Source organism: Rana temporaria, chromosome 10 (assembly GCF_905171775.1).
Source record: "Rana temporaria chromosome 10, aRanTem1.1, whole genome shotgun sequence".
Classification (NCBI taxonomy): domain Eukaryota; kingdom Metazoa; phylum Chordata; class Amphibia; order Anura; family Ranidae; genus Rana; species Rana temporaria.
This window is the reverse complement of record NC_053498.1, coordinates 70323842-70395930: the sequence shown is the minus strand read 5'-3', so window position 1 is coordinate 70395930 and position 72089 is coordinate 70323842. Positions and strand designations below refer to the sequence as shown.

General features: G+C 46.7%; 1 protein-coding gene across 1 annotated transcript; it reads right to left on the bottom strand.

Annotated features, from left to right (window-relative positions):
- Positions 1–50686: 50686 nt before the first annotated feature.
- On the bottom strand, positions 50687–66618 carry HSPB2 (heat shock protein family B (small) member 2). Its single transcript, XM_040325414.1, has 2 exons — positions 66442–66618; positions 50687–51505 (listed from the first exon to the last, which is right to left on the bottom strand). The coding sequence occupies exons 1-2, from the start codon at positions 66533–66535 to the stop codon at positions 51075–51077; spliced, it is 525 nt and encodes a 174-aa protein (XP_040181348.1). The 5' UTR covers positions 66536–66618; the 3' UTR covers positions 50687–51074.
- Between the last annotated feature and the right edge of the window lie 5471 nt (positions 66619–72089).

Here is a 72089-nt window from a genome sequence, read left to right as displayed (position 1 = left end):
ATAAACTGCTAAATACCTTTTCTCATCAGCAGTTAGCGCAGTCTTGTGACTTCTATCAGTGTCTGGTTAAACCTTGTATGAGACTTCAAGGATCACTAAAGGAATTTTTTTTTAGCTAAATAGCTTCCTTTACCTTACTGCAGTACTGGTTTCATGTTCTTATTGTTCGTTTTTGCTTTGAAGTTGCTGTAATTCTGCTGTGATCTCCACACTTCCTGGTTGTCTGTTTCCTTATAACCACAGTACTGGGAGCTTTTCACGGTGGTCTAAGCTGTCATTACTGTGTGTCTAAAACTTAACAGAACCAATCAGATTCATTTTAAAAACAAAACACTGCCCTGGATTTGTTTGTTTTTGTTCTGTGTGTCTCTCTAGTTCACAGGAACATGAAACCAGTTTAAAAGTGAAACTAACCTGCAGGCACATTATATGATTGCTTTTTATCTACTTGTTATTATTTTTAAAAGGAATCAGTTAACTTTTATGTCTCTATACCCTGTAAACAGTCATTTCAGCAAAACAATTTTTTTCCTTTAGTGACCCTTTCAGTCCTCCCATGATTGTCCCATGAGGCTGCAGGACCCCTGACCCTCTGTCTCGACAGTGCTGATTGGTCTTGTGCTGATCACATGGACTCTCCCAAAAAAAAAACCTTGAGCAATACACAACAAACTGAGCATGTGCAGCTTGCCCCCAAAGCTCTGTTCTATCAGGAGATGGACTGGCCATGATGCAAAAATTAACCCCCTCCGCCATATTTGGAGGTTAGCGATGTCCGCCTAACGTGACCCATTTAACTGAATAGGGCCACCCCTAAACCCTGTGTAATGCCTGTAGTTCAATGGTGCAGTGCTTTACGGGTGCCTCCTTATGACCTACCAAACACTCTCTGAAAAGTGATCCCTTGCAGATTGCTCATCAAAGTGCGAAGCTCGTGTAAAACTTGATTCCACTCTACAGTAGGCAAGTGAAAGCATCTCTGTGTAATTAGTCCCTATATCCACCTCCCACAAAATCAACATTCAACAGAAGATCTAGATTCCAAGTCACCCTGATTACTCGCTTTGACTGTACCAACCACAGAATAATTGGTGGCAACAACATTTGTATTTCTATCCAAGATCTCTGTTATGTAAGACTAATCAGTCGGTGAAAGCAAGAGATCTTCTTAGCAGCAGTCTCCATATAATTACAGCAGTATGTAGATCCTCCACCTGCTAACAAGACCTTATCCCAGGAAATGTGACAGGTGCATATGTGAGTGAGAAGTACAACACCTGATCAGATCTGCAGTATGATCAATCCTCTGTGCCAGGCACTACGCCCACACAATCAGGGCACACAGCTCTACTCACCCTGGGGGCCAGAAGCCGTTTGTGCTGCTGCTGTTGCCCATTTCGCACCTTCCACCTCCATGGAGCAAGCAAATGTCAGTGGAGTGTTGCAGTTTCCTGGTTTTGCTGTTCCCATGTACTTTACACAAGAGGAGTGTCAGGTTTCTTGGCCTGATCGTTATTGGCTGGAAAAGACAAATCTCCACATTGTATTGCGACGCTTGTTCTGAGGAGGTAAAGGTAGGCTGGAGGAGGAAGTAAAAATAAACGCAAGGATGGCACTGCATTTCTTGTATGCTGCCAGGGCTGTAATCGGCATTTTGGTAAACCTGTGCGGTTAGGTGGAGTCAGTTCATCGGCATAGTTTATTTTAAATACGTAATGAGATTTTGGAGTTATTTAAAGGGTAAGGCTCTGTTTCCACTACTGCGAGTTGTTGTGCGACTGGACACGTTAAGTTGCATGAGAAGTCAAAACCCATGTATTTCAATGGTCCCCGTTCTAATTGGTGCGACTCCAAAAACGGTTCTTGCACTACTTTTTTCCGACTTCGGCGCAACTTGTTTTTACATGGTTTTCACTGGCCACGTAACATTACATCAAAAATCGCATTGCAAAGTCGCATTGTAAATCGCACGACTTTGGGGTTGCAATAGTGGAAACAGAGCCTAACTCCACTTTCGTGGGGGAAAAAAAATAGCAAGAAAAGAAAAATAATTATAATTTATACAATTGCGACACAAGTCATATTGTTATTGAATGTTATTAAAAATTACCTTTCCTTTTCAACCTGCAGCTCTGTAATTTTCTGAAAATGCAATACGACTACCTGGAGGTGTTCTGTACACAGAGGGGTAGATTTAGAGAGAAGATACGCCGTCGTATCTCTGAGTGTGCGGGGTCGTATATATGCGCCCGATTCAAAGAATCAGTTACACATAGATTTCCCTAAGATCCGACCGGCGTAATTGTCTTACACCGTCGTATCTTAGGCTGCATATTTACGCTGGCCGCTAGGTGGTGCTTCCGTATATTTAGGCGAGGAATATGCAAATGAGCTAGATATACGCCGATTCAGAAACGTTCATCCGGCCGGCGCATTTTTTTACGTCGTTTACGTTAGGCTTTTTTCGGCGTATAGTTACCCCTGCTATATGAGGCGTTTTCTATGTTAAGTATGGCCGTCGTTCCCGAGTTTTGGAAATTTTACGTCGTTTGCATAAGTCGTTCGCGAATAGGGCTGGATGTAATTTACGTTCACGTCGAAAGCAATGATGATTTGCGGCGGAATTTCGAGCATGCGCCGTTCGTAAAAAACTTCAAATACGCGGGGTCACAGTTAATATACGTAAAACACGCCCACATCATCCACATTTGAATTAGGCAGGCTTACGCAGACACAGATACGTTACGCCGCCGTAACTAAGGGCGCAAGTTGTTTCTGAATACAGAACTTGCGCCCTAAATTACGGCGGCGTAACGTATCTGAGATACGTTACGCCGGGCGGATAGATAGACCATTCTATCTGAATCTAGCCCAGAATGTTTACAGAACGCTGCCCCCCCCCCCATTTTTTTTTTAATTTCCTGCTTGTGAGTAAGGATGAGCTCTGGCGTGTTCGCATAGTACACGTGCAGAGCCCGCCAGGAAGTGTGCACGGCGCTGCGCTAATCACAGCCAGGGAGACATTTCCCGATCTCTGCAGCCGAGCATCAGGACAATGTCTCCCTGGCTGTGATTAGCGCAGCGCCGTGCACACTTCATGGCGGGCTCTGCAGGTGTTCTATGCGAACACACCAGAGCTTAACCTTACTTGTGAGAGGTCATCAATTTTCCCAGAACTCTGCGCAGAACTCAGATTTCAGGCATCCTCTGCAACAAAAATTTAATTTTTGATGAGATACTGCCTAAAGGGATGCAGGTCCAGCAGATTTCATCATTAGTGCTCTGCAAGGTGTACAGCTGATTTATATTTATGAAACCACTCCCATTCGCTTGTCCCCTCCCTGTCCTGACCTGCCGAGTTGTATGCTCGGATAAGGGTCCGGTATGTTTTTTTGGGGGGGGAACCCACGCTGTTTTGTTTTTTTTCATGAATTTTTTTAGCCAGCAATTTTTTTTTTTTTACATTCAGCTGTCAGCGGGGAAACCCGCTCACAGCTAATGACGCGTCAATTGTTAAGGACACGGTGGCCAGCATCCTGGCCCACTCCTTAGCAACCAGCTATATACAGTGAATGTATAGCCGAAACCCCTCCACCCACAAATTGCGAAACGTGAACAAATTGTGGTAAAAAGGCAGTGCGTTTTGGATGCTGGTCCATTGAAGACTATTAAATGCAAAACGCTGCATGCTGCGGGGAAAAAATGTCCCTCACCCTTTGCAAAAATGCAGAGGCACAAAAATACATTGATGTGAATGTGTTCCGTAGGAACTCATGTTAAAAATAATGTCCTGCATTTCTGCAAAAAGCATGAAAAAACACATTAGTGTGAATGTAGCCTTGTGTGAATGTAGCCTTCGGGTGTCTCCACTCTAAATAGAGGAGCAATAGAGAAACCTTTTGGACAGCAGCATTGTCGGTCTGCAGAGAGGTTAGTGTTAGATATACTAGCAGGTTGAGATAGACTTGACTAGCTAATTTAACCACTTCTCGTTGGGAGGGAGTACATGGACATCCTCCTGTTTCAGTGGTTATACCAGGATGATGCCTAAACCTACAGGCATCAACCCGGTATCGTTCCCTGCGCCGTAAGAACAATCATACCGCCTCCCTCCAGTGCTTCTACCGGCTCGCCCATGTGATCCGCGACCAAGAGAAGGCATCCTCCCAGTCTATAATTTGCCTGAATCTCCCTCAGGTAGATTTCTTAGCTTTGGGGTCACCGACTGACAGTTTGCAGCATACAACCTGTCAGTGTCCGGTCACCCAGATCCCTGATGGTTCGTCTGAGCCCTATTGGATCAACTGCCTCTGGGTTTTCCTCAGACCGACTCCCCACCAAACAGGGCTATATTGGCTGGAAAAAAAGATTATATGGTATAAAAAAAAAAAAAAAAAACGCCTCCTTTGGGGGGGGGGGGGGGGGTGACACCTGAGATGTAAGGAAACACTCCATTGGGGACATGGACACCTGAGATGTAAGGAAGCACTCCGCTGGGGACAGTGACACCTGAGATGTAAGGAAATGTAAGGAAGCACTCCGCTGGCTGGGGACATGGACACCTGAGATGTAAGGAAGCACTCCGCTGGCTGGGAACATGGACACCTGAGATGTAAGGAAGCACTCCGCTGGGGACAGTGACACCCGAGATGTAAGGAAATGTAAGGAAGCACTCCGCTGGCTGGGGACATGGACACCTGAGATGTAAGGAAGCACTCCGCTGGGGACAGTGACACCTGAGATGTAAGGAAATGTAAGGAAGCACTCCGCTGGCTGGGGACATGGACACCTGAGATGTAAGGAAGCACTCCGCTGGGGACAGTGACACCTGAGATGTAAGGAAATGTAAGGAAGCACTCCGCTGGGGATAGTGACACCTGAGATGTAAGGAAACACTCCGCTGGGGACAGTGACACCTGAGATGTAAGGAAACATTCCGCTGGGGACAGTGACACCTGAGATGTAAGGAAGCACTCCGCTGGGGACAGTGACATGTAAGGAGAAAAAACCCTCTGTGAGCGGCCGGCATCTCCCCCAGGCCAGGAGCGGGGGTCTGAGACTGTGACGTCACCACCAGAAAAAGAAGAAGCAGCCAGCAGGGATTACACACTAGCAGGTATGATTGATGACCATGATTTATCATCATGTTGTGCATGTGTGTGTACCACTGTGCCAGGCCCAATCAGAAGCAAGCAGCCAGTTAAATGTTATAGTGCTAAATTTGGATGCGAGCTCTCTCGCATATGGGTTAGTTCTTGCGGGCGCGCTCCCGTGATACAGTCGGCGGCTATAGCCGCCGACTGTATCACTTGGCCCCTGTGTGTGCGTGTGGGGGGGGGGCTTTATTGAAGGACCCGACCTTGGGGCGGCACAGGGAGTAAATCCGGGCCTGCCTGGGGCAGGGGTGTCTCCCTGACGTTCATTCTAAGAAGAGTCTTTGGCAGAGACTTTTCCTCAAAGGTTTGAGCGATACTCTGGCTGTCAGGTCAGTGAGAGAGGCCTGTCCAGGTACGCTATTCCCACTCAAGCAGGAGTGGCGCAGAGAAGTGTTACATTTGGGAGCAGGACTGTTTCCCTATTGCTACGCCTGAATTTGCTATTCTCCTTTCTTCCTTCAACTCTACTTTCCTCACCACAAGTTTATTTGTTTTTACCCGGCTGCGTAATAAAGAGCACAACAAAAGACATTTGTTACCGACATTCCTTTACTACTGCTATATGCACCATTCACCCCTAGGAATTTGGAAGAGCCACAAGGTAAATGTGCCACCCAAAACAAACCAGCAGCTCCTCCGGGGGTAGTGCTACAGGAATAAAAGTGATCAAAAAATAGTTTTGAAAGGGAAAGTGTAAAAATCAAAAAATGAAAATAAAACAAACAATAAAAAAAATTATAATTTTAAAGCAGGCCCGTCCACGTGAGCTCGTACGCAGAAGACAGGTACACTTCCCCATTTCCAGTAGACTGCACAGCGGCAGGGCTGTCTTAATGAGAGGGCACACATGGACACTGCCAAGGGGCCCCAGCTGCATGGGGGTCCCCTGCCCTTTCCCCAAAGCAGCTGGTCCTTGAACCCGGGCTGCCCCTCTACATCCCAGATATGCCCCCAGCACTCTGACCCCTCTACACTCTAGATATCCCCTACCAGGCCCGGACTGGGACAAAAAATAGGCCCGGGCATTTTAGACTGAGCAGCCAGCTTTTCCAGGGATCGGGGGGGGGCTCGGTAGACACTCGCGGGTGGCTGGTGTTGGTCCTCCACACTGTAATGTACAGGGGACACTGTAATATAAAGGGAACTGCATTGTAAAGGGGCACTACAATGATTACAGTGCCCCTTTACACTACAGCGTCCCAGACCTATTGTGGCCATACAATGCTAGTACTGTCTGTCTCCTATTGTACCCACACTGCCCAGTGACACTGACCTGCTCTCTTTTTGGTGGTGCGGTACAGCCGGGCTCTCTCTCTGGTGGTGCAGGAACAGCGTGGCTCTCTCTCTGGTGGTGCGGTACAGCACAGCATGGTTCTCTGGTGATATAAGTACAGCGTTGCTCTCTCTGGTGGTGTGGTGCAGCGTGGCTCTCTCTGGTGGTGTGGTACAGTGTGGCTCTCTCTGGTGGTGTGATACAGCATGGCTCTCTCTCCGGTGGTGCGGTACAACGTGGCTCTCTCTCTGGTGGTGCGGTAGAGTGTGGCTCTCTCGGGTGGTGCGGTGCAGCGTGGCTCTCTCTGGTGGTGCGGTGCAGCGTGGCTCTCTCTGGTGGTGCGGTACAGCGTGGCTCTCTCTGGTGGTGCGGTACAGCGTGGCTCTCTCTGGTGGTGCGGTACAGCATGGCTCTCTCTGGTGGTGCGTTACAGCGTGGCTCTCTCTGGTGGTGCGGTGCAGCGTGGCTCTCTCTAGTGGTGCGGTGCAGCGTGACTCTCTCTCTGGTGGTGCGGTACAGCGTTGCTCTCTCTGGTGGTGCGGTACAGCGTGGCTCTTTCTGGTGGTGCGGTACAGCGTGGCTCTCTCTGGTGGTGCGGTGCAGCGTGGCGCTCTCTCTCTAGTGGTGCGGTGGAGCGTGAGTCTCTCTCTGGTGGTGCGGTACAGCGTGGCTCTCTCTGGTGGTGCGGTACAGCGTGGTTCTCTCTGGTGGTGCGGTACAGCGTGGCTCTCTCTGGTGGTGCGGTGCAGTGTGGCGCTCTCTCTCTGGTGGTGCGGCGCAGCGCTCTCTCTTTGGTGGTGCGGCGCAGCGTGTCGCTCTCTCTCTGGTGGTGCGGCGCAGCGTGGCGCTCTCTCTCTGGTGGCCGTCTCTGGTGGTGCGGCACAGCGTGGCTCTCTCTGGTGGTGCGGCACAGCGTGGCTTTCTCTGGTGGTGCGGCACAGCGTGGCTCTCTCTGGTGGTGAGGCACAGCGTGGCTCTCTCTGGTGGTGAGGCACAGCGTGGCTCTCTCTGGTGGTGCGGCACAGCGTGGCTTTCTCTGGTGGTGCGGCACAGCGTGGCTCTCTCTGGTGGTGAGGCACAGCGTGGCTCTCTCTCTGGTGGTGCGGTACAGCACAGCATGGTTCTCTGGTGATATAAGTACAGCGTTGCTCTCTCTGGTGGTGCGGTACAGCACAGCATGGTTCTCTGGTGATATAAGTACAGCGTTGCTCTCTCTGGTGGTGTGATACAGTGTGGCTCTCTCTGGTGGTGTGATACAGCATGGCTCTCTCTCCGGTGGTGCGGTACAGCGTGGCTCTCTCTCTGGTGGTGCGGTACAGCGTGGCTCTCTCTCTGGTGGTGCGGTGCAGCGTCGCTCTCTCTCTGGTGGTGCGGTACAGCGTGGCTCTCTCTGGTGGTGCGGTGCAGCGTCGCTCTCTCTCTGGTGGTGCGGTACAGCGTGGCTCTCTCTGGTGGTGCAGTACAGCGTGGCTCTCTCTGGTGGTGCGGTACAGCATGGCTCTCTCTGGTGGTGCGTTACAGCGTGGCTCTCTCTGGTGGTGCGGTGCAGCGTGGCTCTCTCTAGTGGTGCGGTGCAGCGTGACTCTCTCTCTGGTGGTGCGGTACAGAGTGGCTCTCTCTGGTGGTGCGGTACAGCGTGGCTCTCTCTGGTGGTGCGGTACAGCGTGGCTCTCTCTGGTGGTGCGGTGCAGCGTAGCGCTCTCTCTCTGGTGGTGCGGCGCAGCGCTCTCTTTGGTGGTGCGGCGCAGCGTGTCACTCTCTCTCTGGTGGTGCGGCGCAGCGTGGCGCTCTCTCTCTGGTGGCTGTCTCTGGTGGTGTGGCACAGCGTTGCTCTCTCTGGTGGTGCGTCACAGCGTGGCTTTCTCTGGTGGTGCGGCACAGCGTGGCTCTCTCTGGTGGTGAGGCACAGCGTGGCTCTCTCTGGTGGTGCGGCACAGCGTTGCTCTCTCTGGTGGTGCTGGGGCTATTAGTTCCCCCAGCACAGTCTCCTCTTTAGTTTTTCATGTCTCCTATAATAGATGCTATAAGCACTCCTCAGCATGTTTCTGGTTTTCTCTCTCTCTCTCTCTCTCCCCCAGCAGAGTGCATGTTGGGAAAAGTAGTCAGCTCCCTGCTGAAAACAATTGGGCCACCTATCTCTGGGACTGCATTTGCCATGATGCCCCTCCATTTCTTCCGATTGGCTGCTGTTGTGGCCAATGGTGAGGGGAGAACAATAACTTTCTCCTCACATGTGCTGCTGAGTCCCGACAAGAGAAGGGGAGGGGGTGAACGGGGGAAACGTCCTGCCAGCAGCCTGCAGGCTGCAGCTCTCCCCCTTGCCCCACCATGCAGACACCTTGGCCCAGATTCAAGTAGAATTGCGCGATATTTGCGGGGGAGCAGGGCAACGATTTTGCCCTACGCCCCCGCAAATATTTTGCGCTGCCCTCGATTCACGGAGCAGTAGCTCCGTGAATTGCGAGGGCGCGCCGGCAAATTTGCCCGGCGTAAGCGCGCGCAAGTTAAATTATTCCTCCGGGGGCGGGAATCATTTAAATTAGGCGCGCTCCCGCGCCGAGCGTACAGCGCATGCTCCGTCGGGAAACTTTCCCGACGTGCATTGCGGCAAATGACGTCGCAAGGACGTCATTTGCTTCTAAGTGAACGTGAATGGCGTCCAGCGCCATTCACGTTTCACTTATGCAAACGCCGTGAAATTCAAATTTCACGGCGCGGGAAGGCCGGCTATACTTTAGCATTGGCTGCCCCTACTATTAGAAGGGGCAGCCTTGCACTAAAAGTAGCCGTACGGAAACTGCGTACCTGGCTTGCGCGGGGCCCGCGCAAGCTTGTGAATCAGTGGTAGTATGCAATTTGCATACTACACGCTGATACACAATGGGAGCGCCCCCTAGCGGCCCCCGCAAGAATGCAGCCTAAAATCTGCGAGGCATAAGAGCCTTATGCCGCGCAGATTTTAGCTTGCAGTCGGTGTAACGAGGTTCCTGAATCAGGAGCACTCGTTACACCGGAGCAAGTAAGCACTTGCGCTGCGTAACCTATGGTTGCGCGGGCGCAAGTGCTTCTTGAACCTGGGCCCTTGGCTGGAGGAGGAGCAGTCCCTGGGAGCAGAGCTGACATGTTTGTATTGGCTCTGAGGCTGAGCTGTGTGTGAGAGAGACACACAGCTCAGCCAATGCAGCCGAAAGTTCCGCTGATGACACAGCTGTGTTAACCATGTTCAGGCCGCGGTCGGCGCTTACCTCCCGCTGTGCGGCCTGAACAGCTACAGGCTAAAGAGCGGGTGGCCCTGGCCGGGCCGGCCCACCAGGCATATGCCCGGTCTGCCCTATGGCGAGTCCGGGCCTGTCCCCTACCTCCTTCCTACTTGATTTCTGTTTACCTGCACTGTCATTGTAGGGGCCCCAGAGCATTACTTTGCCCAGGGGCCCATGATGCTATTAAGACGGCCCTGCACAGCGGTGCCGTCCCTCTGAAGTTTGGCCCCCCTTCTCTTTCCTCTGCCGCCTGGCAAGTTAGAAAGTGCAGATTTCTTTGCGCATGTGTGGTAAGGTATCGGTTGTGAATCCGAAAGGCTTCACTGCCGGTTTTCCTTACCATGAATGGACAGCTTTGTGTGCCGTCATTGCGGGAACCCTGGACAGGTAAGTGTCCTGATAGTAAAAGTCAGCAGCTACAGTATTTGTAATTTTTTCGTGGGGGGGGGGGGGGTGTCAGAACTCCTCTTTAAGTGACACTAATCTTGTGTTTAAAAAAACTACTCAAGTATGTATTTTTAACACAAAAAGTACCTTCTATTTCTCTCCACCTCCTTCTAAATTCCTTTTATTTCTTTGCTGCTGTGATCTCACTTCCTGTTAGAGTGTGACTACATTCATTCTCCTTGTTCCCTCTGCATGTAGAAACATAGGGGTTTATTTACTAAAGGTAAATATTCTGTGCACTGCAAGTGCAATTTCTCTAGATCTGAGGGGAACATGCAAGGAAAATAAAAAAAACTGTATTTTTGCTTGCACGTGATTGGATGATCATAGGCGTGCCCATAGGGTGCCTGGGCACACCCTAATCACCCGTGCAGTGTTTGTGTACTGTAGCGCCATGCTGCTGTCTCCCGAGATCTGCTTGGCGGGCTGTGAAATGCTGCATGATCCAGATCCGAGCAATGCGTACCCGGGCCGTGAAACAGCATCACACTGAGCAGATATTGGGGCTTGTAAGATCCGCTCAGTGTGTGCCTCTGTCTTGTAATGTAACTACCTGCAGCGAGAGAGAGGAACTGTCAGATTTTAGCTTGGATGTCGGGGTGGGCGGGGCCGATCAGCTAACAAACATCAGCCAATAGGATGGAGAATGGGCAGGCTGCTATGTGTATGTGGCCCTTTTCTTAAGCTGCCCAATAATTGGCTGGTGTTCAAAAGCTGCTCAGTCCCGCCCACCCCGACATTACAGCTGAAATATGACAGTTCTTCTCTCTCTCTGCACATAGTTACATTACAAGACAGAGTTACACTCTGAACGGATCTCATAAGCCCCAATATCTGCTCAATGTGATACCCCCCTCTCCTCTGTCAGTGCCAATCAGCGTCACCTGTCAGTGCCAGTCAGTGACAATCAATGCCACCTGTCAGTGCCAATAAGTGCTTCCAATCAGTGCTATCTGTCAGTGCCAGTTAGTGACTGTCAGTGCCACCTGTCAGTACTAGTCAGTGCCAATCAGTGCCACCTACCAGTGACAATCAGTGCCACCTATGAGTGCCAACCAGTGCTTCCTACCAGTGCAAATCAGTGCTTCCAATCAGCATCACCTGTCAGTGCCCATCAGTGCCAATCAGTGATACAGATCAGTGCTGCCAATCAGTGCTACCTGTCAGTGCCAGTCAGTGCTACCTGTCAGTGCCTGTCAGTGCTGCCTATCAGTGCCAATTAGTACCTATCAGTGCTGCCAATTAATGCCCATCGGTGCCACTAAATGCTGCCAATCAGGGCCCATTAGTGCTGCCTATCAGTACCAATCAGTGCTTTCTATTAGTGCCAATCATTGCTGCCTATCAGTGCCACCAAGCAGTGCCTATCAGTGCTGCCTAATAGTGCCATTAGTGCTGCGAATCAGTGCCACCTATCAGTGGCAATCAGGGCCCACCAGTGCTGTCAATCAGTGCCAACCAGTGCTTTCTATTAGTGCCAATCAGTTCTTCCTATTAGTGCCAATCATTGCTGCCTATCAGTGCCACCAAGCAGTGCCTATCAGTGCTGTCAATCAGTGTTGCCTATCAATGCCATTCAGTGGCACCTATCAGTGCTGCCAATCAGTGCAAATCAGTGCTCATTAGTGCACGGACTGTAGAAATGGGGGAGATGAACTCAGCAGACAGGATGGGAGGCCAGGCCTGGTGGGGCACAACTGAAATCTGTTGATGTTTATTAATGCCACATGCCGATCTTTAGTATAATAGGTAATCACCACACTACTATTTACAATAAACTACTGGAGGTAAAATAAAAAAGTGTCAGTAAAAGGCCGCTAAGCACTGTTATGTGTTCCCACACCACGAAAAAAAGTGCAGCGCTAACCTACTAATCAATAACTTAACAATATTGGTGGAACCCTCTAATGAATGGAAATCTCAATAAACTTCAATATTACCACAATACCGGTCTCTGTGATATGTAACAACACATATAACTGAAAATATGACTGTATACTGTATACAAATTAGCAGGGATGGTGAAAACCCCTCCTATAGATATTTGCTATACAGATTAACTTCAAGTGCAACAACTTTTTAGTTGGGAGGTTCCCACTATTATAGCACTTGGAAAAAATTTTCCCACTTAATTTTATATGTTTTAGTTACTATTATAATGTGAATTTTTGCACTTGAAGGTAATTTTCCAACACCCTTGCTAAGTCCATGTCTTTATAGACCTTGGTTTATGCACTGGTGCGCAGTCTTGTTGGAACAGGAAGGGGCCATCCCCAAACTCCTCCCACAAATTTGGGAGCATGAAATTTACCCAAATGTCTTGGTATGCTGATGTCTTAAAGTGGTTGTAAACCCACTGTTGCAACTTGCACCTACAGGTAAGCCTAGATTAAAGCTTACCTGTAGGTGCAAGAAATATCTCCTTAACCTACACGGTTAAGAAGATATTTTCACAGAAACGGGCACCGCTGTCTACAGCGCGCATTTTTGTGAACGGCATTAACCGCTCCCGCGCGCATGTGCGGGAGTGACGTCATCGCCGCTCCGGCCAGTCACAGCGCCGGAGCGGCGATAACAGGAAATAGCGACGAGGGGACACGGCGGCGGCGGTGGATGGGACCGAGGAAGACTTTGGTGGCTTCAATCTCAGGTAAGTGCCACATAATGAGCTAGTATGCTGTGTATACTAGCTCATTATGCCTTTCTCTTGCAGGTGTTTTTTTATTTTTTATTATGACTGTTTACTTCCTATTTAAGGTGGCACAGATGAACATGCAATTCTAAGCAACCCCCAAGGGGGCAGTGCTACAACTATATTTTGGGAGGTTTAATACCATTTTAAAAATACAAAAAAAGCATTTGTTTTATAAGTTTTAAAAAAAAACAGTTGGTCCTGCCGGAAATTTAGTAAGTTGATAATTTCTTGTGCAGCCTGCTTCTGCTGACTTTTATCAGATACCCTTGTTACTAGTTCTGCTTGTGGACTGCAGAACATTTTACCCTATGTTATCAAAATGAGGAAAAAGTGATGTGTTCTGTAGTGCAAACGCATTAGGGTGACAGCGCTGCTCTTCCATAGATAAAGTGATCGAGCATTGTCTCTCTAGGACAGGCCTTGTGTTATTGGCAGTGTTACCAGATAAAAATAAAGAAAATTAAACCCAATAAATTAAACCAAACGTAGCCACTACCTTTTAGCTGCATTATATTACATTTTTGTTCTTGGGTTTAGATACACATTAAAGCATAACTTCAGCATAAGCTTATATTGGTTTTATATCGTTTGTCACTGTTAAAGCTGAGGTTTAGCTAAAAAAAAAAAGTTTAGCATTAAAGAAGCCATTCTCAACCAGGGTTCCATAGAAGCCTAGGGTTCCTCCAGAGGTGTTCCGTGTGCTGGCGCTTATTGACCTTCCATCTGATGGTGCCTTCGTAGATCCAGGTCCAACACCTCCTGGAAGAGCCAGTAGCATGGTGACAATGATCTCCAACCACCTCAATACTGGATACGTTCACTCCCTTTTTATCCAGGACAATTTTCAGCCAGTCATAAAACACTACACAAAAGTAATTGAGACTGATGGAGCTTTCTTTTGGCAATATTTCATTACTACTGTTTTTTTTTTTTATTGAATAAACAAAAAAAAGACAGAAAGTTTTGTTATAAAATGTTGCACATAAATAGTCTTTCTTCATAAATTTAGGCCAGAATTTATACTACTACATTTCTTTGGTAAAAAATAACCCAAATCAGTGTATACTATTTAGTCTGTAGGAAAATTTTATATACAGACTATGGTGTATATATATTGTAAGGGGTTAGCTCGGTAGCGGGGTGTGTGACCCCCTGGATGGGTTCACTACACACTGAATTTATACAGAAAGGCAGTCGAAGACAGTTGAAAAACAAAGATTTTGGTTTATTCTTCCATCTTGCTGGAAACAAGTGCAAGCATCCAAACAGCATAAACAAAATCAAACATAAAGTAAACCCTGGCCACTTGGGACGTCTACCTTCACCACACAGGAACCTATCTAGGGAGTCTGGCACAGCCTAGTGCTGGGCAGACACTGCTGGTCCTACAGCAGTAAACAATAGTCTCTTTTTGATTTTTATCACACAGAAAAATCAACAGCACCTCACCTCTTCAGAAGTATTTCTGCTACTGCTCTCCTTCACTCAGAAAGCCTCAGGATGCAGCAATCAGTAGTAATCCTCTGGATTACTTATAGAGGCCTTAATTGCCTCATTCTGAACAGCTGAAGTTTTCCAATGCCCTTAAACCTTTCTGGCTACTTCTGTAGCCGACACCTGATAATAATTGGTGTATTGTCTAAACAAGGCAAAAATGTATCTCCCATCTGTGACAACACCCACAGATCTACCTGACTTCCTGTCACAATATATAATTAAAAATTGGTCAGTCTTGGTGTACTGACAACGTATGTAATTTCTTGAGGCCCTAAAATGCCAGGGAAATACAAATACCCTCAAATGAGCCCTTTTTGGTAAGTAGACAGTCCAAAATATTTAGTAAAAGGTATGGCGAGTTTTTTGAAGTTGTATTTTTTTGGAAAATGAAGAAATGTAAAAAGTGGAACTGAGTGGAACCTGTCCTGTTAAACCACTGTATGGTCTTGGCCACTGTGCTGCAGCTCAGTTTCAGGGTCTTGGCAATCTTCTTATAGCCTAGGCCATCTTAATGTAGGGCAGCAATTCTTTTTTTTCAGATCTCAATATGAGAGAGTGAGAGCGATAACACCAAATTTAACACACCTGATCCCCATTCACACCTGAGACCTTGTAACACTAATGAGTCACATGACACCGGGGAGGAAAACTGGCTAATTGGGCCCAATTTGGACATTTTCACTTAGGGGTGTACTCACTTTTGTTGCCAGCGGTTTAGACATTAATGGCTGTGTGTTGAGTTATTTTGAGGGGACAAATTTACACTGTTATACAAGCTGTACACTGACTGCTTTATATTGGAGGAAAGTGTTATTTATTCAGTGTTGTCACATGAAAAGATATATAATAAAAAAATTACAAAAATGTGAGGGGCGTACTCACTTTTGTGAGATACTGTACCATCCTATACTCAGTTTATCCAGAGGAAGGAAAAAAACAAAAACAATAAAACATGGTTCAATTCACTCCGTGGAGGAAAAAATTCCTTCCTTATCCCCCAATTGGATATTGGATCAACTACCCCTGTCATTATACTCTATAAATGTTAGTATCCAGTTATATTTTGAGCATATGGTAATGCAATCAGCTCTTTTTAAAAAACACTCTTTGCAAATGGCCAGAGAACACAAACCTGGAAGGAAGACTGGGTGAAGGTGGAAGCCCTGACAGTGGTGACAGCTCAGTGCTAGAGAGCTCCATTTAAAAGGTAGGTCTGTCATAATGTGCTAGTATACAGTGCTTACTAGCACATTATGACATCAGCCTGCAGGGGGCCATGAAAAAAAAAGGAAAGTATACTACCTCTTTAAACAATGGGCTGCCCTAACGCAACACACATTAATAAGCAATATAACAATGGCCTGGGTTCAGGTGTACTACTCTGAACCGGCTGACATTCAAACCATCTATGGCTGGCTTTAGTGCACCGGCATGGGAAGTCTGAACCCAGATTTCTACTGGACAGGCTGCAACCATCGAAGTAAGCCACAACCATTGGAGGAGATATGTACGGACCTGCTGGAGGGGGAACCAGATTTGTAATTTGGGGGAAGCTATGGTAAGGTGACCAGATTTTTAAAATGAAATCCGGGGACATTTTTTTTTTTTTTTTACTAGTCGCCTGTCTCACAGCCTGCCAAGTCTTACTCTCCGGCCCCCGGGCTACTACTGGGTGGGGAGCAGCGGAAGATCACTCCACCAGGGAAGGAGATAGGCAGGCGCCTGACCGGGACTTGACCCAAGGCAGAAGTGGAGTTGAATGGGCATGCGCCCGAACCTGAAGAAATGGTCCCTCCGCTCAACCAGCACATGATCATCAGAAAGGGGCACAGATAATGGAAAAAATACACCCCCCTAGGCTAGTAGGAGCGGGGGGGGGGGGGTGTAATTCAGAATTTTCTTTTTCAATTCTGCACTGACTGTCTTTGAAATTGCCCCAGCCCCTGTTCAAATCCAATCTGGGGACTTGGTCCGGGGACAGTGTCCTCTGTCCCCTGAAACCGGGGATGTCTGGTCACCCTAGGCTAAGGTGACCAGATTTTTTAAATGAAATCCGGGGACATTTTTTTTTTTTTACTAGTAATGGCGGCAATCAGCGACTCTCTGCCCACCCGCCTCACAGCCTGTCAAGTCTTACTCTCCGGGCCCTGGCTACTACTGGGTGGGAAAGCGGCGGAAGATCACTCCACCAGGGAAGGCAAGGAGATGAGCAGGCAGGCGGCTGGCTGCGACTTGAGCCAAGGCAGAAGAACATGCGAGCGCAGCTGAATGAGCATGCACCCGAAACTGAAGAAATATTTACTCCGCTCTGAGCAGCACATGATCATCAGAAAGGGGAACAGATAATGGAAAAAAATACAGCCCCCTAAGCTAGTAGAAACGGTGGAGCAGGGGGTGTAATTCAGATTTTTTTTTTTATTCTGCACTGATTGTCTTTGAAATTGCCCCAGCCTCTGTTCAAATCCAAATTGGGGACAAATCCGGGGACAGTCTTGGTCCAGGGACAGTGTCCTCAAACCGGGGACTGTCCCTGGAAACCGGGGATGTCTGGTCACCCTACCCTAGGCTAAGGGGAATTTTTCTTAACCACTTAAGGACCACCTCCTGCACATATACGTCGGCAGAATGGCACGGCTGGGCACAAGCACGTATATATACGTCCTGTACTTGTACCCAGCCGTGGGTCGCGGGCGCGCCCCCCGCGGCATGCTCCCGCGACCCGGTCCGAAGCTCCGGGACCGGGACCGCGGGTCCCGCGGACCCGATCGCCGCTCGAGTGCGGCGATCGGTCCCCGGAGCTGAAGAACGGGGAGAGCCGTGTGTAAACACGGCTTCCCCGTGCTTCACTGTGGCGGCGTATCGATCGCGTCATTCCCTTTATAGGGGAGACACGATCGATGACGTCACACCTACAGCCACACCCCCCTACAGTTGTAAACACTCACACAGTGAACCCTAACTCCTACAGCGCCCCCTGTGGTTAACTCCCAAACTGCAACTGTCATTTTCACAATAAAGAATGCAATTTAAATGCATTTTTTTCTGTGAAAATGACAATGGTCCCAAAAATGTGTCAAAATTGTCCGAAGTGTCCGCCATAATGTCGCAGTCATGAAAAAAATCGCTGATCGCCGCCATTACTTGTAAAAAAAATATAAAAAATAAAAATGCAAAAAAACTATCCCCTATTTTGTAAACGCTATAAATTTTGCGCAAACCAATCGATAAACGATTATTGCGATTTTTTTTTTACCAAAAATAGGTAGAAGAATACGTATCGGCCTAAACTGAGGAAAAAAAAATTTTTATATATGTTTTTGGGGGATATTTATTACAGCAAAAAGTAAAAAATATTGCATTTTTTTTTAATTTGTTGCTCTATTTTTGTTTATAGCGCAAAAAATAAAAACCGCAGAGGTGATCAAATACCACCAAAAGAAAGCTCTATTTGTGGGGAAAAAAGGACGCCAATTTTGTTTGGGAGCCACGTCGCACGACCGCGCAATTGTCTGTTAAAGTGACGCAGTCCTGAACTGTAAAAACCCCTTGGGTCTTTAGCCAGCATATTGGTCCGGGGCTTAAGTGGTTAAAATGTATTTGTACATATGTGTATTTTATGTGTTGCTTTAATGCCAAAAAATGGAGGAAGTAAAAAGCACTTAAACAATATCATCTGTACCTGGGAAGGTGCTATGACAGATGGAGCACACCCGCATTTTTTAGTAAACAATGTGAATTCCATTCATTGCTTCTTAACCCTGCAAGCGTCATAGCATACTTCTAAAACAGAGCGTTCCTAGGTGATCAGACTTGTTGTTCTTGGTTTCGCTAAGAGAGTCTGTAGTGCTTCTCTGTGTCAAGATTGCTTCACTTTCCTCTGCCATTCTGTACAGACACTGCTGCCAAATGTAATCTATTCAGCTTATAAACAACTAACCAGTGCATGAAATTCTGCTCCAGTCAGTCCCTCGAGTTTCACTTAAAGCTGGGGATACACTGATTAATAGAATTCATTTAATTCCGCCTGCGGGATGTACAGCGCAGATGGAGGAATCCCCTGCTGTGGCTATTGTATTCTGACAACTTCTGCTGGCACCTGTCACAATACCAGAACTGTTCAGTTGACAATTTTCAACCTGGCTCCATCGATTTTTGCAATCAAAAGATGTTGAGTGGGAGGGTTCCAGCAGTTCCACTTACATAGTGACTTTTGGCTGGTTCCTCAGGCTTCGTTTAAATGGGTGGTAGCCTTTTCCGCCACTCGGAAAAATGTTCTGCAGTGGAATGCTTTTCAGAGGGTGGCCGACAGACTTGGTTCTTAATGTTTCACAAAAATTTAAAATTTTCTGTCAGGGATTCCAAATGCAGGCATTCGGCAGGGGTGATCAGATCAGTTGGCTGCACCTTAAAGGAATCAGGACCGGGTGAGTAAGTGAAAATATATGTTTATTTAAGACAATGACACAATGACAACACAGTAGAGCTGTATTAATAATCGCGGAGAGAATCGCGATCTCGATTCTCCCCGCCCGCGATCTCCCCCCGGGATGACCCGCGATTCTTCTGTGTTCACCGCTGTGGAACGCAAATGGCGCTGATATCGGAACCGACGTCAGCAGCCTGCGCCGCTGGATAGATGCCTGGGCTTCTCTCACAGTTCTCTACAACAGTAGTTTGTATCCATGCGCCACCCAGGGGTTGCCGGCGGTACTGCTTCTGATGTATTAATCTTTCTTACAGTTCTGTACAACTGTGTGTATCCATGCGCCACCCAATGGTTGCTGGCAGTACTGCTTCTGATGTATAAAAAAAGAGACCAGTGATATGTCTATAATGTTAAAGACCATATAACTCCTATGAAAAACGCAGAATCAAAGTTTGATTCTGCTTTTTTCATAGGAGTTATATGATCTTTAACATTATAGACATATCACTGGTCTCTTTTTTTATATATTCATATTTTCAGAAAAATCACAGGTTTATTTATTTATTTGGGGGGGGGGGTTTCTGGCATTCAGTTTTTGAGAATCGTGAGAGAATCGTGATCTTTAGTCTAAGCAAAAGAATCGTGATTCTCATTTTGACCAGAATCGTGCAGCTCTACAACACAGGTAAATCATAAACAAGCAAGTGGAAAGTAAATGAAACACAGCTAACCCTATATGAAAATCTAACTAATTAAACCTAACTAACAATATACAAATGGGGGGCACACACTTAAGCAAGACAGGACTGGAACAGGAAATCAGGTACTGGGAGCAGAAAGTCAGTAGTGGGAGCAGGAAGCATGTTCCAGGAGACAGGTCTCCAGTTCAGGATCAGGCATGGTTTAGACTCAGGCAGGGACACGGCTTGCAGGGAAAATACTAAAGCACTGGATCTTGGTTCAATGCAGGTTTATATACTCCCAGCAGTCTTATCAAGTGCAGCCTAATTACCTGTATGGTCCATCTGCTGGGGGACACCCGCTTGTGGCCAACAGAACTACACCCTTTGCTTCTACACACAACAGTGCCACCAGCAGGTTACCCAAGCAATGACACAGGTCCTGACATTTGCATTTGTAAGACATTTGAAAGACATTTTTAAGACCTTGTTCAAACTGGGGTGTTTTTCAGGCTAAAAATAGCACCTGAAAAATGGCTCATCTGCAAGTGTGAAAGTCGAATGCTTTCAAACTGGCGTGGTGTGCTTGCAGGACGTTAGAAAAATTCCTGCAAGCATCATCTTTGGGGCGGTTTATACACCGCTCCTCCACCGCCCCTGCCCATTGGAATGCTTGTAATGCCGATGTAGGCAAGTTACGTCGGTCGTAGGAAGCCTATTTTTAGGCGTATATCAGATTGTGGGCACGGCGCATAGATACGACGGCGCATAGTTACACTTACGCGGCGTATCTTGAGATATGTCGGCGTAAGTGCTTTGTGAATCCGGGCCTATGTCTCTATACCCTGTAAACAGTCATTTCAGCAAAAAAAAAAAATGTTCCTTTACAACTCCTTTATGCAGCCAGGTGAGAGTGGCTGGCCTCTTAAGTTGAACACATGGAGAGGTAAACTAACGCTGCTTTCACATTGCAGCGTGGAGCCGTGGTGACGGTATAGCCGCGCTATTTGTATTGCGGCTATACCGTCGTATTTACCGCAATATTCGGGCGCTAGCGGTGAGGTTTTAACCCCCGCTAGCGGCCGAAAAAGGGTTAATACGATACGCTACGGCGGGTGTCTCCAAGTGGGACTAATGCTCTGGCAACAACCTCAGCACTGAGCACCTTCCCACTTCCAGCACACCATATAGACACTATGAAACCCACTATGCGGCACATAGTATTAGGCAAGAATGATATATCGTGATATGAAATAATTCTGAATGAACAAAATAGCAGCGCTAAGTTCAGTGAATGAACAAAAGTAAATATGTAAAAAAATACCCCCGTGAAAGAGTGTATCATACATATACTAAGAAAATGTGCGTATATAAATATATATAAACATACACATAAATTAGAATAGTTTAATAAATATAATTGAGTGTTCAAAACGTTCAACCAGTGGTCAAAAATAAGTAGTAACAAGCCAAGTCCATAAGTGATAAAATTTCAAATGATTAAACTTTCAAGTGTCCACTTATGCCCTGTACACACGATCACTTTTTGTGATGAAATAAAATGACATTTTTAAAAATGTAATTTAAAATGATCGTGTGTGGGCAAAATGTCATTTTATGTCTTCAGAAAAATGACAAAAAAAAAATTCGAACATGCTTGAATTTTTTATGTCATTTTTTAAAATGTCATTTTTTGTGTCATAAAAAATGATCGTGTGTGGGCAAAAATGACGTTTTAAACCCGCACATGCCCAGAAGCAAGTTTTGAGACGGGAGGTAAAACTACCATTCATAATGGAGTAAGCACATTCATCACGCTGTAACAGACAAAAAAGCACGAAACGTCTTTTACTAACAAGTAACCAGCTAAAAGCAGCCTCAAGGTGAATAGAACTTCCCCTTTTTAAATGCCGTCACTTTGTTCATCATTTTTCAAAAACGATGGTGTGTGGGCAACATCATTTTTAATGATGAAGTTGGAAAATGATAAAAAATGAAATTTTTTTTCATCACAAAAAGTGATCGTGTGTACGGGGCATTAGTCTTCTTGAACAATCTTGCTTGATGCCGCGTACACACGGTTGTTTTTAAGCATGAAAAAAAACAACGTTTTTAAAAACGTCATTTAAAATGATCGTGTGTGGGCTACACATCGTTTTTCGGCTTCTGAAAAATTCGAACATGCTGCATTTTTTAACGTCGTTTTTTAAAATGCGCATGCTCAGAAGCGAGTTATGAGACGGGAGCGCTCTTTTACTAACACAAAATCAGCTAAAGCAGCCCAAAGGCGAATAGAACTTCCCCTTCAGAGTGCCGTCGTACGTGTTGTACGTCACCGCGCTTTGTTCATCATTTTTCAAAAACAATGGTGTGTGGGCAACATCGTTTTTAACGATGAAGTTGGAAAAACATTGTTTTTTGGACATGCTGAAAAACTTCGTTTTTTTTTCATGCCGAAAAACGACCGTGTGTACGCGGCATAAGACCTTCCACCACACCATAAGAGCTCAGTGACTCCACACCCTTAAAATTCCCTTCCTGTCCTGTTGAGAAATAGGGGTGTGAGAAGGTAGAAGGGCGCCTTTATATTCCTTTTTTCACCATTTATTATTGATAAGAATGATATCACAGTATAATTAACTCAATATTCCCCCTACAGTCTCTAGTAGGTAGTAACAACACTGCAAGGCTTTGCAGTAAGAAATATGGGGCCAGATTCACAAAGAGATACGACGGTGTATCTACAGATACACCATCGTATCTCTGACTTACACTGGTCCTATCTATGCGCCTGATTTATAGAATCAGTTACGCATAGATAGGGCTTAGATCCGACAGTGTTACAATGTGTTACACTGTCAGATCTTATTTTCGATTTAAAAATGACGTCGGGGGCGTTCCCGCTGATTTACCATGAATAATATGTAAATCAGCGAGATACGCAAATTCACGAACGTACGCGGACCCGATGCAGTCTTCTTACGACGTTTCCGTAGCGGCTTTCCCGTCGTATACTTACCCCTGCTTTTATCAGGCGCAGCCAATGTTAAGTATAGCCGGCGTTCCCGCGTCGAATTTGAATTTTCTAACGTCGTTTGCGTACGCCGATTCACAAACACGCACGTCGCAAGTCACGCTGACGTCGAAACCACTGACGTCCTAGTGACGTCAGTGGGAGCAATGCACGCCGGGAAATTCTCCGGACGGCGCATGCGCATTTAAATCGGCGCGGGAACGCGCCTGATTTAAATAGTACACTCCCCCTAGCCGCGGAATTTGAATTCCGCCGGGGGACTTAGGATTCGCCGCCGCAAGTTTGGAGGTAAGTGGTTTGTGAATTAGCCACTTGCCTCTCAAACTTGCGGGAGCGGATCTTAAATCACGTAGATCGAGCGGATCTATAGATCCGCTGATCTACGTGAATCTGGCCCCATGGTCTCTGGTCTTCCTTCTTCTGTCTTCTGCTAGCTATTGTGAAACAAAGATTGTAATCCAAAGGGTTCTCTGATCAATAAAGCAATGCAGAACAACATAGAACAGTTGCTTCAATTGTGCAGAGTATCTGTGTATTCCTTCTCAGAAATGTACCTCCAGCGGCAGTCACTAAATAATTAAATCAGGCTTGAGGCCTAGGTAACTCTATCGAACTGAACTGTTATGAGGAGCTACCGGTCGCAGCAACACCATGCAATCAGTCTAGGTGTGTACATCATGTCTGGACATCAACCCTTTCACCACACGAGGTCCAAACAGATGGATGCCTCCGCTCCACAGGATCTCAGCAGGGCCAGATTAACATAGGGGCTATTGGAGCTGCAGCTCCAGGCCCCTTTCCCAAGATAGGCCCATTTGCCCAAAAAAATATAAAAAAGTTGTAGCTCGACGACCATAAAATATTGCAGCAATTGACATTTTATTCCCCAGGGTCTCTGCTAAAATATATATAATGTTTGGGGGTTCCAAGTAATTATCTAGCAAAAAATATTGATTTTAACTTAAGAAACAAGAAACAAGAAACAAGTGTTGGACTTTAAGTGGTTAAATGTCCTGCATTTACACACAAAAGTTTGATCTACGAAGGAAGTTGGTTACAATGTTTAACCACTTAAGCCCCGGACCATATTGCTGCCTAAAGACCCAAGGTGTTTTTACAGTTTGGGACTGCGTCGCTTTAACAGACAATTGCGCGATCGTGCGACGTGGCTCCCAAACAAAATTGGCGTCCTTTTTTTCCCACAAATAGAGCTTTCTGTTGGTGGTATTTGATCACCTCGGCGGTTTTTATTTTTTGCGCTATAAACAAAAATATAGCGACAATTTTGAAAAAAATGCAATATTTTTTACTTTTTGCTATAATAAATATCCCCCAAAAACATATATAAAAAAAAAAAATTTCCTCAGTTTAGGCCGATACGTATTCTTGTACCTATTTTTGGTAAAAAAAATCGCAATAAGCGTTTATCGATTGGTTTGCGCAAAGTTTATAGCGTTTACAAAATAGGGGATAGTTTTATTGCATTTTTATCAATTTTTTTTTTTTTTACTACTAATGGCGGCGATCAGCGATTTTTTTCGTGACTGCGACATTATGGCGGACACTTCGGACAATTTTGACACATTTTTGGGATTTTTGTCATTTTCACAGCAAAAAATGCATTTAAATTGCATTCTTTATTGTGAAAATGACAATTGCAGTTTGGGAGTTAACCACAGGTGGCGCTGTAGGATTTGGTGTACACTGTGTGTGTGTTTACAACAGTAGGGGGGTGTGGCTGTAGGAATGACGTCATTGATCGTGTCTTCCCTATAAAGGGGATGACGCGATCGATGCGCCGACACAGTGAAGCACGGGGAAGCCGTGTTTACACACGGCTCTCCCCGTTCTTCAGCTCCGGGGAGCGATCGCGACGAAGCGGCTATAAACAAATAGCCACGCCGTCGTCCCGGATCGCTCCCCGAGGGGACCCGACCGCCGCAAGTCGCGGGTGGGGTCCCGATCGGACCCCCGACCCACGTCTAGGCAGGGACGTACAGGTACGCCAATGTGCCTGTACGTGCCATTCTGCCGACGTATATGTACATGCGGCGGTCGGGAAGGGGTTAATGTTGTTACAAACTTGGCAGACTGCCCAGATTTTTTTCTTTACACACACAGAAGTGTATCCCTTTGATCTAAGAAGGAAGCGTTAGTTACAATGTTTCCTGTTAAAAACTTGGCAGACTCCCCAAATATTTTCTTTTGCTGAAAGTCTCTCTACTTGTCATATGAAAGAATCAGCGAACTCTGCATTGGAGATCGTCAGGGGAGTTGAATCGAGATCATGATTTTTTAAACGATTAATTGTGCAGCTCTGGCACGCTATTTGTGCAGCAATTTTTCAAACATGTTTTTTTTTGGAAATAAACTGTTTCATTCATTAAAAAAAAACACTAAAGTTAGCACGATTTTTTTTGGTATCTTAAGCGATGCTTTAAAAAAGGTTACATGTTTAGAGTTACAGAGGAGGTCTAGAGCTAGAATTATTGTTCTCGCTCTAACGATCGTGGCGTATGTAACCTGTGTGTATCTGGCTCTGATACTAGCCAGTGCCTACCCAGCCACTGACTAGTATCTCTCCCTAGCCTGTCCCCAGCTAGCCCATACATAGATCGACTATGGCTGGTCTCTGCATAATTGGCGTAATTTCAATCCATGTATGACCCGCTTAACCACTACGCATTTCCTAAACATCCTTCCACAAACCTTTTTACATGTTTCCTTCCCAGATTCCTCCACACTCCTCTCCTGTACATAGTGCCCACTGTCATACCCTCCACACTCCTCTCCTATACATAGCGCCCACTGTCATACCCTTCACACTCCTCTCCAGTACACAGTGCCTGCTGTCATACACTTCTCTCCTGTACATAGTGCCTACTGTCGCACCCTCCACACTCCTCTCCTGTACATACTGCTCACTGTCATACCCTCCACATTCCTCTCCTATACATACATAGTGCCCACTGTCAAACCCTCCACACTTCTCTCCTATACATAGTGCCCACCGTCATACCCTCCACACTCCTCTCCTGTACATACTGTTCATTGTCATACCCTCCACACTCCTCTCCTATATATAGTGCCCACTATCATACTGTCCACACTCCTCTCCTGTACATACTTCCCACTGTCATACCCTCCACACTCCTCTCCTGTACATACTGCCCCATCATACCCTCCACACTTCTCTCTGGTACATACTACCCTCTGTCATACCCCCACACTCCTCTTCTGTACATACTGCCCACTGTCATACCCTTCACACTCCTCTCCTGTACATACTGCCCACTGTCATACCCTCCACACTCCAGCTCGTTTGGCTGGACATCTCCTATAGACCACAGGAGTGCAATTTGTTTGCACTCCTGTGACCCATTTTCAGCAAAGAACGGACTGAAGTCCGCTCTCTGCTGATGTCACCAATGTCAGTCCAGGCAGTGCGTCATCACAACCATGGAGTCTGGATCCGCCAGGTGCCTTGAATGACACCCAGGTCAGCCTCTCAGCGAGCCTGAGATGGCTGCTCTGCCCCCTCCAGAGCTCAGCGCTCCAGTGAGTGAGGAGGGAGAAGAGCAGAAAACTGTGACTGACATTCTAAAGCTCTCTGCTAACGGAGCTCTGAAAACCGAGCGATCAGCAGTGTTCAAACGCTCAGTTCTCAGTGTGGAGGCACCGGGGGACAGATGCAGCATCAGACTGATGCTGCATCCACCTAGCTAAGTGTGATTGGGGAAACAAATTATTTTTCTTCTCTTTTAAGTACAAGTAACCTGCCATATTTTAATTGCGATTATCGCTAGAAGCTGTTAGCAATCATCACTGTCTTTTCTCGGCAAGGTCGGCTTCCGTCGGGAGAATACTATGTCTCGCAGCACTGTCTGTGTTGATGGCGGAATCGTGCGAATTTCGGTTTGCAGGAAAGAAATTTGCACGGTCTATGGCCTGCCTTATAGAAGCGCAAAAAGTGCTAAGTAACAAAAAATGGCCTGGTCATGAAGGGGGTAAAATCTTCCAGAGCTGAGGTGGTATGAGCACAAAGCCGCATACAGCTTTAATGCTGACTGTCCTTATTTAAACTAACTAATTAAAATGTATGTCAAATTAAAAACCAACAACACAACCTGGTTTTAAAATGCTGAAATGGAATGCTCGGTACAATAAAAAAAAAAACTATATTTTAGGGACCTCTAGTGGTAAAAAATGATAGTACATCACCATAAAGAATTCCAGTGTACTTCTAAAATGTATTTTACAGTTTTTCTCTATTGTTTTGGCTCATTTCTTGAAACAGAAATTACATTCTCAAAACTCTAAGATCATTTGGCAAAACAGTCTTACATTTCAGCACAACACTATAACTCACGTGCAAAAGCTCATATCTCTCCCAAAACTGTTCACTCATGCTTCAAAACGGTATTCATTTCCCATATAAAGAGTCAGTGCCCCCAAAATGGCAAATATTCTTCTCAATTGCTTTGGCTCATTTCTTGATACAGACCGGACGTTCTCAGCTCTCTTGGTACTTTTGCCAAAATAACCTGGATGGTTCGGCACAACACCATGGTTTACCTTCAAAAGTTCATATCTTTCCCAAAACAGTTCACTCATGTGTCAAAACTAAATTTCTTTCTCATTCAACTAGTCAGTGCCCCCAAAATGCTTCATTCCTTTGGCATTGTGTAAGCACTGCAAGTCAAAATGTTTAGATGTTTTGTCTCTATGGCAGAGGACCATTGAAATATCCCTCATGTCCACCTTTCAGTCTTAGCCCAGTCATTCATTGACAATGGTTACTGTACAGTTTTTGTCTAGCTAATTGAATACAATTGTGTATAAAACTGAAAAAAAAGAAAAGATTTTAGGGTAAGAGTCGCCTCCAAGGTTTGACATCACACATTGCACTCATACTGCCAAGGAAAAATTACTTTACAGTATTGTAACCATTATCATTCACACACAAAGTAACTTCCATACAGTACATCAGAGTAAAAAGAAAATGTATACAGCATAATATACGGAAATATAAACACACAAACAAAAAACAAGGAAAATTACATTTAGCCTACAATGCTGTAAATAAAGCTGGAGTTTTCACAACTACATCTCTTCACTGGTCGCTGTCCTCACCCTACCTCTCCTGTCCACCGTTCTCACCCTCCCTCTCCTGTCCACCGTTCTCACCCTCCCTCTCCTGGCCACCGTCCTCACCCTCCCTCTCCTGTCCACCGTCCTCACCCTCCTGCCCATCCACACGCTGCTGTCTGTCTGGCCACAGATTTTCGTCAACATCACAGCGTATATTCTCCCTTGCGATGCAACGAGGGAAGAAACGGCGTGCATGTTGCAACCATCCCCTACACTGATCTCCTGTAATATACTCACAGGCAGCGTCCATTGTATGGAGCAGGGACCTCTGATCTTGAGCCTGATGTTCATACACTCTCCACCTCCAAGCGGAGAAAAACTCCTCAATAGGATTGAGGTAAGGAGAGTAAGGTGGTAGGAACACCATATCCATCCTTGGATGAGCAGTGAACCAGGCCCTGATAAGTGGGCCATGGTGAAAATTCACATTGTCCCATACAATTATATTTTGTGGTAGGTGAGACCCTATGAGACTTGTCTCATTTTCAGGGATCAAATCCAAATGAAGGCAGTGCAAGAAGATGAGGAGCTTCTGTGTATTGTATGGGCCAAGACTGGGCATGTGAGTGGCCACACCATTCTCAGAAATGGCAGCACACATAGTTATATTGCCCCTTCGCTGGCCTGGGACATCCACCGTGGCCCGGTGGCCAATAAAATTACGGCCCCGTCTACGGCCCTTGGCCAGGTTGAAGCCAGCCTCATCCACATACACGAGTATGTGAGAGGTCTCGTTTCCTTCCAGTGCCATTATTCTCTACAATAGAGTATAAAAAGAAAACATCAAATCAGTGTCATGGTCTTACCTCTCTCCTGTCTCCTTCGTTTGACATGTGCTGGCGGCCATCTTGGTTTCTAGGTCTCTTGTAGCCTCCCACCCTGCGGCTCCTCCTTCCCACTGGGAGGAGCTGGATACCTGGCTCACATATATAGGAGGTCTGTGACTTCAGTTCCTTGCTTGGTCCTCCTGTGTGCACATGCTTCTAAGACTGCTGCTGCTTCTGGTTCTGATCCTGGCTTCGTCTGACTTCTCTGCTGGTTCCTGATCCTGGCTTCGTCTGACTTCTCTGCTGGTTCCTGATCCTGGCCTCGTCTGACTTCCCTGCTGGTTCCTGATCCTGGCTTCGTCTGACTTCCCTGCTGGTTCCTGATCCTGGCTTCGTCTGACTTCCCTGCTGGTTCCTGATCCTGGCTTCGTCTGACTACCCTTCTGGTTCCTGACCTCTGGTTTCACCATCCGTTGGACTTTTGCTTTACAGCTTGATTTTCAATAAAGCCTTCTTATTTTCACTTATCTCTTGTTGTACGTCTGGTTCATGGTTCCGTAACATTAGGACCAAGCCATGAATTTTGACGGTACAGAGCCATCCTCGCTACCCACGCTGGTTGCCAGACTTGATCAGCTGGAGTCCCTGTTGGGTCAGTTCGCCGTGGCGTTGCAAACCCTGCTTGAACGCACGGCTCATGTCGCTCCCATTGCCGATGGGTCGGTTGTCGCTCCTGGGCCCGCTCCTACTGCCGCTCCGGTTGTTGCGCCAGAGTCTACCCCGACACCTGTTGTTGCGCCTGCGGTGTTTCGGGGTATGTCCGGTTCTGCCCCCCTTCCACAACGATTTGGGGGAGAGCCAACTCAGTGCCGAGGTTTCCTTAACCAAGTGGGCATTTATTTCGAGTTGCTGCCACATGCCTTTCCCACTGAGAGATCAAAGGTGGGCTTCTTGATCTCGCTGCTCTCGGACAAGGCCTTGGCCTGGGCCAGCCCTTTATGGGAGAACAACAATCCGGTGGTTGCCGAGTTTTCCGGTTTTGTTGCTTCTCTTCGGAAGGTATTCGATGTGCCGGCTCGCGCCGCCTCTGCTGCGAAGCTCCTTATGTCCGTCAGACAGGGTTCACGATCCGTAGCCGAATACGCCATTGAGTTTCGTACCCTGGCAGCAGAGGTAGGTTGGAATAATGAGGCTCTGGTCGCTGCTTTCTCTCATGGTCTCTCGGATGCCTTGAAGGATGAGGTTGCAGCTAAGGACCTACCAGTGGAGCTCGAGGCTCTTATTTCTTTCCTGATTTTGATTGACACCAGACTCAGGGAGAGACCTTCCTTTAAGGAGCGCCTGCGGAGGCCTCCTAACAGTTTGGCGCCTACTTTTGCTGTCCCACCCGTGCCTCCCTCTCCTCCCACGCCTCCTGGTGTTGACTTGTCTGGGGGTGAACCCATGCAGCTGGGGTTTGCTCGCCTGTCCGAGGGGGAGAGGGTACTCCGGAGACGCGAGGGCCGATGCATGTACTGTGGTCTCGGTGGGCATTTTCGGTTGGCATGTCCGAACCGTCCGGGAAACGCTCGCACCTGAGATCCTGTCGGGGGCAGATCTTGGGTGGAGTCTCCTCGTCCCCGGTTTCCCGTGTTGATAAACCACTGATCACTGTTGTCCTCTCCTGGGTCGGGGGCTCGGTGACGACCCAGGCGTTGGTGGACTCTGGTGCTGGTGGTTTTTTCATTGATAGTGAGTTCGCTGCCGCCAATTCCATTCCTCTACAGGCTCGAGGTTCCCCGCTGGCTCTAGAGGCGATAGACGGCAGACCCCTCCAGCCGTCACACGTGACTCATGAGACCCTTCCAGTGGGGATAGCCATTGGTGTCGCTCACAGAGAGTCGGTCTGCTTCCAAGTTATTTCGTCTCCACACTACTCGGTGGTCTTGGGGTACCCCTGGCTCCAGAAGCATAATCCGACTTTCGACTGGAGATCGGCCAAGATCCTCTCATGGTCACCACAGTGTGGGGCTAAGTGCATCCATGGGCCTGTCAAGTTGCTGTGTACTTCCTCGGACTCTCTGTTGCCTCCTGAATACGAGGAGTACCGGGATGTATTCGATAAGGTATGCGCAGTTGCCCTACCTCCGCACCGCCCCTATGATTGTGCCATAGAGTTACAACCTGGTGCCGTTCCTCCTCGCGGCAGGGTCTATCCACTGTCGGTTGCGGAGAATGAGGCCATGGAGGAGTACGTGATGGAGGCGCTGTCCCGTGGTCACATTCGCAAATCCTCGTCCCCGGCAGGGGCTGGATTTTTCTTTGTGAAAAAGAAGGGCGGTGAGTTGAGGCCTTGCATCGATTACAGGGGTCTCAATCGCATCACGATCAAGAACGCTTACCCGATACCCTTGATTTCAGAGCTGTTCGATCGCCTGAAAGGGGCCACGGTCTTTACCAAACTCGACCTGAGGGCGGCATATAACCTGGTAAGGATCAAGGCGGGCGATGAGTGGAAGACCGCGTTTAACACCAGGACCGGTCATTATGAATCCTTGGTTATGCCCTTTGGGTTGTGCAATGCGCCCGCAGTCTTTCAGGAATTCATCAACGATGTTTTCCGTGACCTGTTGCAGCAGTGTGTGGTGGTCTATTTGGATGACATCTTGGTATATTCGGAATCCATGGAGGCCCACATTCTGGATGTCAAACGAGTGTTGCAACGGTTACGAGAGAACAAGCTGTTCGGTAAGCTTGAGAAATGCGAATTTCACCGATCCCAGGTAACCTTCCTAGGTTACATCATTTCTGCTGAGGGGTTCTCCATGGATCCTGAGAAGGTCTCGGCTGTCTTACAGTGGCCCCAGCCCAGTGGTCTTCGTTCCCTGCAGCGCTTTTTGGGCTTCGCCAATTATTATCGGAAGTTCATCAGGGACTTTTCCATGCTGGCCAAGCCTCTCACGGATCTGACCAGGAAGGGCAGTAATTCCCAGGTCTGGCCGCTCGAGGCCATCCGAGCTTTTGAGGCCCTAAAGTCCGCCTTTGTGTCGGCTCCGATTCTGTCGCATCCCAACCCTGGGTTGCCCTTTGTCCTCGAGGTGGACGCGTCTGAGACGGGAGTAGGCGCTCTTCTGTCTCAGCGTAGAACACCAGAGGGTCCTCTGCTTCCTTGTGGGTTTTACTCCCGGAAACTGTCTCCCGCAGAATGCAACTATCAGATTGGTGACAGGGAGTTATTGGCCATCGTGCAGGCCCTTAAAGAATGGAGGCACTTGCTCGAGGGCTCGGTGGTTCCGGTTCTCATCCTGACGGACCACAAGAATCTGACCTACCTTTCTGAGGCCAAGAGATTGACACCACGTCAGGCCAGATGGGCTCTGTTCCTGTCACGTTTTAATTACGTGGTCTCCTACCTACCCGGTTCCAAGAACATCAGGGCGGATGCCTTATCACGGCAGTACTCCGAGCTGTCCAGGGAGGAATCGATTCCGACTTCGGTCATACCTCCGAATCAGATCCTGGCCGCCATTCGCACCAGCCTGACCTCTCCCCTGGGTGAGCAGATTTTGGCGGCTCAATCTGGTGTGCTCCCTCTGGGAGACCCAACGGCAGATGTTTTGTGCCTGAGGAGTTGCGCACTCGGTTGTTGCGAACCTACCATAACTCCAAGACCGCGGGGCATCCTGGAAAGAATCAGCTGTCCTGGGCTGTTTCACGTCTGTTCTGGTGGCCTTCCCTACGTTCCGACATCGCCGCATATGTAGCGGCATGCTCCGTTTGTGCCCAGAGTAAGTCCCCTCGGCACCTTTTGTTGGGTCTTCTGCAACCCATAGCCACCGGGGACCGCCCATGGTCACACCTGGGGATGGATTTCATCGTGGACCTCCCTGCATCCCGAGGCCATACGGTCATTCTCATGATTGTGGATCGGTTTTCCAAAATGTGCCACTGTGTTCCTCTCAAGAAGTTACCCTCTGCACAAGAGTTGGCCACGATTTTTGCCAGGGAGGTCTTCCGGTTGCACGGTTTGCCCAAGGAGATTGTGTCGGATCGGGGGAGTCAGTTTGTGTCCAGGTTCTGGCGCGCCTTTTGCTCCCAGTTGGGGATTCATCTCTCCTTCTCCTCGGCCTACCACCCTCAGTCCAATGGGGCCGCAGAACGATCCAATCAGGCCTTGGAGCAATTCCTTCGTTGCTATGTCTCCGATCACCAAGACAACTGGGTTGACCTCCTGCCTTGGGCTGAGTTTGCCAGGAACACGGCGGTGAACTCTTCCTCTGGGACGTCTCCCTTCATGGCCAATTATGGGTTCCAACCTGCCGTGTTACCGGAGGCATTCTCTCCCCAGGATATTCCGGCTGTGGAGGATCACCTTTCCGTCCTACGTGCTTCTTGGGTACAGATCCAGAAGTCCCTTGAGGTCTCTGCGCAACGCCAGAAACTCCAGGCTGATCGCAGACGAGCGCCTGCTCCTTCCTACCAGGTCGGAGACCGTGTATGGTTGTCCACCCGCAACCTCAACCTTCGAGTGCCCACTCCCAAGCTGGCTCCTCGCTTTGTTGGTCCCTTCCGAGTGCTTCGCAGGGTAAACCCGGTAGCCTATGCCCTTGCGCTTCCACCTGGCATGCGGATCTCCAACGTGTTTCATGTCTCCCTGTTGAAGCCACTGGTGTGCAATCGCTTCACTTCCTCGGTTCCTCGGCCTCGTCCGGTCCAAGTGGGCAATCACGAGGAGTATGAGGTGAGCAATATCCTGGACTTACGCCTGGTCCGCGGTCGGGTGCAGTTTTTGGTCCACTGGCGTGGTTATGGTCCTGAGGAGCGTTCCTGGGTTCCCTCCGCAGATGTCCATGCTCCTGCCTTGCTCCGAGCCTTCCACGCACGCTTCCCTCAGAAACCGTTTTTTGCACCGCGGAGGAGGGGCCCTTGAGGGGGAGGTACTGTCATGGTCTTACCTCTCTCCTGTCTCCTTCGTTTGACATGTGCTGGCGGCCATCTTGGTTTCTAGGTCTCTTGTAGCCTCCCACCCTGCGGCTCCTCCTTCCCACTGGGAGGAGCTGGATACCTGGCTCACATATATAGGAGGTCTGTGACTTCAGTTCCTTGCTTGGTCCTCCTGTGTGCACATGCTTCTAAGACTGCTGCTGCTTCTGGTTCTGATCCTGGCTTCGTCTGACTTCTCTGCTGGTTCCTGATCCTGGCCTCGTCTGACTTCCCTGCTGGTTCCTGATCCTGGCTTCGTCTGACTTCCCTGCTGGTTCCTGATCCTGGCTTCGTCTGACTACCCTTCTGGTTCCTGACCTCTGGTTTCACCATCCGTTGGACTTTTGCTTTACAGCTTGATTTTCAATAAAGCCTTCTTATTTTCACTTATCTCTTGTTGTACGTCTGGTTCATGGTTCCGTAACAATCAGTAATACAGGAGTCATACACTAGAGTTACAGACAGCTACATAGGAATGTTCTACACAAGTTCAATATACTACTGGCCAGTATTCCAGTGGTTCCAAACCTGGGGTACATGTTCTTCTCAGAATTGGGGACCCAGTCGAATACTGGGGCCCCGCCACAGCTTTAAATGTTCCGGGCAAACATGGTCCTGGAACCAGGAACACCGCCTGGCACGCGCATCCCTGTCTGGTAGGCCATCTCGCCGGGGGGGCCGCGATGTGTGGTCACCCTAAAGGTGGGTGCCACCTCAGGAAAAGAACCCCGCCTCAATGGCGTCTGCTCCAGAAGTACCCTCCCCCAGCATGCCCCGCGAGAGAAACTCCCTCCCGATTGGCTGCTGGCAAGAGTCGCCCCGGGGTAGTATGACACCCCAGCAACCACAGAATGGACCCGCAGCACAGCCCAGCTGAAACAGCTGAAACAGAGACCCTTTGTAAAATTGCAATCTGATTATCCCTTAACTTTTACAGTAATAGCACCGGTACTTGGAAGTACACAGGCGCTACATCTACAATATTTTTCTTGTCATTGTTAGTATTATACGTAACATCCCACTGAGGTAAGATACTGTTATACTGTAGGCCTATCACACACACTAAATGAATATGTAAATGAATAAACATATTTGTTGCTCTATGCACAGTGTCCTGTCCTATACATTATATAATTCCATCATTGATTGTGAGGCCATGGTTGATGACATGGTCTATAATTGTGGCCCGAATTTCATCAGGGACAGCATGGTGTCTTCGTGCTCCTCGGCCTCTTCCCCCTATTCCACCACCACGTACCCTTACTCCTCCTCCTCTTCTTCTTCCTCGAGCAGACAATTTCCATTGTTCATTTACTTGGCCAGGTGACTCCATGTTCAGAAATTGTACTGTTCCTGCATGGTCAAGCTCTATATATACATGTTTGGCAGCATTCACAATCACGGACAGCACCTGTCAGGTACAGTAACTAAACATACTGTTTGATTGGTCATCTGAGACCAACTCAAACGCCTCCTTCGTTAGTCAAGTTCTAGTTGCACCCGACTGTCAATTGCTGTAATCATTTTATCAAATGTTCCAAGAGATTCATATATGGTATTCATGGTATTATGTTCCTGAATAATTTTGACAATTGAACAGACTATTGTGCATGTGATGACTTAAACAATGAAATGACGCTGACCTGTTTTGGAGAGAACGACCATTAGACTGAAGAAATGACAATCAGTTTAGATCAACAAGATCTATTCAATTGGAAATTGTGCTAAATGTAGGTTACTTGTACTAAATCATTTGAAAGATGTACTAAGACATGGAGACATGTACTGAGACATTTGCAATTTGATGAAATGAATGAGAAATGCCATTCAGTTGTGAACAATTGCGAAGTGGTTTGGAGATTTGTCCATGTTGTTTTGAGAATGTCATTTCTGTTTCAAGAAATGAGCCAAAACAATGGAGAAAAACTGTAAATCCAATCCGCTAAGGATGGAGCAAGAGGACACCAAGTGCCAAGCCTGAGTATTTAAGGTGGGAGTGATGGACTGGGCATAATGATGTATCTGTAGGAATCCATAGAATGCTGGTTGTTGGACCATTAGAGTGAACAGGTAACTGTTTTTGTTTTATGTAAAACCCTGAATCAGTCAGCCAGAGTTCAGAGCATTGATTCCTTCTTACCCTCCGATCTCATAAATTCATTGTTATGTGGTCACACTGTCACATGCTTCACGTCTTTGTTATGAGACTTGCGCATGACAAGCTAAAGGCCCAATGGTCTTTATTCCCTTCAAATTACTTTTGCATTCCCATACAAGTCTATAGGAATGAAAAACACGTTTGAAGCAGATCAGATGCAGGACGGAAGAAGGTCAATGGCATATCAAATGCACCTGTTAATGAGTTATCTCTCAAGCATCTCAAATGAATGTCAAACTATTTCAATTGACACAAGCCCAAAGCCCATTGACACAGGCTCTTACCCTGAAGTTATGCTAAAGTGGATGTAAACCTGATTCATGAAATTTGACCTTTCCAAAGCACCAAGTCTTGACTTTCTGCTGCTCCGTTCTTCTGTTATCAGCATGATAACTACACAGGACACAGGAGATAAAGGTAGCCATACATTTTTGTCGGGGTGGGTGCTATAAATAGATTAGCAGAGAGCTGGTCTATTCACAGCTCTGCACATTCCTTCCTTCCTTTGCCTTTGTGGAGAAGGGGGGGGGGGTGTGCCTTTCCTCCAATCAGCTGTCACACAGTGTATGCCAAGAATCCACACCCAGTGCTGAATAGGAAGAAAAAATCTCTAACACAATGTTTACTTTCTAAAGACTATAGCAAGCTGAAGACAACAGATATACATTATCTCCCTACAACTTTTGTTGGGAGATTTGTTTAATCTCAGTGTATCATCTGACGCTGTTCACTTCACTGTGAGGGTTTACATCAGGCAGCAACTGTGGTCCGGTTCCGACCAAAGTAGCTATCCTACCCAGACCGAAACCTCACCAAATAGTTGCCCGTCTGTCCTCTCCCCACCTCTGGCTTGCCTGCCTGCCTGCCGCTTCTATGTTCACAGCATGTCAGGCGTACATGGGTCTGTCCCTTCTAAAAGATTGCTGCACTGCCCCCTCTTCACACTGCCTGTCTTATTTTCACAAGATGTGAAACGTAGCCGTTTTGGACAAAGGGCGGTACTTTTTCAGCTAAGCGGGCGATGGGTTACTACACAGCAGGGCAGTCCCAGCAATCAATCATCCACCTTTAACGTGAAAAGTTCCACCCATTGTCCAAAGCTGCTGTGCTTTCCTTCTTGTGTGAATAAGGTAGGGCTCTGTGGGGAGGGGGGAATGCTGTACTGTTATGAAAAGGACAGGAGTCTACTATCGAGAGGGAACTGTGATGGGGGTTCTGTGATGGGGGGGTCTGTGATGGGGTAGGGGGATCTGTGATGGTCCAGTCTGTGATGGGTCAATCTGTGATGGGGGTCTTTGATGGAGAAGGGGTCTGTGATGGGGGGGTCTGTGATGTGGGTTCTGTGATGGGTCAGTCTGTGATGCAGGGGGGTCTGTGATGGGTCAGTCTGTGATAGGGGGTCTGCAATGAGTCATTCTGTGATGGGGGATCTGTGATGGGTCAGTCTGTGATGGAGGAGGAATCTGTGATTGGTCAGTTTGTGATGGGTCAGTCTGTAATGGGTCAGTCTGTGATGAGGGGTCTGTGATGGGTCAGTCTGTGATGGGGGGTATCTGTGATGAGGAGTCTGTGATGGGTCAGTCTGTGATGGTGGTATCTGTGTAATGGGGGTACTGTGATGAGTCAGTCTGTGATGGGGGGTATGTGATGGGTCAGTCTGTGATGGGGGTGTCTGTGATCGAGGTGCTTGTGATGAGTTAGTCTGATGGGGGATCTGTGATGGGTCAGTCTGTGATCAGGGGTCTGTGATGGGTCAGTCTGTGATGGGGGGTATGTGATGGGTCAGTCTGTGATGGGGGTGTCTGTGATCGAGGTGCTTGTGATGAGTTAGTCTGATGGGGGATCTGTGATGGGTCAGTCTGTGATCAGGGGTCTGTGATGGGTCAGTCTGGGATGGGGAGTCTGTGATGGGGGCGTATGTGACGTGCACAGGAGACTGCGATGTGGAGGATATCATGTGGAGTCATAGCACCAATATAACACTTGGAGCTCCACTGGAAGACATTTTCTGACCAGACCACTCTGAATTTCAATTCAGTACCACTGGTTTACATCCACTTTAAGTATAAAATTTGGGATTTAAAGTTGAAACTGTCATACTAATCCATTGCATTGCTTGGTTTATCAATGTCTGTTACAACTACTGCCTACATGTTTTTTCTATGTTCACTCCTCACATCTCATACAAGGGGACAGACAGGGAGCCCACATAGTATAATACTGTTTTATTAAAAGTTGTATTTCAAGATATCACGAGCCACCCCACCATCAGAAGTTGAGTCCCCCCACTCTCTCCTTTACATCACAGTGCACCCCTCGTTCCTTATGCTGCTGCTGGGAAGAAGCGGGATGCATTGCTTGAAAGCAGAAAGTAAGGGTCAGGAGTAGGACCAGAGGAGGGCTGGAGCTCTCCTGCAGCTGCAGGAGAGGTGCGAGGGCCACATGAAATGGCCTGGATTCGGCCTGCGGGCCTTGTGTTTGCCACCTGTGGTGTACACTATAAGGCAACAAGAGAGTACTTGAAGGGAGGGGACCTGAATCTACACAGAAAACATTAAGAATACATAGTAGTTTTTTTTTTAATACGCCTGTGTGTATGAGGTCTTAATCTTCCAAAGATCAATACCAAAGGGGCCAACATCATCTGTTAGGTTACTCACTGAGGAACACTGATGAGCAATAATAAAGTGTGTTGCCTGAAACTTCTGTTTATAGAGCAGTATTTGGAATGGTTCATTACACATTCCCAGAATAATCCATGCATTGCCAAAAACGTAATATATGTGTGAATTGGTAGGGGAGAGGTCAGATGTGATGGTATGGGCGCATACTGGAGAGTAAGGCCAATAGCAGGGTGGAGCTTCAAGACAGGTATAATATCCAGGAAACACCACGGTGCCCTAATCAAATAGATGGTGGAGGTGGACTTTAGCCCTGTACACACGCTTGGTTTTCTCGGCGGTAAAAAGTCCGCCAAGAAAACCGAGGGGAAAGCTGAGAACCCGGCAGGAAAACTGCCGTGGAGCTTTGGTTGGGAATCCCGTCCATGTGTATGTTCCATCGGCGCTGCCTCACAGTGTTTCCCATAGGTAAGTAGTAGATCTGGCGGAAAAAAAACACTGGGAATCCCAACGGGAAAATAGAGAGCATGTTCTCTATTTTCCCGCCGGGATTCCAGGCTGTTTTCCTGACGGGAAAACTGTGAGGAAGCATACACACGTCCGGTTTTCCTGGCCAAAAGCTCTCCTGCCAGTTTTCCTGCTGGGAAAACCGGTCGTGTGTACGAGGCTTAAGTTTCAGATGGGACCTAGCAGAGATTTTAACCCTTTTCTACTCTGCCCAAGACCAACAAATATAAGGCTTTAAGGCTCCATTCACACTTACGAATGGGGCTGTCAGCAATTGCATATGGGAGATCCCGTGGGAGTTTCTGACGATTGGCTGCAGGGCGCAGCCCCATTGAAAGGAATGGGAGGCTGAATGCTCTTACAAATAATTGTGGACGCTCGCATGTAATCACTCATGGAGTGATTACTTGTGAATAATCAGACATGGATGCAAACTGTCTGCATCTATGGATTATTATTCACAAGTAATTGCTCCATGAGCTGTTACTTACCTGCCTCCCATTGCTTTCAATGAGTTTGCTGACCACATCGTATCACAGGGAAACCCTGCTGGGTCTCCCACATGTAATTTCTAACTGCCCATACACAATTGTAAATGGAGCCTAAAGTCTAACTCCAGGTTCCCTTTCGCTATGCATAGAATCATGAATACAAGGCTTCCTCTGATTGGCTGAAATAGAGAGGCGGTAGGTGACGTCCCAATCTCTACCTCAGCCAGATAGAGCAAGCCTTGTATTTACTGATAAAATACTATAGCTTCCTGTGAATGGCTGAGCAGCACTTATTCTAGCAGTAGATGGGAAGTAGTCCCCATACTGCTGACGGAGCACAGTGCTGTAAACTGTATGTAACTGATGCAGTGCTGACAGCGGCTGCAGCAATTAGAAAAGGAAATCGTTTGTTTGGGTCAGCTTGGCTCAATCAAACTATTTAAAGTAAAAGTAAACATGGAGGAGGGGCGTGTCCAAGATGGCGACCGGACTGGACGCTTAGTGAAGGAGCTCCGCTGCCATACCTGCTAAATATCCTGTTTCCCTGCGGACTATTCTGTTTTGGACGACCTGGATTGCTAGCTGATTGCCCCCTGGACTGGTATGCCCTGTAAGCGGAAAAAAATCGCTTATCAAAAGCCGTCTTCACCCTGTGTTAACTCCGGTGGCGGGAAGGCCGCATTCCTCCTGGTGTCCAACATGGCGTCGCAGACCGAGGACGCAGACCCGGCGATCCAGGACCAGGATCACTTTGCTGCCCTGATGCAAGCCATCTCGACCTGCCAGTCCACGCTGACTGAAAAGATTGACACCATGCAGCTGGAGATGGGCTTTATACGGAAAGACATGGACAAGATCAGCACCCGGCTGACGGAGGCTGAGCGCCGGGTGGGCGATGTGGAAGAAGTGCTATTAGACCATGCTTCCTCTCTCCGCACCCTCACTACCAAAGTCAGAGCCCTGGAACATCGTGTGGAGGACGCGGAGAACCGCAATAGGAGAAATAATCTCCGTGTTATCGGCCTCCCTGAGCGAGCGGAAGATCCTGACCCAACCGCGTTTACTGAGCGCCTTCTCCGCCAGCTGCTTCCCCAAGCTGCCTTCTCCCCGTACTTCGCCGTGGAGCGGGCCCACAGGATGCCAGCGGCTCGCGGTCCCCCCCCGCGCACATTCATCCTCCGTCTCCTGAACTTCAGAGACAGAGACGCGATATTACGGGAGAGCAGGAAGACCGAGATATTGTGCTTCGAGGGGGCCCGCCTGATGATTTTCCCCGACTTTTCCGTGGAGACGCAGAAGCAACGAAAATCCTTCGACCATGTGAAGCAAGCCCTGCGCCAGCGAGGTCTGAAATACAGCATGCTATTCCCCGCCCGGTTACGGGTTCAGGACGGAGAGACCCATCGCTTTTTCACAATCCCAGATGAAGCGGCTGCGTGGCTGGAAACTCTCCCGCGCCACTGAACTCCTACAGCCGGAACCGCTGCTCTGTTTTTTTTTCTTTTTGTTCTCATGCCAACTCGGTCCCCTTCTCTGGCTGCCCGTGTATTTCCCTGTTCGGGTGACCCCCCCTCTTCTTGCAGGATGAGAGCTGCAGTCTTTGTCCCTGTTGTTAACTGCGGGTGGGATGCTCCCCAGGACATCCCTCCTGATACTGCCTGGATGTTCCCCTTCGTGTGGAGTGGCCCACCTGCATTAGGACTGCCGATTGAGGACTCTTCTGTGAGTATTGGGGTACCCGGGGGTGTGGCTGCTCCGGCACTTACTACCCCCTATGCCGGGGATCGGGGACAGTCTCCTTCCTGTAATTAGGGACTAACTTTGTTGTGGCATGGTTTGCAACCGTTACGGAACCACCATGCGGCTTGCCGCTACAAGAATGTGCCCCCAGTGTCATCTGGGTGAATGACTCCCTCCGCAGGGAAAACGATAATATTAACTGTTTGTCCGACTTTTTTTTCTCTTTCATTTGTTTATTGAAGCGGGTGGCAAGGATGCTGGTTCGTCTGACAAGCATCCTCTGCTGAGCCTCCCAGGCGCCCTGTTGGTGCACTGCTTCCCAGAGACTGGTAGTCATGTATTGTTTGGGATATAAAACGCGCCACAATTTTGGGGGTTGCGTGGGGTGGGGGGGAGGGAATTTTAATTTTAATTTTATTTTTTTTCTCTTCTGTTTTTGGTACGGCTATGGATCATTCAATGTTAAGTATGGTTCTTTCTGGTTACCTAAGAGACACCAAACATCTTTTGTGCAAATTGTCGGGGGTTCCATGGCAACATGGTTACAGATGGATGAGTTACGATGTATGCAGTCTCTACTCTAGCATCCCGCATGATCTAGGTTTACAGGCAGTATCTCACTTTTTGAAAGAGTCGGGTCACTATTCATTAGTCTTACAGGAGTTCATTGTTTTGGCTCTTAAATATTTGTTAACGCACAAATTCTTTATGTTCGACGGGGTCTTCTACCTCCAGAGGTGCGGGGCTTCCATGGGGGCTAAGTTCTCACCTTCCCTGGCCAATTTGTACATGGGATGGTGGGAAAAGTCCCGCATCTTTGGGGGTACCAGCCCCCGTCGTTCAGATACAGTCATCTACTGTCGCTACATCGACGATCTGCTCCTCGTCATTTCCGACGAGTCTGCAGATCTAGATGAGTGGCTAGTTTATCTCAATGACAATGAGCTCAATCTTCGGTTTACAGGTAACCTACAACCTACTACCATTGAATTCTTAGATCTAAAACTCACTGGGGCTGATGGTATTATTTCCACAAGTTTATTCAGAAAGAGTACTGCAGGTAATGCTCTGCTACGAGCTGACTCATCTCACCCTCCGCATACTATTAATAGTATCCCCTATGGGCAGTTCCTTCGCCTGAAAAGACTTTGCACCTCACCTGTGGATTTTACGAGTGAAGCTCTTGAAATGGCTCATAGGTTTAAAGACAGGGGATACTCTGCCACTGTGGTCAACAATGCCCTTCGTAGGGTTAATGCCATTCCAAGAGACTCACTTTTGGACAACAGGAGATCTAGATCTAGATCTCCCAACTCCATGAACAATGAGCCAGCTCCGATCTTTTCTACCTCTTACAGTATGGAATTTTACAAAATTAAGCAGATCATTATCAAATATTTGCCTGTACTGTATAGTGATGCGTCTTACACATCCATTCTGTCGAAGGGTATTAAGACGGTCAGTCGTCGAGCCCCCACATTGGGGGGGGTTCTCTCACCTAGTCTCTTTGAGTCCAAACCCACTTCTTCAACTTGGTTGGACTTTGTGGGCACCTTCAAGTGCGGCACCAATGGGTGCAGATACTGCCCCCTAATAGGAGCTGGTAAAGTTATACGGTCATGCTCCAGTGGCAGAAGTTTTTATATTAAGCAATACATAAACTGCAACACTAAGTTTGTGGTTTATGTAATTACTTGCAACATCTGCAATGTCCAATATGTTGGTAGGACCATTAGAAGACTACGTGACAGACTCAGTGACCATCTGTACGACATTGACAAAAATCACAATACCAATGTAGCCAGGCACTGGAACAACGTACATGACAAAAACATTTCCAGCCTGTCCATACAGGGTATTGAGAGGATTGTGTGTCCGGTTAGAGGGGGGGACAGATTCAAACTTCTTTGTAAACGGGAGGTATATTGGATATTTCACCTCAATTCTAGACAGCCTTGGGGCCTCAACTTTGATTGGGATGTTTCCCATTTCCATGATTGAGAGTAACATCTCTCTCCCCCCCCCCCTCCCCTCTGCTTGGCATACTCACTGTTTTTGTCCTCTTTTTCTAATGTATTTATCATCACACGTACATAACCATGTTCCCACACCCAATATTATACTTGTCATCTTGTGGGAACACAAAGTGTCTTTTTTGATTTGTTGAGGCTCTATTACTTGTTCCTATGGTTTACACCCAAGTTGTTAATGGTAAACTCATTTACATTACCCACTTGCTGCTCACCTGCTGTTTATTTCGGCAGGTGGGCTACCATACGGGTTTCAGTGTAACTCCCCCAATTTAAGTTTGAGACTACATTCATATTTACATAATTATGCAATTTTGCTCACCTTTGCACTGTCCATACTTTGCATATCTCATTCACGAACAGGCGGGTCACCATATGGCTCTTGGTAATAATTTTTATCAAGACACCATAAATTAATATATGGGTTCTCGTGTGGCCTGTTAATATACAGGGTACGAGGGCTCTACGGGGGTTTTGGGAGGGGGGGGTATTTTGTCGGGTGAACATGCAGGTTATGCATTAAACATTATTTTTAATCAGGCATTAGCGGTTGGATTGATGCCATATCTGGAGGTGATAACATATACAAGTCTTCTTCTACTGTAATTGGAGACACATTACACAGCTTCACCTTCACCAATATTATTAGTGCATCCTGCATCATTTTTCATCTACCTCTCATAATATATCCCCCCCCCACCCCTAGGTTCAATTAGCGCTTCATTATGAAGCATACACATTTCTATACAATCTATGTTACACATCCCATATTCATATGGGTATTGTATTCGTCCCTCATTATACATATACTATATAAAAACCTATTTAAGATATACCAATTCGCAATTTTGCGTTTTTATACCTCTTTAATCTTTGTTTCCTTTTTCTTTATTTTTCCCCTGGGTTTTAGGAGCAGTACGCTATACTGGTTTCATTGTATGGCTGATGAGGTACCATTATAGACAGTTTGACTTATGTCGACCCTTGTCCCTTGTCATATATAACCAGGTGCCACACCATTGCACAGGTTCTCGGGCTTTTTGCGCACTTGTTTATTTATCTGTTTGAATTTCTTTTCTATTCATGTGCTAGCCCCGTTCCTTATAAGATCCAATTGATTGTCCGGTTCGGTATAATAATCTTTTTATTTTTATTTTTAATATCGATGATTGACACCAGACTTTCATGCAGGATCATATCCATACTTGCTTGTATTCTTATTTACATTTGCCCTCGCGACTATTATGTCTTTTTAACGTATAGAGATGTCTATTCACACTCTTTACTTGTGCGAGGTCACTCACACAGTTCCTTAACCGGATAATAAATAAAAAAAATATATATATAAAAAAAAAAAAAACCCCAACACTTATATGTATATGGTCGCTGGTCTGCTCTTTCAGAGCATAACCAGCTTCTTTATTATGTATACTCTTACATTCATGTATTAGACCTCTGAATGGATAAATATTTAGACAGATCGATTGCACATTACCACACTTGACCTCAGACTTTTGCACTAGATCATCATCTACCTAATGGTAAAATAACCGTTACCATGTTCATCACGATCACATTTATTGGGTAAGGCATCTTAACAGATGTTGTCATTACCTGCATGATGTTCACGCACATCATATCCATATGATTTTGTTTTCACTGACTCATTCATTATAAGGTCTTACTCACTATTGAACTTTAACTTAATGTCCATTCATGTAGCGATTCTCCCATCAATTTATTATTTGATTTTGCTATTTCACAGTTTATTCCCTAAAATAGGTCTATTTTGGCTTCACTAATTAATTTATTCCAATAACTTATGCATTTTTGAGTCACTAAATGACCACGGATCAGAGCGCTTCTATATATATATATATATGTACATGTATACACATAATAGAATTTTTTTTTATTATTATAATTATTTCTTATTTTTTAAGTGAGACTATACCTATACATATATGTTGTGGTCTGATTTTGAGAAACTTTATAAGTAATTTTATGGGTATTTCTATTTTTATATATTTGTTTATCTTCATTGTCATTTCATTTTGATTTTCATTTATACACAGGTTTTTCACAAATCAATATGTGTTTTTTATGCTTTCTCCCTTTTTTACAAAGGGACACACTTGAGGGAGGTTTAACCCATATTTCAGCTGTTTAAAGTGCCGTTTGATTTACTGCTTGATTAACTTAATTGATTCCTCCCTGCTGTAGGCAGGGCTTTTCATCACATGATTGTATGTTTTGTGTATATATTTCATTTGTAGTGTGAACCTTGCTAGCCATGACTAAGCACTGACGCCAGTGCGAAACGTTGGCCATACTGATTTTTGTGGGCTTGCAGTGACTGTATGCACAGTTGAAAATAAAGACATCTCTTTTAAAGAAAATTTTGGAGTGCGGCTGTCCAGCTTTTGTTCTTTTGTTTTTTTGCTATTACCGCATTGCCAGCACCCTGGTGGTTCAACAACCCCTGATCATCACGAGGCTCACCTGGAGCGGTGAGAATTCTGTCAATGTTAAGTATGGACATATGCATCGCTTTTTCCTATTGCTTCTGATGGGTGTGGGGTGGCTGCTGGGAGGAATGACTCTGTACTTCCTGCCTGCGGGGCTGTGCGGGGGTCCGGATGACGGTGGAGCAATGCCTATTTTCCCCTTGTTGCCATGGCTCCCTTGAGAGTGTTATCTTGGAACGTGCGCAGGTTAAATTCTAAATTATAAAGGTCCCTGGTGTTCTCTTACTTGAAGAGATACCACCCGCACATTTGTATACTCCAGGAGACCCACCTCACTGGATCCAGAGTCCTCGCGCTTAAGAAACCCTGGGTGGGATCCTATTTTCACTCCACCCACTCTTCTCACTCCCGTGGGGTTAGTGTTTTAATTCACAAGGCGCTCCCATTTGTTCTCCTGGACCTCCACCTAGACCCGGATGGGCAATATGTCATTATCCATGCTCTTTGCGATAGACTAGAACTGGTGATTGTTGGTCTGTATCTACCCCCCTCGTCAGGTATGACCATACTTCGTAAGGCACAAGCTGCTGTTGCTGACTTCCCCTCGGCAACTGTAATATGGGCAGGTGACTTTAACATGGCCCCCAATCCTAGCATTGACAGACTGAACCCCGATCAGACGACTGACTCGGCGCTCTCTCGCTGGGCGGAGATATATGGCTTGAGCGATGTGTGGAGGTGGAAGCACCCGTACGACAAATTCTATACATGTCACTCTGCGACCCATGCGACCATGTCTCGGATAGACCTGATCTATGTTACCGATCCGGTCCTGTCCAGGGTAGTGGCGGCGTCTCATCTGCCACGGGGGATATCGGACCATGCACCGGTTATGTTGGACCTCTCCACCGATTCTGCCGCTGCGCAGGGCCTGTGGAGACTATCCAGATACTGGATCACTGACGACAGACTGGAACCACTAATGCCCTCGGAGCTTAAGGACTATTGGGCCCACAATGACCACTCGGCCCCCCCTGAGGTGACATGGGACGCTTTTAAGGCTTACGCCAGGGGCAGGTATCAATTTAATATATCCAAAGTACGGAAGGAGTCCAAATTGGAACTATCAGAGGCTGAGAGACGGGCTACGCGATTGGAAAATAGATACGCAAACTCACCTGACCAAGGCTCGCACGCTGACATGCTTACTGCCTACAGGGAGTTGGCACTCATCCGTGCTGCCTCATGCCGTCGCTTCCTTCTCGCTCAGACTCAGCGAATATTTGAGCAGGGGGAACGAGCAGGTAGACTACTGGCCTGGCTGGCAATTGAACGGACGGGTAGCTCGTGTATAGCTAATATAAGGGATGAGGATGGTGTCTTAATTTCAGACCCTCTATTGATTAACGCCAGATTTGAAAGATACTACCAGGAACTCTATACATCCAGGGCAGCATATACCCTGGATGAGTTGGATACATTCCTGTTCTCCCTAGACTTTCCTTCCCTGACTTCGACGGCTAGCCGAGCGCTTGAAGCCCCTATCACGCTAAAGGAGGTTCAGGGTGCTATTAAGTGTCTGCAGGCGGGTAAGACCCCTGGTCCCGACGGACTCCCCACAGAGTTCTACAAGTCTAACCTTGAGGTGATAGGCCCCCACTTACATTCCACGCTCACCGCAGCGTTGGAGTGCCGCAGCCTACCGGCTTCCATGATGGAGGCGGTGATTGTTGTTATACCTAAACCTGGGAAAGACCCGGAGCTGTGTTCATCCTATCGGCCTATCTCCTTGCTCAATGTGGATGCCAAAATCCTGACCAAGATCCTGGCCAATCGGCTGAACACAGTGATTCTCACGCTGGTGCATGGTGACCAGACGGGATTCATGCCGGGAAAAGGCACGGATATAAATATCCGCAGGCTCCACACCAATATTGCAATCTTCCGCGAGCAGAATACTACTGGGGCGGTGGCCTCACTCGACGCAGAGAAGGCCTTCGACTCGGTTGAGTGGGCCTTCCTGTGGCGAGTGTTGACTAAGTTTGGGTTTGGCCTTAAGTTCATTGACTGGATCAGATTGCTGTATGGGTCACCCATGGCCAGGGTGCGCACGGGGGGTAACATCTCAGCCCCATTCCGCCTAAACAGGGGGACGCGACAGGGCTGCCCACTGTCTCCGGGGCTCTTCGCCTTGGCCATCGAGCCCATGGCTATCATGCTTCGCTCGACGCACGAGGTGAGGGGCCTGGAGGTGGGACCACTGACTGAAAGGGTGTCGCTGTACGTGGATGACACCCTTTTATACCTTGGTGATGACTCTCAGTCCCTAGTGGCAGCCCTCGAGATTATCGATAGGTTCGGCGGGTTCTCCGGGATTCGGGTTAACTGGGGCAAATCTAGTTTATTCCACCTGTCTGACCTCGCCCCCCCCTCGGCGGCCCTGACGCCGCTGAGTAGGGTTTCAAAATTCCGCTATCTTGGAGTAGACATTGGCAACAACCTAGGCCAATACCTACAGGATAATTTGTATCCGGTCCTACAAATCCTAATTGCAAAATGCCAGGCCTGGAAGACACTACCCCTCACTCCGGTGGGGCGAGTGAACCTGTTGAAGATGGTGTTCCTTCCCAAGTTGCTCTACATATTCCGTAATACTCCGGTCCCTATCCCTGCCTCTTTCTTTGCTAAATTGGATGGCGTAGTCTCCTCATTTATCTGGGGTGGGGGAGCTCCCAGAATAGCACAACGCAAGCTTCAGCTTCCTCTGTCGTCAGGGGGACTGGCCTTACTCTCCTTCAAAAAATACTACTGGGCGGCAGTATTAGTCACGGTCCGGTGGTGGTTCAAGCAGACTAGGTCCAATCCAGCAGTAAACCTGGAGGCCGCGGTTATGGGCTCCTTCTCAGCCCTCACCAACCTGGTCTATAGAGGACCCAGGGCGGCCCCACAGGTTACTCTCCCGATGCGCACCACGATTCAGGTTTGGGAGAAGGTCACTGCAGCGGTCGCAAACCCTGACTCCATCTCACCTCACGCCCCGCTCTGGGGCAACCCAAGACTTTCACATTTCAGATCCATACCGGACCCTAGCGTCTGGGCCAGATACGGAATAGTGAAAATACAACATATTATGCCTGCTGGGGCGCTACTCCCCTTTCCGGAGTTACGCGCAACGTTTGGGCTCCCCTCATGGATGCTGTTCAGGTACCTGCAGCTGAAATACGCGGCACAGGCACAGTTCTCCAGGACAACCATAGTTGAACCACATAGGATAGAGAGGTTCCTTATATCCCGCGGAATCGATAGAATAGTATCCTCCACTTAACTCCGACTCACATGTGAAGACTCAAAAGGGGACTCTCCCCTCCACCGAGTCTGGAAAGCGGACATCCCCGACCTCTCAGAAGAGGACTGGGAGTCTGCGCTGGTCCAATACATACCAACGGTCATATCTGCTAGAGACAGGTTTATCCAATTGAAGTTCTTACACAGGGCCTATTACACCCCCCAGCGCCTTGCCAGGATATTCCGCACACAGTCAGACAGGTGCCCTAAATGTCAGAGGGAGACGGGAACGTTTTATCATGTCGTATGGGATTGTCTGGTCATTCGAGGATACTGGGAGGGGTGGTGGAGAAAATTAACACGGCTACTGGGCTCCGGGTACCACTGGATCCCAAGATTCTCCTTCTCGGTATCACAGAGGGTGTGACACAGTCTACTCACACGGGTCTGCCAATATTCTTTCTCTGTCTCTATGCCAGGAAAACGTTGCTACGCCAATGGAAGCTGGCGACCCCCCCAACGGTGGCTCAAAGGCTTACAATGGTGGACTCCGTACTGCCTCTCTACAAATTGACCTATATGGGCCGCAAGTGCCCCCAGAAATTCGACAAAGTCTGGGGGTCGTGGGTGGCGACTAGGGCAATTCCTGTTTAGTAACTGTTTTTTTTTTTTCTTTTGGAGGACCCATGGATCCAAAGTGCTTCTCCTCTAGCTATGTGGAGGACACACAATCCCCCCCTCGTTTGAAACAGGGCTTACCGCCCTGCAGCCTAACTAGCTGACCTTCACCCTGTCCAACAACCCGACCTAGACCCGCTCAGATCTACCTCTAGTGTGTTACTCTGTACCTATCATGATGATTATATGTATGTAATACTCCTATAGATATTGAACCTTGCTGTACCACAGTTTCGCTGATTTGCTTTCTGTTTTTTTTTTTTTTTTTTATTAATAAAAACTTTTCTGTTAAAAAAAAAGTAAACATGGAGTTAGGCTTAGTAGTAGATCAGCTTGCACCTTTTCAAAAGTGTAAGCTGCCATGTTTCCATCCTAAGAGGCTCTCTTAAAAAAAAAAAAAAACTGAACTGTGGATCAAAGTTCAATATCAGTCACCCTTCAGCACAAGCCTTATGGCCCAGAGGCATTAGCGTGCGCAGAAGGGTGTGCCGGGTGTGCCCAGGCACACCCTAATCTTTCTATGCAGCACAGGTTCCCCCTACCGCCCTGGCCCCCCACTCCTTCCCTCTGCAGCACCTCCGGCTTCCCTCCTCTCCTCTCCTGCCAGGGAAGGGGCCGGTAAATATGTATTTATCAGCCCCTTCCCTTTCTGAATGAACATGGTGAGTGATCGGTAGTGGGTGTTTGAGCTTTGGGGTGCACACCCTAATGCAATAGGCTGCGCACACCTATGCCCAGAGCTTAATTCAGACTAACAGTAATTACTATAATAACAATTAGCCTACCTCCACCTATATTCCGGGGTTTTGCCCAGGGCAATGGTCAGTTTTCACTGGAATATTTTATTTTCTCAGGACCCACCAATGTTTATATGTCTGGTTTAATAAATGGGAAACTGGGTGATCTCAGAATCCCACCATTGCTGCCAAAGATACCAAACAAAAGAAGATCAGCCGTTTGCTTTAGCAGCACCAAGTACAAAAAGAGACTAACAACATTGGCAGAGAAACAGGACATTTGGCCCGACACTTTGCATTCCTGGGAGCAGTTGAATAAAAGAGGGGCTCCATCCCAGATCACCAGCAGTTTCATTCAATTATATTTTCTGCTTAGAAAGCATGGCAGAAATGTAAAAGCTCACCCTGGACCTGGCATCACAAGTGAAAGCTAGTCATTTTTATAATATGAACCAAATAATGGAATGTTGGCACTGTTTAAGATTTGTGTAAATGCACAGTGGTAGATGCTAAAAGACGCAGACTCATTCATGACATGTACAAATGTAGTGCTACCCGCTGGTTCGCTGGGTTCTTCTGTCTTCTCCCAGTGATTACCAACCCTGTACCTGAACACGAGAAACACTTTGGGAATAGGTTTTAATAAATAGGCAAAAGACCTATAAGGGAAGAAGAGTTACTTTTAGACAAATACAATGCAAACGGCTTTTGAACACTCAAATATTGGTACAGGTAATGTCAGACATTATTACAATAGAAAACGACTTTACAAGAAAATTTGTTAAGTGGTGAATTAACTATAATTCTGCCGGTGTTGGGACCCTTTACGCTCACTCACTTAACAGCGATTACGGTAATTTAAATATAGAGGTTCCAGTGCCAATGAGTCATTGAATTATATCAGTTGGAAGCCCAGATTTTTTTTTAGAAGTTGCCCCAGTTAAGTCAAACATTACTCATAGCTTCAGTTAATAAATAACTTCAGGTTAAAAGGTGTCTCTTCCTATCTGTTTATTTATCAGTTGTTGTCTCTTCTGCCAAAGGTGGTTTCTCAACTTCTATCTTCACTGTATTCACCACTTCTTTCAGATCTACACCTTTTTTGGGAGCTTCAATGCTGAGGATCCCATCATGAGACAGCTTAGCTTTCACTAGTAGAGGGTCCACATCCAGGGGTAGAATGTATGTTCTATTAAATGTCCTGGTGATAAAACCATGTCTGTCTATCTTCTGTGGGTGTTGGGCAGTCACCTCTAGTAGGTTGTCAATAGTACGGACATTGATCTCATCGGGAAGAAAATGGCAAACATCGAGGAAGACTTGGAATTTGTTCTGGTTCCAGCTAACCTCAGAGAAGCCTCCGTCATGTGTTTTATTTCTTCTGGGTCGAACATAATAGCCATGATATAATATTGGGCAGAGTAGGTCCTCTGAAGCTATACCTATAAATGAAATAAAAGTGGACAAATGTATAGATTTTTGCAGTATAAATTATACCATATAATATAGAATAAAAATGTACCATTGGTTTTAAGACATGTATTGGCATATGATCAACCTTTGCCAGGCCTGAGAGAGTAATAATGTTTTTATATTGACATTACTGACAATTCAATAGCAAAATGCAATACAGATATATAAAATACAGTGGTCAGAGAACTGTTTTAAGCCCCATTCGTATTAAGCGACTTGAAATCTCGGGCAGAATCGTCACGATTCTAATAACAGGGCCCTCTGATTCCTCCTGTATTAATTTGTATTGTAACTGTACTATTTGCCCTCATTTTGTAAAGCGCTGCGCAAACTGTTGGCACCAGGGGTCAAGTCCTGGGGAAAAAAGTGTGGGAACTCCCACCCAAGATCCACTCCCCCACCAAAAAAAAAAAATGATACGCTCATATGCTTAAAGAGGATGTCCGCTGAAAAAAAAATATTAAAAGTCAGCAGCTACAAATACTGCAGCTGCTGACTTTTAATATCGGCACACTTACCTGTCCTGGAGTCCAGCGCCGTCCGCAGCAGAGGACGAGCGTTTGCTCGTCCCTCTGCTGCCCCCCCCCCCGCCATCTTGGTGAGGGAACCAGGAAGTGAAGCGCTCTGGCTTCACTGCCCGGTTCCCTACGGCGCATTCGCGAGTTGCGCTGCGCCTGCTGATTGGCTCCCGCTGTGCTCTGGGAGCCGAATGTTCACAGAGCACAACGGGGGGGAGGACGGGAGGTGACGCCCTGCCCGCAGTCTTCCCGCAGACTGTGGCCGGAAGTGGGTGCAAATACCTGTCTTTAGACAGGTATCTGCACCCCCCTGAAAGGTGTCAAATGTGAGACCGGAGGGGGGGAGGGTTCCGATCAGCGGGAGTTCCACTTTAGGGTGGAGATCCGCTTTAATTACTAGACCGCAAGTTCATTCTAAATCCTGCGATAACTCGCGGCAGGCCTCCGCAATGTCTCCTGGGAACAATGCTCCCAGGAGACATTGCGGCATCGAGGAAGTGACAGAATACCCGCACACTACCCGATGAATCCATATACAGGAAGTGGCCAGTAACATAAAGCATTACTAAGGTTCGCCTGCCCCTGACAGTAACTCGAATCGAGTCCTTCACTATGCGGCGAAGCTGGGCATCGCCGATTAGTGAAGGATCGGCTCAAGCGGCTCGGCTGCTCGAGGATGCTCTAGTCCTGCAAGGGGGACAGTGCTCCTGATGTGAAAAAAGTGCAGGGACATCATTCCCACACGTTCCCACAGGACTCGAGCCCTGGTTGGCACTATATAAATCCTGTATAATAATAATAATAATAATAATAATAATAATAAATATTGGCAAAACGTGTGACACATTTTTGGGTGCTATTAATGTTAATGACATCTCAAACCCGGTGCAATTTTTCCGTGATTGTCCCATGACAAAATCGCATGGCAATGTAGCAAGGTCCCAGGCTTCCTTTGGTCTAATGTGAACCTCCAGGGCCAGTGATAGCTGACATCCTTCATAGATGGTGGGTTGCATGGCATAGTGGGTGTAATGCAAGGAAGATTGATTGGGAGCCAGACACTTCTTGAATGCAAAAGAGATTTTGTTTCTCTTAACAGAAATTTGGGAGAGAGGGTTAGGGCCAGGACAGCCTTAGTTGTAAGATTGATTGGCAGACAACCATGCAGGGAAAGGCATCCAGCAAGAAGCCACATCTGCATGCATAGGAATGCTGTCTCCTATGGCAACAGTCTTTAACAGTTCCTAACACAAAGCTTAATAGTTTCTTTACCTTCACTACAATCGCCCCTCGCAGTTCTTTAGCCAACTGAGCTTCCAGTCTCTCTCTAGACTAGATGATTCACTGCCACTGAATCCCCTGAGCTCCTCCAATCTTCACGGTAGTATTTTCCTCAAGCGTCACCCCGATCTCTCTGCTGGGTCCCTAGCTTGGTACTCAAGCTTCACCCTACTGGCATGATTGGTCCCTGGCTTGACACACAAGGCTGCTCCACAAGCATCACCTCCACTGGCTGGTTCCCTGGCTTGATACCCACTGAAGTTTCCCGATTCTTTACTGTCCCCAGTTGGTGAGAATACTACTCCGGTACTTGCTTCAGTTACTCACTGTGGTCCCTGGTAATTAGGCGGATAGTCCCTTACTGGCGACAGCTTCCCCTCTACCTCTGACCACGACAGGTTCTCCGGCCGGCAGAACCATCACTTCTGGTTGGACTGCAAGCTGCAATCCCAACCCTGAGCTGCTCTCTTGCTTCTGGATAGGCCCTCAGACAGCCTAGCAGCCAGATGTGCCCAGGATAGACCCAATCTCTGGCCTAGCAGCCCAGGCAATACAACACACATTCACTCAGACAGCTGTCCTAGAGGCACAGAACAGCGATCACCTGACTCCACCCAAACATATAGGTTCTCCCAGCAGGCCAAGGGATTTAAGAAAACCCCTGCCCATTGGCTGGGATCCCCTATATACCCATAATCTGGCCTTGCATTGCCCTTTTCATATCTAATGCCACAGGTACCCTGCCACCTAGTAGCAAAAGAGAAAAGTACAGCAATTACAGACTTAGAGTGAAATTAAATGATCCTCAACAATTAGCCAAGGCCGCTTTACCTGGCAGGTAAATTTAAGAGCAATCCTGCCTAAACACCAGGGTGCTACAGCAATATGCGCTTTTAAAAATAGCGTAAAGCATGTCACCCAAAAGGTAGCAAGAGCCTTTTTTTGGATGACAAAAGCACATACGCACATTAAAGTGAATGGGCTTCCTTATGCATGACATACGTGTTAATCGCGTGTCAAAAATAACAAGCGGGAACGCTAGTCTCCCACCAACGCAAGATCTGCACTGGACCTTGATAAATGAGGAATATCATTTTGTTGTTTAGGAGCTTTGATACATGTTTTTTTTTATTTTATTTATTATGGTCAAGATTAAATTCTGATAAATATGTAATCCTATAGAAATATTTTTTAACTCCTTTTCCCATTTCTGATGCCGCGTACACACGATCATTTTTCGGCATGAAAAAAACGTTTTTAAAAACGTCATTTAAAATGATCGTGTGTGGGCTACACATCATTTTCCGGCTTCTGAAAAACTTTGTTTTAAAAAATTTCATTTTTCGGGTTGTAAAAAATTATCGTGTGTGGGCTAAAACGACGCTTTAAACCTGCGCATTCTCAGAAGCAAGTTATGAGACGGGAGCGCTCGTTCTGGTAAAACTACCGAGTAAGCACATTCATCACGCTGTAACAGACAGAAAAGCGTGAATCGTCTTTTACTAACACGGAATCAGCTAAAGCAGCCCAAAGGCGAATAGAACTTCCCCTTTAGAGTGCCGTTGTACGTGTTGTACGTCACCGCACTTTGTTCATCATTTTTTTAAAACGATGGTGTGTGGTCAACGTAGTTTTTAATGATGAAGTTGGAAAAACGTAGTTTTTTGGACATGCTGAAAAATGTATTTTTTTTCATGCCGAAAAATGATCGTGTGTACGCGGCATTAGTCTCACTGTTTACAGATACTTCCTTCAAATGACTCATCCCCAGACAGCTCAGTCTGATTTCTATGTACAGTATATTTGCTGCATAGAAGATATGCAGTGAATGTACAGTGAATAGTAAAGCTTTGAAACCAGCATAGGAAGAAGTGCCAAATAGACAATTTTTCACAGTGCTTGCACTTACGGACCTTTTTAAAAATAAAAAACTGAAAATGCATATTCAACATTTAAACTACCGTATTTATCGGCATTTAATAACACGCACAGGCGTATAACACGCACCTTCATTTTAAGAGGAAAGTTTCAGGGAAAAACCTTAAATTTTAAATAAAGAACTTTGAAGCAAAATAAGGGTCAGTACCCATTAATGCACACCTGCAGCCTCAAAATTGCCCATCAATGCAGCTTGATCAATGCCCATCTACAGCTTCATAATTGCCCATTAATGCAGCTTGATCAATGCCCATCCACAGCCTCACCATTGCCCATCAATGCAGCTCGATTAATGCCCATCTGCAGCTTCCCCATTGCCATGAATGCAGATCAGGGCACAGCACATTAGGGTACAGGGCACAGCACATCAGGGCACGGGGCACATAGAACAACAGGACAGGGGGCACATAGCACATCAAGGAACATAGCACCACGGGGCACATAGTACATCAGGGCACATAGCACATCAGGGCACAGAGCACATAAGGGCACATAGCACATCAGGGCACAGGGCACATCAGGACATGGGGCACAGGGCACATAGCACATCAGGGCACATAGCACATCAGGGCATGGAGCACATCAGGGCATGGAGCGCAGGGCACATCAGAGCACATAGCACATCAGGGCACAGGGCACATCAGGACACGTGGCAGAGTGCACATCAGGGCACATAGTACATCAGGGCACAGGGCACATCAGGACACCTGGCACAGGGCACATAGTACATCAGGGCACATGGCACATTGTTTACCAGCCAGCATTCAAAGTAGCAGGAAGAGTGTGTAATAAGTTCTTTCTCATGTCACGCTGCGGCTGCTCCCCGCTCCCCAGCGGCCCCTCCTCTCTTCTCGTCTATCCCAGATGATGTCACAAGCAAATGGGAATGGACGAGAAGAGAGGAGGGGCCGCCTGGGGATGGAGAGCAGCTGCAGCGTGACATGAGAGAGAACTTATTACACACCCTTTCTGCTACTCAGCTGGCTAAATCTCGATCTACCCGTTAGGTGCCAGCTGTCGGCGATTGACGGGTAGATTGCTGCGGACCTCCGAGCAGCCACAAAACCATCGGCCCACCGGGAATCTCCTGGTAGTCCCGATGGCCAGTCCATCCCTGGCTCTGTGCAGGCCAGTCAAGTTCCTCCACCCCAAACTCGCTCATCCATGTTTTTATGGACCTTGCTTTGTGCACTGGTGTGCAGTCATGTTGAAACAGGAAGGGGCCATCCCTAAACTGTTCTCACAAAGTTGGGAGCATGAAATTGTCCAAAATGTCTTGGTATGCTGACGCCTTAAGAGTTCTATTCACTAGAACTAAGGGGCCAAGCTCAATCTCTGAAAAACAACCCTACACCATAATGACCCCTCCACCAAATGATTTGGACCAGTGCACAAAGCAAGGTCCATATAGACATGGATGAGCAAGTTTGGGGGTGGAGGAACTTGACTGGCTTGAGTCCTAACCTCAGCCCGATAGAACACCTTTAGGATGAATTAGAGTGGAGACTGCGATCCAGGCCTTCTTGTCCACATAAGTGCCTGACCTCACAAATGCTCTTCTGGAAGAATGGTCAAACATTCCCATAGACACTCCTAAACCTTGTGGACAGCCTTCCCAGAAGACTTGAAGCTGTTATAGCTGCAAAGAGTGGCCAACTCAATATTGAACCCTACGGACTAAGACTGGGATGCCTTTAAAGTTAATGGGCCGGATTCAGGTAGCCCAGCGTAATGATGTGCGGGCATAACGTTTTCTCTGATACGTTACGCCGCCGTAAATTAGGGCGCAAGTTCCGTATTCATAAAGAACTTGCGCGGCGGCGTAACGTATGTGGTCCGGCGTAAGCCCGCCTAATTCAAATGGGGATGATGTGGGCGTGTTTTATTTAAATTGATGTTGACCCCGTGTTTTTTTAAGTTTTTTACTAACAGGGCATGCGCCATTCGTGAAAGAATCCCAGTGCGCATGCTTGAAATTCCGCTGTAAATCGTCAATGCTTTAGACGTGAACGTAACTTACGTACAGCCCTATTCGCGAACGACTTACGCAAACGACGTAAACATTTCAAAATTCGACGCAGGAACGACGTCCACACTTAACATTGCGTACGCCTCATAATAGCAGGAGCAACCTTACGCCGAAAAAGCCTAACGTAAATGACGTAAAAAAATAGCGCCGACGTACGTACGTTTGTGAATCGGCGTAGCTACCTAATTAGCATATTCCTCGCGTAAATCGACGGAAGCGTCACCTAGCGGCCAGCGTAAATATGCAGCCTAAGATACGACGGTGTAAGACACTTACACCAGTCGGATCTTAGGGAAATCAATGCGTAACTGATTCTATGAATCAGGCGCATAGATATGACGCCGCAACTCAGAGATACGACGGCGTATCTGGAGATACGCCGTCGTATCTCCTACATGAATCCGGCCCAATGTGTGTGTAAAGGCAAGGGTCCTAATACTTTTGGTAATATGGTGTAACATCCAGGCAGCTAGCATTGGAAGCAGAAGGTAAAAATGTCAGCTTACATATTTCTTTTATGACAGGTTTTTCTTTAAAACTGGAACCTTCTGTATTTGAATCACGCTGTTGATTGTCAATGATGTTTGCTATGGAGTAAATGCAACTTGTTGTAAACCAGCATGTTTTAGAAGATAGGGGTTACAACAGTTTATATACAATACACAAGTCTGCTCTAATTTCATTTGGACTAGATAGATGTTATATTTAAAGAATGCAAAGTCATCATGATAAAATGTCATTGCCCTGGCCCTATCTATGCCAGCGGACAATCAGAAACAGAGCAGCTGTTTATCTATTTATACCCCCTCTCCAGCCGCAGTTACCAGGTGCAAGCTGCAATAAAAAGTTCAATGTTATTAGGGTGCACGTAGTCCGCTACTATGATACTCACTGGAATTTAAATGATGCTCAGTTGTTATTATGGAGCCTAATGTATACCATGAAAACATTCTCTATATAAATTTGTACCACCTCCATCGAGCCTGAACCGCTGTTGCAAGGCAATATGGTTCCATGCCATCATTTGGGTCCAGCTGCCTGCATGTTGCAACATAAATACAGATTTATTAGATGTTTTTTTTGTAGTCTAGGCTCGAAAAACATCAAGAACTGAAGGAAACTCATTCTTTTGATCAGCCATCAGCTTCAATCTGTGAAATATAGAGGTTTAATGAGCATTTGTTCCCAGCTCCTCATACATCCTCCTGATAACTAATGCCTCTTTTCCACTGAGCGGATCGGTTCGGTGCGCTTTTTTGGGTGTTTCCATTATGAAAGTGTGCCATAAAAGCGAACCGTACCGGACCATTCTGGGTCCTGCTTCAGATGTGGGGCCATAGAGAATGGAACGGTTCCATTAGGGCGGACCTACAAAAACATCTCACTGATTGGTGGACGTGCTAGGCTTTTTTTCTAAACCTTGCATGGTCCCGGATGGTCCGATTTGCAGTGGAAATGCTCTGCAGAATTGACCGGACCATTCTAACCTGTTCCATTCTAAGCGACCCGAACCGATCTGCTCAGTGGAAACGAGGCATTACTGTACTAAATTCTTAAAGATCACCCAATTGTTTTTGAATTTTATGAACCTTGGGCCAGATTCTCGTAGACTGGCGTATCTTAGCGGCTGCATAACGTATCTGATTTACGTTACGCTGCCGCAACTTACACGGGCAAGTGCTGTATTCTCAAAGCACTTGCTCCGTAAGTTGCGGCGGCGTAGCGTAAATCGGCGGGCGTAAGCCCGCCTAATTCAAATGTGGAAGGGGGGGGCGTGTTTTATGTTAATCTACTGTGACCCGACGTGATTGACGTTTTTCACGAACAGGGCATGCGCCGTCCGTGGAAATCTCCAAGTGTGCATTGCTCCTAATAAGCCGCAAGGACGTACTGGTTTTGACATAAATGACGTCCAGCCCCATTCACGGACGAGTTACGCAAACTACGTAACTTTTTCAAATTTCGACGCGGGAACGACGGCCATACTTAACATTGGCTGCGCCTCATATAGCAGGGGCAACTATACGCCGGGAAAAGCCCAGCGTAAACGTCGGAACTTTACTGAGTTGGCCGCACGTACGTTCGGGAATTCGCGTATCTAGCTAATTTGCATACTCGATGCGGAATTCGACGGAAGCGACACCTAGCGGTCAAAAAAAAAATGCAGTTTAGATCCAACGGTGTAAGAGACTTCCGCCTGTCGGATCTAATGGATATCTATGCGTAACTGATTCTAAGAATCAGTCGCATAGATACGACGGCTCAAAGCAGAGATACAACGGCGTATCTGGAGATACGCCGTCGTATCTCGGTTGAGAATCTGGGCCCTTGTCCACAGGGAATAGGAGGCTGGTGGGCCACACAGGAGGGTAGCATTTTGAATATAAACTGAATAAACTGGTCATTAAACAGAACATTTTTAAACATTTGTATTATGTATAAGTTTTTATCGCCTACATTTTCTTTACTGCTCAGTTCTGAGTTGCCCTTTAGGGCTCTTTGAGTGCCAGTACATAGGACTACTTTTTTTTTAACATTTCCTCTCTGCATTTCCCAGCAACCACTATGTGCCGCTGTCACATCCCATTAAAGTGGATGTAAACCTGAATTATGTTTTTTTGTGATGTCACATTGTACAAACCTGAATTATCATTTTTTCTTTTGGATGTCACAATGTACAGTATAAGCTTTCCTATCATCTGTGCCCAGTCTTGCCACACAGAGTTAATCCAGCTCTGAGCAATCCTCTTTTATTGTTTAGTGAAATAAAATGGACTTACAGAGAAAAACCTTAGTCCGTTCCGCCCCTTGCTGTGAGTGACAGGTTATTTACATATCTCATGCACTAGCCCGGAGACAGGCATTATTTTTTAATTCCCACCCCCACTCCTTTTCTGAAGTCATGTGGTTACTTTTCTGGATTTTGACTGGATGTTAGTGATCATACCAGAATTTAGTGTAAGGAATACACAGGAAAAAATGCATGTTGACAAGGGGAGTGTAGAGGAAGGCGGGGAGTCTACTGACATCACGACTCCCCCCACCGAGCTCCAGACAACAGATCCACCCACAGAATCTGCAGTTTTTCAGTTCTTATTACAGACAGAGGGGAAACATTTGACAGGTAAGGATACATGCAGGAGGCATCTATATCCTTATAGATCAGCACTATGGCAGTAGTTTAGAAAGGATGAGAGTGGGTTTACATCCACTTTAAGCAAAATTGTATACTGCTCAATAGGAGAAGAGGGATTTTAATAAGTTACTGTCATGTAACAGCAATAGAAAAAAGAAAATATTGTTGCGCAGACCCAACATATAGTGCAAACATGTGTTATCAGCCGCGTCTTAAGTGTGCCATACAGCACAAACAAACATAGTAAAAAAGGGAAGTCGCGCTAATTAAAATTAATATAAATAAAGTGAAACACCAGTGATTAGTGAAAATAAACAGTTCGTGAAAATAAACAATTCTATGTATGATGATAAACACCCTCAATAGGGTAGGCTGTGTTTTTTTACTCTGCTACCTATTTTATGTCCGCTTGATGCCTATTTTATCACTGCAAATGTAAGTAAGCATTTAGCTGCTCTATGTTACAATAAACCAGCGCAGTATTACGCTATATCCCTCTTTTGGTGTTTCCTTTGTATCTATGGAGTCTGGATTCCAATGGTGTATACTAGTGTATGGATACCGCTGGTTGAAGATAATCTTGTGGGCTGCTGCTGGATTTGTCTTTATGCTTATTATTTACTGAATTCTGGTAAGAGTCAGTATTATTTGTGGTTGAGGTCTCCTGTTTGTTCTGAACACAGAGTGGTCGTTATCACTGTTACCTAAGGATTCCTTTCATCACTACACCTGTGGACTGCTTTATAACCGCTTGGCTTGTCTGGACTGTCAATTTGCCCATACTAAACTGAAGAGACATTTATGCCATTCAGTAGTTATTCACAATATGCACCTACCCTATTGAGGGTGTTTATCATCATACATAGAATTGTTTATTTTCACGAACTGTTTATTTTCACTAATCACTGGTGTTTCACTTTATTTATATTCATTTTAATTAGCGCGACTTCCCTTTTTTACTGTCATGTAACAGCACCTTGTGATGTCTACTTGTATCCCCTTATGCTGGTTTGTATTATAAGTTATAAGAACAGGTTACACAAGCTTTCTCCCAGGTCCCGCTAACGCACCTGCCATGGTCCTCGCAAGATAGCACCCCACCCACATGTAAAGCTCACCCCCTCATACCCCCCTCCCTACGAGCCTTCCGGGAGGCTTGTTCCAAACACAAACTATCAGACAGATGCGGCCCGTTAACCCCCCTCAGACTGAACCCCGACTTCCCCCCGGGCATGCACACGGCCTTCCTGAGGGATGGGTGGCCACACCCTACAGTCCAGGCGGGACAGTTCTTCGCCGCAGGAAAACTCCTGCTTCAGGAGGAACTAGCCACCAAAATGGACAAAGAGAGCTTCCCGTTCTGGACCTACATACAAATCCGACACTTCCTAGACAGGACAGCCCCGAGCTCCATTTGGTCTAGACCTTGCTCCCCGTTCGAAAAGCTCTGCTCCACCGAGAGACCACAGAGACACCTCATTTCCACAATATACGGCCTGTTATTCTCCACGCACTCCTCCAAACAGCACTGGGCCAACCAGCAGTGGGAGAGTGATTTATCACTCGACCTCACGAAGGCAGAATGGGAATCGGTATATAGAATGGCCCACAAAGGCTCGATTAACGTTCAAGTCCAGGAAAACGCTTACAAACTCATCTCCCGTTGGTACAAAACCCAGCTTAAACTACACAGAATCGACCCTTCCCTTCCAAAGGTCTGTTGGAGATGCCATCGAGAGACTGGCTCGTTTCTCCACATGTGGTGGACTTGTCCATCACTCTCAGCCTACTGGACGGAGGTCCACAAGGTCATTACCCAGGTAACCACTGACACACTAGATTTCACGCCTGCGCAATACCTCCTCCACCATGCTCAGACACTCCCGAGGGGATACTGCCGTTCATTAGCCATGCACATGGTGAACGCCGCACGAATGTGCATCCCAAGCAAATGGCTCTCCAAACATCCCCCCTCTATAGCTGACTGGTTCCAGAGGATCCAGAAAACAATGGAGATGGAGGACCTAATCCATCAAGCCCATGACAATCCCACACGATTTATTGAAACGTGGGCCTGTTGGAAACACTACACTTCGACGACCGACTATGCCGCAGCTATGACTCGTTGAACCTGAATAAAAGCCCCCACCGCACAGCACCCTGTCAAGCCGTAACTCGAGGCATGCCCCGTCTGGTGCCCCCCCCCCCCCAATGTCCCCCCCAAGCTTCCCCCACCCCCCCCCAAACCTACAGTTCGTGGGAATAGGTACACACCCATGGAATAGCCCCTAAGCCATAGGACACTACCCACAGAGTTAAGCAACAGATAAACACGGAGACCTGGCCATCCACGGAACGAATAGGTAGACCACGCGTGTTCTACCACATCTTGTTACACCCACGGGGCCCGGGGCTTCCTGGGGAACTTATCTCACATCCCCGCCAGAGTACACCACCAAACGTATTTGGAACACTGTAGAAATGATGCGTGAGACGTACCTACACCCCAGAACACGGCAGATGAGAGCAGGATCATATGACACCATGTGGTTACATATTGAAGGGCTAAAATGTATAGATGACTTACAGCAATTCCTCTAACTCTTCTATCGGTGCTTACCATATACACTGCAGCGGCTGCGTCCGCATATATATGTCTCACATGAATGTTCTGTTCCCTGAGTTGGCCATTGGGCCGTTTGTCCTGTTATTGTGTTTGCTGAAGAGTAAATAAACATTCTTTTTTGAAAAAAAAAAAAAAAAAAAAAAGAACAGGTTACTTTTAAGGGGCAACACAGCACCCAACTTTAATTAAAGTAGTATTTACTGTTATACCCTTTATACCAAGTTTACGTGTACATCCCCACATCCCAACATCTGTGCCCATTGCTTGGCCTTGGTGTCCCTAGTTGTCATCCCCAATTGGAGGGGGTTGTCTTGCGGTCATTGTTTCCGGTATATGTGAGCGTTAAGATCATTTGTTTAACCACTTCCCTACCGCCCATTGTCATATGATGTCCACAGATGGGATCTCCTATCCTGGGTGGACGTCATATAACATCCTGGGCTTCCCGGCTGTCTAGGGGGTGCGCGCACCCGTGGTGCGTGAGGCCACGATGTCTGCCGAGCACCCGCGATTGCCAAAATCACGGCAGGACCGTGGACATATGTGTGTGTGAACACACAGATCCACGTCCTGTCAGAGGTGAGGAGCCTGATGTTGTGTTTCCAGTACAGAGGAACACACATCGGTCTCCTCCCCTTTGTGAGTCCGCTCCCCCTACAGTTAGAATCACACACTAGGGAACATATTTAACCCATTCAGCGCCCCCTAGTGTTGACCCCTTCCCTGTCAGTCACATTTTTTACAGTAATCAGTGCAGTTTTATAGCATTAATCGCTGTATAAATGTGAATGGTCCCAAAAATGTGTCAAAATTGTCCAATTGTGTCTGTTGCAATGTCACGGTCGCAATAAAAATCGCAGATTTACTAGTATTACTAGTAAAAAAAAGCAATAAAACTATCCTTTTTACCAAAAATATGTAGTAGAATACATATCGGTTTAAACCAGTGGTTTTCAACCCCCTAGTGCCGTGACCCCTTGATAACATTTCTTCTTTTTCCTCGACGGGAATGGAGAAACTTGCCTTGTCGAGTTCCTCGACAGCCTAACAAGGAACTCGACGAGGAAAACGATGTGTTTCGCCCGTCGAGTTCCTCGGTCGTGTGTACAGGCTTAACTGTCTTTCTTGCTCTCTTTTTTTCTTTTCTATCCCTTTTTCTTTGTTCCTTCCTCTCTTATCTCCCTTCCTAGGAGAACAGTGTGGGCTTCAGGAACAGCCCAGGATTTGGTGACCCCTGGCAAATCATCATTTGACCCCCAAGGGGGTCCCGACCCCCAGGTTGAGAACCACTGGTTTAAACTGAGGAAAAAATAAATGTTTATAGATTTTTTTGGGGATATTTATTATAGCAAAAAGTAAAAAATATTGAATTTTTTTCAAAATTGTCGCTCTATTTTGGTTTATAGCGCAAAAAATAAAAACTGCAGAGGTGATCAAATCTCACCAAAAGAAAGTTCTATTTGTGGGAAAAAAAGCACGTAAATTTTGTTTGGGCGCAATGTCCCACGACCGCGCAATTGTCAGTTAAAGCAACGCAGTGCCGAATCGCAAAAAGTGCTCTGGAAGGGAAGGGGGTAAATTCTTCCGGGGCTGAAGTGGTTAAGAACCATATCATTGGTGAGTTCATACACACACATACACACACCTGTACCACCATGTCAATATTTATAATGTATTTTAATTTTGAGTATGTTTCTCCAACTAGAATTATCAAATCTCCTGAAGAAGCAACATCCAGGTCGCGAAACATGTAAAGCAAGCAATTATTTTTATTCTATGAGGACTGTGGGAACTACCAAGAGGCACCCTACATCTCAGTTTGGGAATTTCCTCAATGTTGCCACACAGGAAATATTAACTAAGTTCTACCTCTAGGATCAAACCACTGTGTCCCATATTGCTTTACCACATATATTATGTGATGTGTATGTATGTATTTTATGTGAATTATTAAAAAGTGTTATATATATTTTTATACGTGCCTACAAAGTCCATTATTCCTTTATTCAGCGTCTTAGAAGTTATGAGAACAGGTTAATTTTAAGGGGCAACTCAACACCAAGCAGTAAAAGAAGAGGTACGGGATTGTAAATTACAAGAATTTCAAAATTTTTCAAAATTCCACATTTTGAGATACTCTAATACTGCAGGTTATAAATAACCATCTTATTCCAACAATAGTGTGTAGCATTCTGAGACAACTAATCAGATCAGCTGCTCACAGTAAGCAATCCAATGAAAACTGTCTAACTTTAATGCCGTGTACACACGATCATTTTTCGGCATGAAAAAACAATGTTTTTCGGCATGTAGAAAAACCTAAGTTTTTCCAACTTCATCATTAAAACGACGTTGCCCACACACCATCGTAAAGCGCGGTGACGTACAACACGTACAACGGCACTATAAAGGGGAAGTTCCATGCGGATGACGCCACCCTTGGGGCTGCTTTAGCTGATTCCGTGTTAGTAAAAGACGATTCGCGCTTTTCTGTCTGTTACAGCGTGATGAATGTGCTTACTCCATTATGAACGCTAGTTTTACCAGAATGAGCGCTCCCGTCTCATAACTTGCTTCTGAGCGTGCGCGGGTTTTTAACGTCGTTTTAGCCCACACACGATCATTTTTTACAACCCGAAAAACGACATAGTTTTAAACGTTGTTTAAAAATGCAGCATGTTCGAATTTTGTTTTTGTCGTTTTTCAGAACCCGAAAAATGATGTGAAACCCCCACACGATAATTTTTTTAAAACGACATTTTTTTCATGCCGGCATAATACTCTTTGCTATGAACATGAGTAATAAAAAAATTCTGAACTGTATTTTGGTTTGAAACATAATACTTAATAGGGGGGAAAAAAATCCCTGACAGCTAGTGAATAATGCCGCATACACACCATCACTTTATGTGATGAAAAAAAACGACATTTTCTGTGAAGTAAAAACTAACGTTTTGAAAAACGACACATAAAATTGAAGCATGCTTCAATTTTTTTTTGTCGTTTTTCAGAAGACATAAAACGACGTTTTCCCCCACACACAGTCATTTAAAGTGACGTTTTTAAAAACGTCATTTTTTTTCATCACATAAAGTGATGGTGTGTACGCGGCATAAGACAAAATGTGTATAACATATCAAACTCCAGCATTTGTCTGACAGCAGTAAACAAAATGTTAGTGCTCACTTTATGGTGCTTTTTATTGCACATCTTTATTGTGCTGTGTTTTTTGATTACGACCACTACTCTAGATTTTCTCAATGGGTCTGTTAAATGAATAAAATAGCTTCACAGTCTTAAACATTGTTATCAATTCTCCTTTTATAATTCAACCATTGCATTTGGATAAAAATAAATTGTAACTTTTTCCTGCTTACCTTCACCAAAGTTTTGATCAAATATCCTTGTTGGATTAGCAAACTCATACTCAACACTCATAGGATAGGCATGGGGCACAGTTTTATCCTCCATTGGATGAAAAGATACGGAGCTCAGGAGTTGATTGTCTTTATAGATTGCTCCTTGCAAAAGCAATGGGATGCAGTGGCTTCATGTTTTATTAGTGGAAAGTTAAAGGGAGGGGAGTGCTGTGACAAAATATGGCCTAAAATAGTCCTAAATACAAAGGATTAGGACTTACCTTGAATAGAAAAGAGATAAACTATAATGTATTTTCACTGTGTACAAATAGCATTAGTGCCCAGACACAGTGAGCTGGGTTCTCCAGACTACATTCCAGAAGCTCACTGCAGAATACAGGAAAGACTAGATTATTGAGCTGCTATTGTTTCCATCCCTTTGTTATACTACAATGCTTTATCATTTTGAATTTTAGGCCGTGCTAGGTTATGGTTTATAATAGCAGAATTGTGATGATGATAGAGTTTGCCTTGTGCTATTCAAGTGTACCTGAACCCAAACACTTAAATCAAATATATTGTTGCATGTTTTTTTAATGTCAAAAAGATAAATCCTTTTGTATATTATTTAGCTTTTATTACGGTGATCCTATTAGCAAAGTGGATTCCTAGACACTATTTTTCTAGGGTGTCACACTTACCCCTAGCGCAGGTGGTCAGACACTATAGTTAGCTTCTGTGTTCTTCACCTTTAGCAGCCCCCTTTCCGATAAGACAAGCAGGTCTACCGGTACTCAGATGCCCCCAGGACTTATACACAATGCTATATTGTGTGGCTACCATGCCGGGCCAGGCATGAACTGAGCAAAGCAAACAGGTACTTGCGGTTGGCAGGCAGGCAGAGTGGTTCAATGACAGTCCAGGTACAGGGCAGGCGTGGTTCAGAATAGTAAGGGACAAAGTTCAGAGAGTATTCGATATCTGATCCAAGGTTGTCAACGAGGGAATTCAATCTAGCAGGGCAGACAAACAGGGAGCTTGCAACACGTGTAAAAAAAAAATATCACAAGCATGAGACTGTAGGCTTGGCTGGTTTAAATCAAGTTTGGTCTCCACCCAGAGATTGGCCACATCAATCACCTTGCAGGTGGACAGACAAGGAGAATACCACAGCCAAAACCAGGATGCTGGAACTAGCAGCTATGATGGAGCAGGAGAGCACACGCTCCTGATATATGGCGACAGTGCCTAATTTTTATTTTATTGAGAACACATCAACAGAGAAAAAAAACACAAAAAAAAAACAGTGGTGGACACACCATGAGTTATCATGTATAGAACTGGAGGCGTCAGAAAAGTTAGTCCATAGTCCTGAGATTAATCCAGCTCTTAGGAATCCAAGGGCAGACGTAGAAGACCAGCAATAGGATGTCCCAACCTCATGGGTCCTGCTAAAGTGACCTTATGCTGGTTTAGACAACATACCGGCTAACACACCGGAGTATATGTAGAACTTAAAAGCAAAATGGCTATTCAATATGCAACATTACAAAAAGGAAAACAAACTTAAAAAGGCACATAACAGAGAATAACTTTTACCAAATTGTAAAATAAACAGCGCATCATGTGTCCAAGACCAACAGGACCAAGCCTGTGGGACCGAGCTACAAAGAGAATGAAGAGAGTGAGGGTGAGAAGAAAGAGAACCAGCTAGAAGAGTAGCATGAACAAATAATATTGAAGAGAAAGAGAGAAAAAATAAAAATAAGCTAAAAAATAAATAAGGTAAAAGCGGGATAGGAGAAGAGGGTCCACGGGGTGGGGGGAACAGAGGCTCATCAAAGAGAAAGTAGCGTTGGATCAAAACGTGAAGGGTGGTTGTGAGCCATCCAGGGTTGCAATACCCGGAGGAATTTATCGTGGGTGTCCATTAACACGGCAGTAAGTTTCCCATTAACCATAATATGATTAGCACAGTTTTTAACTGCTACAAAGCTGAGGACTGGGTTCTTCCAGGCCCTTGCTATGGTCAGTTTAGTTGCAGTAAAAACATGTGCCGCCAGCTGGCGTTCAGGGCGGAGAAGCCCCGTGATCGGTTTCCACAAAAGGGCCTCAAAAGGGTCCCTCTTTAAAGTGGTGTTGAAGAGGTCGCGGAGCAACGCATAAACTCTAACCCACAATCTACATACCCTGGGGCAGGTCCACCAGACGTGTGCCATTGTACCCTCCTAAGAGCATCCATGGAAGCATAAAGGGGAATAGGATGGTATAAAACTGGCCAATCTGACCGGGGGATAGTACCATCTATAAAACACTTTGTAAGCGTTTTCCAAAAACAGAACATTCAGAGCATTTGGACAGTGCTATGGTCATAGTCTGCTAGTCTTCTGGATCGAGTTGCTTCCCAAGCTCAGCCTCCCACTGAAGGTGATAAGGTCTCAATGGTGGTTTCTTAGAATTGATGATAGCTGCATAAATCAAAGATATGAGACCCGAGGAATGGGGGCGCGATCTACATTAACTTTCGAAGGGGGTCATAGTATAGGGGGTGGATTGAGATCTGATAAGATGTTGGAGAAAATGTCGGAGTTGTAGGTAACTATAATGCTCCCTAAGGGGAATATCGTGAGAGGAACGTAAAACCGTAAAAGGAATAATCTTGGTTGGGGTGAGCATAGAATGGACGTCTACAAAGTCATGTTCAGTCCACCATGAAAACTGTAAGGGATTTTCGCGACCTGGTGGGAATAACGGGCAATGAAGGAGGTGGAGTAGCGGGAGATGAGGGGAAATCAGACCCGTGGAATATTTGACCGCATCCCACAACCTAAGGGAATGAGCCAGGCAAGGACCTATGGTAGGTGGACGATGTGCTCGGGGGAGCCAAGGGAGAGAGGCTAGAGGTGTCGGGTGAGAATCCACTAAATCAACAGTGGCCCACAGTGGCATTTGCTGCTTCTCGTGAAAGCGGGACAATGGGGCGATACCCGCCGCAGTATAATAAGCATGTAAATTAGGGACCGATTTTTATTGAATTTCTATCTGTGCTGTAAAAAAATTCTTTCTATTTTTGTAATAAATAATATATTTTAGACATACTTCCGTCTTGCCTCAAAGTCCGACCACCACTCACTCCAGTGATTGTGTTTTTTCTTGTTTCTAGCCCTATGATAGGACACTTTGGGTTTCTGCGTAAGGGACAAGCCCAAAAGGGGGTCTTCTAATAAAATTGGCAAGTGTTTAATAAGAATGTTTTCCATTTTTCTGAAGCAATCATGAAATTGTGTAGTAAACCGAATAGGTTGGGGTTCATCTGATGTGGTGGACTTAGGCAAAGGTTTTATTTAGGGTTGTCCCGATACCACTTTTTTAGGACTGAGTACGAGTACCGATACTTTTTTCAAGTAGTCGCCGATACCGAATACCGATACTTTTTTTAAAATGTGTCCCCAAATGCAGCGATGTCCCCCCACAGATGCAGCCATGTATCCCCCCATCCAGCCATTGTCTCCCCCCATCCAGCCATTGTCTCCCCCCCATCCAGCCATTGTCTCCCCCCATGCAGCCATGTATCCCCCCATCCAGCCATTGTCTCCCCCCATGCAGCAATGTATCCCCCCATCCAGCCATTGTCACCCCCCATCCAGCAATGTATACCCCCATCCAGCCATTGTCTCCCCCCATGCAGCCATTGTCACCCCCCATGCAGCCATTGTCACCCCCCATGCAGCCATTGTCACCCCCCATGCAGCCATTGTCACCCCCCATGCAGCCATTGTCACCCCCCATGCAGCCATTGTCACCCCCATGCAGCCATTGTCACCCCCCATGCAGCCATTGTCACCCCCCCATGCAGCCATTGTCACCCCCCATGCAGCCATTGTCACCCCCCATGCAGCCATTGTCACCCCCATGCAGCCATTGTCACCCCCCATGCAGCAATGTATCCCCCCATCCAGCCATTGTCACCCCCCATCCAGCAATGTATCCCCCCATGCAGCCATTGTCACCCCCCATGCAGCCATTGTCACCCCCCATGCAGCCGTGTCTCCCCCCATCCAGCCGTGTGTCACCCCCCATGCAGCCGTGTCTCCCCCCATCCAGCCGTGTGTGTCACCCCCCATGCAGCCGTGTCTCCCCCCATCCAGCCTTGTGTGTCTCCCCCCATCCAGCCGTGTGTGTCTCCCCCCATCCAGCCGTGTGTGTCTCCCCCCATCCAGCCGTGTGTGTCTCCCCCCATCCAGCCGTGTGTGTCTCCCCCCATCCAGCCGTGTGTGTCTCCCCCCATCCAGCCGTGTGTGTCTCCCCCCATATGCAGCCATGGCCCGCTTACCTGCTACCGCCGACTGTGTACTACGGCCGGCCAGGAACATTACAGCTTTGAATAGCTTTTGATTGGCGCCACGCTGCGTGTATAGACACTCCCCCTCGCTCGGGATTGGACAGTTCACCCGAGCAAGGGGGAGTGTCTATGCGTGGCGCAAATCATTACAGCTATTCAAAGCTGTAATGTTCCCGCCCGTATTACACAGTCAGCGGCGTAACGGCGGCGGATCGCAGCGGCGAATTGCGGCTCCGGTGGCGGCGGTCGGCGGCGACGGTTGCGGTGGCGGCGGCGCGGCGCGGGGGGGGGTTAAGTATTCTATTTGTGTATCGGGGCGGGGTATCGGCGTCTGACTACCGCCGAAAAAACTCGGAATCGGTCCCGATACCGATACTAGTATCGGTATCGGGACAACCCTAGTTTTATTGTGTACTGTTGGTAGGCATCTTCCACAAGGATAGATGGATATCCTTTATCCAAGAATTTATCGGTAAGGAGTTGGCCATGGGTCTGGTAGTCTTCATCCTGTGTACAATTGTGGCGAATCCTATGAAACGGACTCCAGGGGATATTGTTAATCCACCTAGGATGGTGACAGCTTTGATAATGGATGAATACATTTCCTGCAGTAGGTTTTGTATAATTAGTGGCCTCTATGCGTGAGTCACTGTGGTACAGTTCCAGGTCCAAAAAGGCCAGTCAGTCAGGATCTACCACATGTGTGAAAGATAGTCCCAGATTGTTATTGTTTCAATGTGATACGAACTGTGTCAGACTGTCTATGGTGCCACCCCATATGATGACTAGGTCATCGATATAGCACCCATAAAAAAATGATGTTGGCTAAGAAGGAATTATTTTGAGAAATGTACTGCAATTCCCAGTACCCAATAGTGAGGTTAACTTAGCTGGGGGCAAAATGTGCCTTGGGTTTGTAAGTAATAATTGTCCTCAAATTCTAAGTAATTATGTTTTAAGTAGAATTGCGTAGCTTCCAGTATAAAATGGGCCTGCCTAGGGTTAATAAGTGGGTCTACAGAGAGAAAATACTGGACTGCCATAAGGCCTATCTCATGAGGAATAGATGTATAAAGGGACATGACATCTAGAGACACCCACAAATATGTGGGTTCCCATCTGTTGAAAGAGAGCATCTCCAATAGATGTGTACCATCTCCTATATACGATGGGAGGTCCTGAGCCAAAGGCTGCAAGAACCAATCCACATACATCGAGAAGCCACTAGTGAAGCTCTCCATGGAGGCAATAATAGGTCGTCCTTGTGGGTTATTGGGTTCCTTATGGATTTTTGGCAAATGGTAGAAATAAGGGGTCTTATAAA

Bases quoted from the DNA above. Each gene is read 5' to 3' on its own strand.
- HSPB2 (XM_040325414.1), bottom strand. From the start codon at position 66,535: ATGGAGGATAAAACTGTGCCCCATGCCTATCCTATGAGTGTTGAGTAT. The intron at 51,506-66,441 runs GTAAGCAGGAAA...TTTCATTTATAG, and splicing joins TGATCAAAACTTTGGTGAAG to GTATAGCTTCAGAGGACCTA.